General features: G+C 37.4%; 1 long non-coding RNA gene across 1 annotated transcript; it reads left to right on the top strand.

Annotated features, from left to right (window-relative positions):
* The first annotated feature begins 27,945 nt into the window (after window positions 1-27,945).
* LOC115435758 (uncharacterized) lies at window positions 27,946-49,117 on the top strand. The gene is made up of 3 exons (XR_003937736.1): window positions 27,946-28,076; window positions 45,605-45,609; window positions 49,107-49,117. It is a non-coding gene; the product is annotated as an uncharacterized LOC115435758 (long non-coding RNA).
* The last annotated feature ends 22,972 nt before the right edge of the window (window positions 49,118-72,089 follow it).

Raw genomic sequence — 72,089 nt, forward strand, 5'->3', positions numbered from 1 at the left:
CCCTGTTTACCCTGGAACTGAACTGATGAGGACGGCGTCAGGAGGGTGTTTGAGCTTTAAACGTCACTCCAGTCGACCTCCTGCTCGTGTTTTTTTTAATAGTTGATCTTATTTTCAATCTCCGTAAACTCAAACACAACTGTCGACTATTATTTGCATCTAAAAAGAGTTGAAAAAGTAAAGGTTCAGGTTATAATATGTGAAAATTTATATTACCATGGAGTCCACCGCAATGTAAAACCATGTTTCTACAAAAAACAGCTTTTCCCCCTTTTCATAGCAGCTTCATCTAGTGTTTAACCCATAAAGACCCAGAGATACTTTCCCTCTCTAATCTGATCGGTCCGACTGACATTTTCTGAGATTTCCTGTTAGCTTTTACCTCAACATGATGACACACATGTGGACTCCGCTGATTTTGTATTAATCCATCATCTTATGCCTTGAGTCAAATTTACTGTTGTTTTATGTCACATATGGCACACGGGCCAAAACTGGTCTGCCAGGGGGTCCAATCCAGCCTGTGGAATGGACCAAAAACTACACCGACGTCAAAACTGTTGAATGTCAAAACCATTTAAATTCAGGTTCCACATTCAGACCAATATGATCTCAAGTGAGTCAGACCACAAAAATAATCCAATCCAATCCAACTTTATTTGTAAAGCACTTTAAAACAACCACAGTGGACCAAAGTGCTGTACAGAAAGATAAATAAAAGCCAAAATAACAGAGTAAAATACATAAATAGATTAAAAGACATAGAACAACTGTAAAAAAAAAATTAAAATAAATAATAAATAAATAAATAAATAAATAAATAAATAAATAAATAAATAAAAAATACAGAAGAATAGATAAAACCTAAATAAAAGAATAAATACAAGAATAGATTAAAAACATAAAGAAGTGGTACAATTAAAAACAACAACAAATAAGAACAATAAACCAACACCAAACAAAACAACTGAATAAACGTAATATATTTGAACATCTCACATGGTTTCAAAAGCCAAGGAGAAAAGATGGGTTTTAAGAAGGGATTTAAAAACAGACAGAGGTAATAACATAATAACCTATAAATAATGACAACTACACATTTTTCTCTTTATTTTATTGTAAGTAAAAGTAGAATTTCATGCATATGTTCACATTAACAAACTATCCTTTTACAAAATGTATGAATAACCTGAACAAATATGAACAACCTGAAATGTTTTGAGAGAATAAAATTCAATTTTAACAATATTTTTGCTTATTAAATGTTTTGTGTATTTGTAGATCCACTCTAAGCTGTAAGTTATAATGTAGAATGTAAACAAAAACCCCCAGAAAAAAACAGTATTATTCTAGCAGCAGGGGTGCAGAAAAAATACTGTAAAATAACAGAAAATAACCATCTCATAAAAATATGGTAATTTTCCATACTTAAAATACAGTTTTTTTTGCCTTAACTTTACATGAGATTTTGCTTTTTTTTTTTTTTGACTTTTTAACGTTTAATAAAGAATATTTACATGTATTGAAATAATCAAATTACATATTTATTTATTTATTTATTTATTTTTTCTCAATGAGACTAAGTTGTACAATCCACTGATAAAAACTGTATTTTGACAGTTTATCAGTGCTTATACATGTTATACATTCACAAAAATACATTTATTCAACATTTGTTGTGAAACCTCCCGTAATTACACAAGATATTTGTCAATTAACAAAACAAGTCTTGTTAAACTTACAGAACAAATACTTCTTTAACGATTAATTGTCAGTAATTTTATCTGGTTTTAATATATTTTTTTACAGTATTAAACTTTAAATTAACAGTTTAATCTCATTAATAGAAAAGAAATATTTGTGAAATTATGATACATTTGCAAATGTATTTAACTGTATTTTTCTGTGAAAAAGAAAACATTTCTTTTAAAAATGTAAATTTTATAGTTATTCACAGTTAGTTTTTTGTGTTATTTTACATTTGACATGTAAAATCACAGTCTATTTTTGTCATTTCATTGATATTTTCCTGTATCTTAAAAATACAGGAAAAATCTATAAAATAAACAGTGAAAATTCTGTTAAATTAAAGATTTTTTTTTACAGTGTACATGTGTAAACGATAAACAGAGACATAATACTGTTAACTTTGCACTTATTTTTCTTTAAAAAATCAGATTGTTCATGTTATTTACAATTTAAAGAAAACTTTATAGATGTAAATGTTTTCCTAATGTAATTTGACTTTGTCACTGTTAGTATCATACTGGTCTGATCCGCTTGAGGTCATATTGGGCTGAATGTGGAACCTGAACTAAAATGACTTTCACACCCCTGCTCGATCTCATTTGGAGACAAAACTGGAAATAGAATCTGCTCATATTTGGACGTCTCCGGCTTCACATATTGAAAATACCAGGTGGAGGTGATACCATCGGTGCAAAAGCGTCACTGGAACCTGGAGGTGAGTTCACATGGTCGATTCCACTGGTGTTTTTGCTCTGATGAACCGACTAAAGTCTATGGTCATAACAAATATGTTATAAGAACCAAAAATCACCCTTTAACTGAAAGTAGTGATTATTTTATTATTTATCATGATATGACCAGTATTCACGGCTATAAACCTTTTCATCACAGTATCGTTTTTGTCCCTATATGCCACCATAACCCCCCCCCCCCCCTGCAGTCACCTCTCCTTCACCTCATCGGTGTCCTTCAGCTGCCAGCATTGGATTGACCGTCCTACTCTGTATTTCCTCCGTTTCCCATGATGCCTCTTTCACAGCCTGGCTTTTCATAGAATTCCATTGATTCCTTCCCACTGGTTCTTAATGGATTTCTGTCTTCAATAACAGGACATTCTCAGGTCAAAAGGCTGTTTTTTTGTGTAATTTTCTAAAGCCTTTTAGTGTTGTCACTTTGACTCTTTAATAGCTTTGCCTCAGGGTCTGTTAAGCTGGATTCTCCACATGAATAAAATGAGCTAAATGTAGTATTTCTAATATAAAACATTCAAAAATTATATTAAAGAGACTGTTTAGAATAAAGAGTTCTGACATTAGTTCAAAGATGTCAACACACAGTTATGCAGAAACAGAAGTCACTGTAGAATCGACTGGTAAAAACTAAAACCACAGAGTCTTTGACCAAAGCAGCACACTCTGATGAATAGAATTAAAAGGGAACAAGTTTCACTAAGCATAAAAAACATACATGTAAAAAAAAAAAAAAGTACAAAGAATACAAAGAACTGGCAGAGTTACTACCAGACACAGCTGGAAAGGAAAGGAAAGGAAAGGAAAGGAAAGGAAAGGAAAGGAAAGGAAAGGAAAGGAAAGGAAAGGAAAGGAAAGGAAAGGAAAGGAAAGGAAAGGAAAGGAAAGGAAAGGAAAGGAAAGGAAAGGAAAGGAAAGGAAAGGAAAGGAGGAGTATTTCTACATGTGTCACTTAGTTATGAAGCCTGTGAGGGTTTAACTGTGTTCATCCACGGTTCAGAATAAACACTGACACTTCTGAAGAGTTAAATTCAATTTGCAAAATTTTAAACAAGTTAGACCATTTCTTCACCCAAAGCTGCTGAGGCTGTTCTTATACACTATGATCTTCCCACACGATGAGTATTGTTTTAAAAACTGGTCACTAACTGGCATGACTACACTTAAAAGCACTGAATCTCTCTTGAAGAAAGCTATAAAAACTTCTGATAAAAAGGCATTGTCGTTTCATCATCTCTCTCTCATTGTCATCTCTCTCTGTCTGTTTTTAAATCCCGTCTTAAAACCCATCTTTTCTCCTTGGCTTTTGAAACCGTGAGAGATGTTTGAAGGTACAATCTTTATTCTATTGTTTTTATTAAGTAGTGGTTTATTGTTCTTATTTATCTATTTTTATTTATTTATTTTGTTGTTTTTCATTGTAAGGCTTCTTAATCTATCTTGTATTTAATCTTTTATTTGGTTTTATTTATTCTTCTGCATAGCACTTTTTCCTTTTTGTACAGTTTCTATGTCTTTAAATTTATATTAAATTTATAATTTAAGGGGTAGATTTAATTTATAAGACACACTTACAAAAAACACTTATAAGAACATGTTTTTCACAAGATATAGGGAAGAGGGTTATTAATTGTCACCATATGTTCACTGTTGTTTGTGTATATATTTCCTTCCTTGAGTTAGTTATTATTTGTTTATTTATTCACTAGCACAACTAAGAAAGGCATTGGGAAAAGGATATATGTGTATTTGTATGTGTGTATATGTATCAATGTATGTATGTGTATATGGATGAATGAGTGTGTGTGTATGTGTGTTTGTGTGTGTGTGTGAATAGATATATAAATATAGAAGAGTAATGTAAAAGGAAGAGGGACATATATTATTAATAATATTGTAGGGAGAGGGGGTGGGATTAAATAAGTTATACTTCTTCCCACCCCTTTTCGGGCATGTAAATGGAATTATTGTGCTTTTCTTCTGACTAAGATTGTTATGATTCTTGATATTTGTATTATTATGTATGTTTTGCAAGTGCATATATGTTAAATTTCATTGCATATTCGGAATAAATCACTAAATCACTAAATCTATTCTGTATTTCATTCTTCTATTTTGGTTTTAATTATTCCTCTGTATAGCACTTTGATCCACTGCAGTTGTTTTAAAGTGCTTTATAAATAAAGTTGGATTGGAAGTTGGATTTCATCACTGTGATATACTAGAGAAAGTTTTGTTTTTATAAGTTTTGAGAATTTTAAAAGTTTTAAGTATACTTGTTTTTTATATAAAGTGCTCCATAACCTTGCCCCTCCCTCGCTGCATGGCTTCTTCCAAAGACCTGAAAGCAGAGGCAGAACACAGGCCTCTGGAAATGGGAACTGTGTGACACCGTTCAGACGCACCACTTTTGGACAAAACGTACTGTCAGTAGTAGGAGGCAAGGTTATAATCGTTAACGAAACCTAACGAAATAACGAAAACTAGAATTGGAAACAAAACATTTTCATTAACTGAAATAAATAAAAACTATAATTAAAAGAAAAAAGATAACTAACTGAAACTGTATTGTGTGCTTACAAAACTAACTAAAACGGATAAAAATTACGGAAAAAATTCCCCTCGTTTTCGTCTTTGTCAATGTCGGATTGATAAGAAATTGATTTATTTCGCTCTAGCAAATTTTAGCTAGCTGCACCATACGGAACTTCACAGTCCGTCACTTCTCGTCATCTGTTGTTTCCAGTCGTCTTCTGGTCTCCACTCTACCTGGAAACATGGAGACTAAAGCTGGGAGAAAGCAGCGACAGTCCTGTCTGGGATTTATTTGAATACGATGGCGAAAAAGATAAACGATACGACAAAACTAAAATTAATACTAAAACTAAACTAAAACTAAGCATTTAGAAAAAAAATGAAAACTAATAAAAACTTGCAAACCTGCTTTAAAAATGAATTAAAACTAACTTAATTACAGAAAAAAAGTCAAAACTAAATAAAACTAAACTATAATAAAAAATCCAAAACTATTATAACCTTGGTAGGAGGTAAAGTCTGGAATAACCTGCCCCTCCCAATAAGAGAGTGTCCAACCTACAACACTTTTAAAACTCACTTAAAACAGTGACTCCTAGAAAACCACAGATGCCCTCATTTTTAATTAACATACATTTCATCACCCATACAGTGTTGGATGTAAGTGTAGAGGTGAATGTATAGGCTAATGCCCCTGGGATCATACTTTGTCTATTTTTTTTATTGTTTATTTGTTTGTTTGTTTGTTTTGATGATGCCTATGTCATCATTATTTGTATTTTTATTTGTTTATTTATTTATTTTGTTTAATTTATAGCAAATTAGTGACGTACTAATGTTGTCTGTTTTATGTCTTGTTTCTGTCACCTGTCTAGGGACTGCAGATTAAAAGTAGTTAGTTTTACTAATTCTGGCATTTTTACATAGGTGTATTTTTTATACAGCAATGTTCATAGAGTGCATGGTCCCTATTAAATAAACCAATAAAATAAAATAAATAAATAAAGATTCCAGATGGATCTTTAGTGCAGCTACTGACAACACAGAACATATATATAAAACAGCTGATTAATGGTTTTATTGTGACTCTAAAAACAGAGCCATAAAGGCTGATAAAAACACAATTATTCTCTTCAACGATTTTTTGAATAAATGAAAAATAGTAAAAAAAAAAAAAGTGAAAAATACTCATATAAAGCCAATATAGAGTACTGTTCCAGTGTCTGGCAAATATATTTGTATCCCTACATCTTGGTAATTTTTGTTGAGAAATATAATAATGTTTACATATAATAATGTCTGAAGTGATGGAAGATGTAATTAGTAACCAGACAGATTTCTGGAGAAATAATAGAATATATTAGGTTTAACAACATAAAACACAATTATCCTCCATCATTATCCCTCATCTGTATGTTTAAGTGGCATTTAGAGCTGTGGCTATCAACTATTTTTGTAATCGATTAATCTATCAATTATTTTCTCCAGTTTGAGTAAATGATTATTTGAATGGGTGAAAAAAATAGTAAAAATGTGAAACAGACATGTGTGAAAATGACAAACTCATCCTTTATTCCAGAAACAACTGGAACAACAGCCACAAATGGTATAAAAGTAAAAGGATATGTAAAAAATATCTCTATAGAAATAAGAAGAACAACAGTATAAAAGTAAATATAAAAATATCTATAGATATAAATGACATCTACAAACAATATGTGCACTGCAGTCTACAACACATTTGGATCCAACTTATTAACAACTAAAGATGGAACTAAAATACAACTGAAAAAAATAAAGACAAATATTTTTAATGTTTGTGTGAAAGATTAAACGTTTAAAGGAGTAAGTGATGGTTTCAATGTAGAAAAGTGAACATATACAGGGTGGGGAAGCAAAATTTACAATATTTTGAGGCAGGGATTGAAAGACAGTGTATGACCAATTAGTTTATTGAAAGTCATGAGAATTTATTTGCCTCAAGAAAATGTACATAATAGAAAATGTTTTTATTCTATGTGTCCTCCTTCTTTCTCAATAACTGCCTTCACACGCTTCCTGAAACTTGCGCAAGTGTTCCTCAAATATTCGGGTGACAACTTCTCCTAGTCTTCTTTAATAGTATCTTCCAGACTTTCTCGTAGTAGTTTTGCTCATAGTCATTCTCTTCTTTACATTATAAACAGTCTTTATGGACACTCCAACTATTTTTAAAATCTCCTTTGGTGTGACGAGTGCATTCAGCAAATCACACACTCTTTGACGTTTGCTTTCCTGATTACTCATATGGGCAAAAGTTTCTGAAAAGGTATGGATAATAGTGTTAGGTATGATTATGACATCAATATATGTTTGGTTTCAAAACAATTGACGTAGTGCCTGCTGAGAAAAAACAACTAAATGTTCATTGTAAATTTTGCTTCCCCACCCTGTATAGACAGGGATGGACTGGGACTAAAAAAAAGGCCCTGGACTTTTTTCAAAATTTAGGCCCCTTCAAATACCCTTTAATAAAATAAATCAAATATTAAAACTATGGCTGTACTGAGGCTACTTTTAATTAGGCTATGCCATTGTGGGAGGAAAAACGAGAAGTGTGTGTTTGTGTGTGTGTGTGTGTGTGTGAGAGAGAGAGAGAGAGAGAGAGAGAGAGAGAGAGAGAGAGAGAGAGAGAGAGAGAGAGAGAGAGAGAGAGAGAGAGAGAGAGAGAGAGAGAGAGAGAGAGAGAGAGAGAGAGAGAGAGAGAGAGAGAGAGAGAGAGAGAGAGAGAGAGAGAGAGAGAGAGAGAGAATATCAGAAGTGACTTAGGAAATTAGTTAAATATTTGCAGACTACCCAGAACTGTGGCAGTTTTACTTCCATATTTTGTTGTTGTATTTGACACATTTATTTTGTCAGCCCCAAACACGTCAGGTTGGACTGCATTAACTTTGAATGCAGTCGTCATCATCATGGTGAAAGCTCAACATTCTTACCAGAAACCTAATAAATAGGTAGCAGTAGCCGTAGCCATAGCTTAGCCAACCTACACTTACGTCCTGCTGCTCCTGTAACTTACCACCACCTCTTGCTCGTCATTTGAACTCTCCTGTCCCTACACTGCGGGGGGGGGGGGGGGGGGGGGGGGGGGGGGAATGCTCTGACTCAACTTCCCCCCGGCCATCCTCCACAGCTTTGTTAAATAGCTCAGTAAGCTTTTTACATTTGGATGCCTCCAACTGGAATAATTTGGCCCTTTTCTCTTTGGATTTGTCCCAGCCACCTTTCTCCTTACGCTACATATTCAACGTTTTCTCACACTCTTCTTTGGGTTTTTCTGTTTCAAGTTTTGTGTATTTCCCCAAGTAATAGCATAAATAATCATATTGGTACCTCCTGTTGTTTTGGTGTTAATTTCACTGATGTTTTTCCCCCTGATTCACCACATCGGATGGGAATCGCCGTCGGTGGGATGGCCGTTAATATCACTTATCAGATTTTTTTTTCTGATTCACCACATCAGACGACCATCAGTGGGACACCCGTTCTGGTCCTACTGGTCAGTCCGCCCCTGCATAGAGACATTTTCTGCCTTTTTGTCCTCATCTCTTCAGAGCTACACTCCATGTTATTTGTGTAGCGGCAACAAAATTAAGGAAATGAAGCTTCAATTCAGGAAAATTGTAATCAAATATTTTTTTCTTTAATCAGTTTGAGCCTAATAATTGTTAAAGCTCTACAAAAGACAGTGCTACTTTGACTTTTTCTTATATCAGTGCCGGTGGGAGGGGCTTAACCCTATAACGCCAAATGTATCATTTGATACATGAGTTTTGAAGCCCTCTACATGATTAGTGTAATATTTTTTGTCTTGAAAAACCTGATGTATACAATTAGATACATGCAGTACATGGATAATCCACCGGGGGGAAGAATTCATTCACCAGAGGCCTTTCCAGTGACACTACAAGACTGTCATTAATGAGGAAGAAGGTAGAACTTTGCCAGTTTTGAAAAGAAATTACCAATTTGTTAGACATGTTTATGTAATATTATGTTTTTGTTTGTTTAAGAATAATAATATTTGAGCATTAAGACCCGATGTTTCAAATATGATACAAAATTGAAATTCATACATGGAAAATGATATTCAAAAAAATTTGGGAGGGGGGGGGGGGGGGCTTGTTCAGAAGGACCAATAAAGGCTCCAGTTTCAAAAACTGGAATTTTCTGTCAGTGATTTAATGGTTCAGGCTTTACAGGGTTAACTGGGCCCCTGTATCAGCCAATCAGAACATAGCATTGTCACATGGGGATGGATGATGCCCATTAGAAGCTGCTCATCTCCTCTAAAAGTATGTAGGATTGTGGCCAAAACTGGTACTGCAATCACATTCAAAATACTGTAACAAGTGATATCCTCTCCACCTCCCCCCAGACCAGGGGTTGCCAGATCCAGCACGAGCATCTACTTCTAGCGTTTCCACTAATCCTTGCCACCACACCATGAATTTCATACAAAACAATCATCACCAGACTTATTCTCCATAAGTGTAATATATAATAGGCCAGGACAAACGTCCTGCACACTCAAATGAAAGTTTAAGAAGATTCAGGAGATAGGGAAAAGGGAAATGAGCCTTAAGTTTCACTTTCACTTCCATGAAGTACAAGCGGCATGGGCTGCTTCCCCCCCCCCCCCCCCCCCCCCCCCCCCCCCCCCCCCCCAGTATTATAAGAAACTGGCCGATCCCCAACCCCCCCCCCCCCCGGCCGAGACATGGATGCCCGCCTTCGGATTACACACCGCTACATGAAGAGGTCACTTCCACAGAAAACACTGTTCTACAAGGAGCTACCATGGCAAGAGGTAAGTCCTACACAGGTACCCGGTCTCTTCACCAGTCCCGGACCGGAAGTCTCTTCACCAGGGCCAGGAGAAGAGACCACAGCCCAGCCCCGGGAGAAGACACCGACGGTCTGGGACCAGGTGAAAAAACCGCGGCCCCGGCTCTCAGTGGTTCTTACCAGGTGGTCAGACTAAGGGAGAGCCGGTCGGTCATCAAATTGTTCTCTGCTTTCAGTCATCTCCATGCTTCAAAAGCATCTCCTATACATATCCTTGTTTTGTTTCTCACTTTGTCACAACGTATTTGGGAATAATAAGAGGCCTTTTAGGTTTATTAACGTCAGACATTTATGATCAGAAATGTTCCAGCTGCAGCTCAGTAGGAACTGGGAACCTGGATGCTGAAAGACTACTGACTTGGTGATTGGCAGAGAGGTGATGGGCGGAGCCTCAGACCAAAACACACAGTGGCAACATAAACATTATTTCGGGGCTGACACTGAGCTTTTCAAATGCAAATATTCTGGCTGGACTACTTGTTAGAACCAGTAGTACGAGGTCTGGACCCAAATGTACAACCCACAGACAAAAATACAATTAAGTGGTGTTTATTAAACACAGACAGGATAAACAGTTCACACAAAGGGGTCTTGAGTGAATCCTCGAGGGATTGCTTGCGTGGATTCGTCTCGGCGTCCGAATCCAAAAGAGGAACCTCACTGCCCGGGTCGGGAGCACACGAGGGGAACCCGACTAGGATAAAGCAGAGGAGCGTCAGGGGACAGACCAGGTCATACACAGGGAGTCTAGCAATCAGGCAACGGTACATAAGGGAAAAGGCAAAAACACAAACCATGAATCCGGGCAAAAAAGGTCGAACACCAGAGTGGCAGATCAGGCTGAAGTACAGGCGGGGGGTCAGGCAGGCTCAGAAGTCGAGGAACAAACCGGGTCAGGAACGAACAGACAGGCAGACAAACAGGTTCAGAGAATCGCTGGTAAGTAAACACAACACAAGGAAGGAATACGAACTGGCACAGGACAGGGGAAAACACAGGGCTTAAATACACAGAAGGGAGGGAAGACAATGAGACACAGGTGGAACAAATCAGGGCAGAGACAGGTAATCAACACAGGTGAAACAATCAGGGAGAGGAAGCAAAGACACCAGACATGACACAAGAGGAGGATTAACAAAATAAAACAGGAAGTGACACACAAGACAGACAAAACATATAAGAGTCCAGTACTGATATGACACTACTACTGTCAGTGATGTCAGTATTTGAAATGAACATGATTCCTTAATGTCTGGTGACAGTCAAGGCCATTTTATAATTACTTAAAACGTAATTCCTACATACTGCACCTTTAAATCTACCCCTAGTTCCATCCAGTACCTGTTCTGTCAACATGGAGGTTCTGTAAACCTCTGCTGTGTCAGTGTCATCTGTTCTATTATCGCCCTTTTCACTGGACATGTGATGTAACCATTGTGTTGCTTTAAGACTGTTTTACTTCATTCATCTTTGATGTAAACACTGAACAAAGAGGCTGTGGAAGAATAAGAACCGACGCTAACGCTAACTGCTTACATTCCACACTTAGTCACAGACAGGGTTAAGTAGACTCATACAATAGCAAATGAAATCCAGTCTAAATATTATTAAAATGTATTTTTCATGGACATAAGGTAAGGAAACAAATCCATTCAGGCAGAATTTAAAAGCTCTTCTTTTGTCTCTGATCAGTAAAACAGAATGTGCACGAACCTTTCACACTACATTCTTATAACATTTTAGTATAATTATCAGAACATTACAAACATTAAATACATTCCAAACCTATGCCTCTTGTTTAAAGCTTTTGGAAAGTTGCTCACATCCTAGTACAGTGGTTCCCAACCTTTTAAGCCTCATGACCCCATTTTAACATCACACATTTCTGGCAACCCCAGACATTCAAAACGGAGACTTTTTTTTTTTTTTGCTTAAATTAATTTGTTTTTAATCATGTAATAGCTTGCTATTGTTCATGTTCATGCTATTGTTTATGTTGCAAATAAACGTTAATTTTAGACAACATTTAGACTATATAATGTATATTATTATGGACGGAGGCAGTAAAGCCAGGTGTAGATTACTGCACAAAGTGAGAATTTTATTTTCCTTGGTCAGGATATGTACAGTCAGTCCAGCTTGGATTTACAAGGGTGACAATTAATACTGAAGAAACAATAACTCAAACTATGAATTATGAAAGAGCTGCAGCATCTGAAACTGACCACAATGAATGATGTCTTTTATGGATTGGGATTGTCTCTGTTAACTCACCATATATTTTTTCTTAGTAAGTTTTTTTTATTTTTATCAATTACTAGAAATTTCAGGCAACCCCATTTGAATTCCAGATGACCCCTCGTGGGGTCCCGGCCCCAAGGTTGAAAACACTGTCCTAGTGTCTGGGAAATGGACGATTTAAACATTAAAAATCCAAAAGACAGACCACTGACTGCAGCCACAACAAAGATCCTCTATAACTAAACTGTTTGTGAATTGTCTGCAGCTGTTTCTACTGTTGAGGGATGAAGTGGTTAGCAGTTAGCCGTTAGCTGTTAGCATCCTGGACCAGAAAACAGCCTGTACTTGTGTTAGAATTAAATGACTGTGAAGATATTTACAGTTTTGTGACAGAACAATTAGGTGTGTGTTCAAAGTTATCAACAGCTATTTTCCTTTTTAGTGCGTTGTTCGCATTATCTAAGCTAAACATCATCTTTCTGATACTCACCTAATGCTCCTGACTAGAGCTGAAATGATTGATCGATTAATCAACTTGAACTGATTAAAAACATTATTCAATTGCAATTGTCCTGAATCGCAGCTTTGTTTCCTTAATTTTGCTGCCTCTAAACATTGGTTCCACTGTTGTGTTTCACACGGACGCTTATTGTGACGCGCATGACGCCAGGATCAACACAAACAACATGGAGCATAGCTCAGAGGAGATGAGGACAAAAAGGCAGAAAATGTCTTTATGTTCGCTGTTCTACACTGACACCATCACTTACTCCTTTAAACTTTTAATCTTTCACACAAACATTACAAATATTTGTCTTTATTTGTTTCAGTTGTTTCTTAGTTCCATCTTTAGTTGTTAATAAGTTGGATCCAAATGTGTTTTGTAAACTACAGAGCACATTTTGTTTGTAGATGACGTTTTACTTGTTTGTTGTTGTTAATACAGATATTTTTATATATACTTTTATACTCTTGTTATTGTTGTTGTTATTTCTATATTGATATTTTTTACATATACTTTTGCTTTTATCCTGTTTGTGGTTGTTGTTTCCGCTGGTTCTGGAATAAAGGACAAGTTGTTTATAATTTTCACACATCTGTTTCACATTTTTCCAATTTTTTTTCACCTATTCAAATAATGCTTTAATGGAATCGAAGAAAATAATCAATGACAAAAATAATCAATAGCTGCAGCTCTACTCCTGACTCTTGCAGGGTGACCTCCACAGACTGTAGTTCCTTATATAAAACATCTACAGGTGGTAAAAACAGAGTAGAGCAGGTTAATATGACCAGATTATAATTCGATTAGACTCCACTCTCTTTTATTTGATCACAGTCCAACGCAGCGAGAAGACGTTGAGCTTCTCCTGAGCTGAGATCTGCATTGGACAGACGGTAGTGGAGGTGGGTCAGAGTCAGAGCTAACGGTCGACTACATGACAATAGGACCATTAACTGTCAAGGGCACAGAGTGGTGGTGGCTCCTGGAGGCATCAGTATTGATTATCTCGCTGTGTTCTGATTGGAACACATGAAGCCTCTGGGAAATAAAGCCTGAGCTCAGTTCAGATGGATCAGCCTCCAGGAACTACAAATAAACCCAGACACAGCAAAGGCCGAGGCAGGGTTTTATGAATACAGCAGCTGTGCAGTTAGCTGGAAGGACACACACACGTTATTGGTATAGAGGGATAAAGTCCACACACAGGGATTATGTTCACAGCCTGTGGATGCAAACCACAGACCTTTGATTTAAGAAATGGGAACACAGACCTCTGTGTGAATTAAACATTAGGCTTCTGTGTAGTGGAGCAACGACCAGTGACATTACTGAGGAACAGAATAATAAACAACTGAATCATATTCTCAATTCACACAATAAAGTATGAGAACGTACTGGAAAAACACTAGGCTTTCTCAAACAGTCCAAAGTTTTTCTGGTCATGGACAGTTCCATCAGGTCCACAGAGCAAGACACGATTACATTTAACTAATAAAGACTCAAATAACCACAGACCAAAAGCACGTTCAGAGGCGACGTGGAAACTCCATCACCTTCTACAACATTGTTTGAAACAGTCTAAAATAAGTAAAACTTTTAAAAAGATGTACAAATCAACTATTATTCAAAATATAGAGCTCAGGATTGACTAAAGAAAATACTTGTTTAAAAGACTAGGATCAATATTGGTATTTGAGATAAGGACATGATTTACCTGAATTAAATTAAATATGTATTGTCTTCTGTTGTTCATTTAGCAGGGATTACATTGAAATTTTTGTTTGTTTGTTTTCATGTGGAAACATTGTGTTAATTGTAAATAGGGTTAGGCAAAATAAGTCTTGACTTCAGCCTAAACCCTTTCAGTCGAATTGTGTATGGAACGATGAATATGTTGTTTTAGTTTGTTTGATAAATGACAGTGGATGGAGATTAATGATAGTGATATATTTTTTGCTGGAAAAGTCACTTTTTCTTCCTTTTTTTATTGTTTTGATAAAATAACTTTTGGATTTACTCTGAGCTTTAATGAACATCTACAGGATCAGTGAATTTAACGTAGGGAGATATATGATTTACAGTGAAAATTTGTGAAATGCGGAGGGTAATATTGTGATAAGTGGTGATAAATCGCTTAAAGTGTACCTGTACCTGTCATGCTTATGACATTAATTGTCCTTTGTGTATTACTTATAAGTAAGAGAGGCACAAATTCAGTTAAAAATGACCATCAGACCACCAGAGTGTGAATGTGTGAGTGAATGAATAATGGATCCACTGTACCTGCTTTGAGTATGCATTATTATGCATAATTATTATTATTATTATTATTATTATTATTATTATTATTATTATTATTATAAATGCACCACACTGGGCCATTTTACTATGTGAATTACATGCAGGAGTAGAACCTATGGAGAGCATACAGCAGAGTATGAACAGGAGAAACATGATAAATCTGGTGCTGTGTACAAAGTGGTCCATTTTTAAAGGTGAAATCTTATCTCTCCTGCCACTGATCTCTGGGTAGAACCGCTCTAATCTCCAAACATCTGCAATGCTTTTAAAGAAAGAAATACTGTGATATAAAAATAGTACCACCAAATAAATGCATTTTCCTGAAACCACAACAGTAATAAAATACAAGGCAAAAAATTACAATAAGCGTGTCAAACTAAAGCTACAGTCAATGGTCAATAATAGAATTACTTGTAGTCAAATTGTAATTCCAGTGTCTCAGAACAGCAGAATTCGACTTCCTTCTCTTAAATCTTCTCAGTGATGGAGTTCTGACGCTGTAATCACCATTATCTGTTAGATTCAGTCAGATGTGATACTGTTCTACTCCAACCACTTGAAAAAAGCCCCTTCTGCCTCCATTTATCTTTATATTATTAGGCTGTGACTTGGGCCGTGCAGAAAGAGCTGCAGAAGGAACTGGTTCATTTATAAATTCTGACATTTTTCTGTCCAGTTTTAGCTTCTTCAGCTTTAGTTTCATCAGCAAAACCTCTTTCTACAAGACACAATGGTAACTGCTGTTGTGAACATGTCTGTCAATGCAACCAACATTACTGGAGTTTCTTTTAGTATTTGCTCAGTCTGAAATGATACCCAACTACCTAACTTGAAGGAGTGACATTTTGCTTTTTTAAATTGAATTATGCATTTTAAATCATTTCCCTGTGGTCTACATAAACTGTAAATGCTATGCTTGGGTCTGAATTCTTCATTAATTCAACTCCACAGGTCCATCTTCAGCCCTATTTCTGAGTGATGACACCAGAAAGGTCGTTCTGAACGCTGGCCCTTTAAATGCAAATGAGCCACTTCATGCCCCACCCCCTCCAGGTTCTTGGCTGTGTTGCTCTGTGCCGTTCGACCATCAACTGAACATTGTAGGTACTCGGCTTGAAGTTTGGACATATTTTCAGTATGGACTACAACAAGAAAAGTCTTGACCTTATATGTGCAAATGTTGTGATGTAACTAGTTATAAAATGTAACAAATTAAGCAGGAATTGAAACGGGTTTTAGAAATCCACTTGATTTTTGCCAAAATGAATATAAAGATAGCTTTGTAACACCTGGAGGGTTCAAATTCAAATTTTATGAACTATTAGGGTCCAAATACACAGATAAACGAACCAAAGACTAATAAAAGTGGGTTTAGCAAAATATGACCCCTTTAAAGTGTGCCTGTACTGGTCATGCTTACGACATTAATTGTGCTTTGTGTGTTATTTATAAGCAAAAGAGGCACAAATTCAGAAAAAAAAAGTGCCATAAATGCACCACACTGGAACTTTTTATCATGTGAACCTATGGGGAGCAGCCACTGTTGGCTGTAAGTGATGTACCCACATAGATTCCAGGTGATGAGTGTGAGTAAACAAGCAGCAGTCAGTGAGAGATATTGAGTGGAGAGTACAATCGTTTGTGCAGCCGTAAGCTTTGTACTCCACCATTGTCCTAGGGATGTGACGTAGCCCTGACTGTGTTCTGTTATACATAAAAGGTTCATTTAGATGTTAAAAATGTGCAGATCATTTACTCTTTTGTTTCATAGATCTTCCACGTGTTTAGCTCCACCTAGTGGTTGAATCCAGTAGCCCTGGCTAATGTGTATTGTTTTAAATAAAGTTCATTTCAACAGGAAGTAACAGCGGAACAAAAAATTATGTTAGCACACAGCTTATGCTGTCCACGAGACCACAGTGTCTTGTATTTTGGGGTTGCATCACCGGTACATATTATTTCTACGTGTTATACAACTTAACCTTTGTTTTGTACATGAACTGTAGTTCTAAACAAGACATTTGACTGTAACTGAGGTAATGTAATAAGCTAATTAACCGCATGTGGCGTGGTCAAAATGGCATACACAGCGCAGGACAAATTGTTCTGATATTTCTATGTGTTAGCATAAACAGTGCCGTATGGACGTTATGCATCAAAAAAGCATTTTGTACTTGTGGTATTTGTATGCCCTTTCCAGTTTCACCTTTTTCAGTGTCAATAAACCTGATGAGACACACTTCAAAGTCTACAGAGTCTTTGATACAAGAAATGTGTTATTAGCCATGATAACCAAAACGGCACAGACTGATAATGTGTCATGTTAGACTGGTGTCTGCTGCACAGGGTCAGTGACCAGTCCACCACAGCCCAATTAATCAGACAATACAAAGAGTCTGGGGTTCGTTTCTGGGTTAAATAGTGAACGCGGCCGTTTGTGCGCCCTTCAGCACAAATAGTGAGCGAATGATGGGTCGGCGAATGCAGAGGCTTAACGAACTCAAAATCCATTTCTGCGCTCGTTGCATTCGCTATTTGCGTTGAAGGGTGCGCTAAACAGGTGCGTTCACTATTTAACCCAGAATGAACGCCTCCGCTCCCACTGTTTCCATTCATCTGATCTGACAGCATTATGGGTAGAATGAAGAAGTATTAGAGGATATCTGTGAGCCCGGATCTGTGACCTCCTCCCTTACCCTCACCTGTCTGGATGGACCTCCTCACCATCATCTGACTATAGATGGACCCCCTCAACTGTATGCACCCCCCCCCCCCCCCACACACACACACACACACACACACTGAACTGAATTATTTACACATATATATCGTGCATCTAAGGATGAGCCCAGTTATTCCACTGGTGACTTTATTAACAGAACTCTAAATGGTCATTGTTGGTCGTAACCACGCCGAACAACAGGACAAACAGATTGTACAGAAAAACTGAACTCTGTTCCGTTCCTCTTATCCATGCGTTCATATCTCATTAGGCGCATGCACAGACACACACACACACACCCCTGCTGGTGTGTGTGTGGCACCAGTTCACTGCTCTGGTCCCATACAGTTCTCATTCATTCATTCATTCATTCATTCATTCATTCATTCATTCATCTCTCAAAGCCACACACACTTTGTCCTGAGCAAATCTATATTTACCTCCGCCAAGGAGGTTCTGTTTTTGCTGGCGTTGGTCAGTCTGTCTGTCTGTCTGTGTGCAAGATAACCCAAAAGTTATGGACGGATTTGGATGAAAATTTCAGGAAATGTTGATACTGGCACAAGGAACAAATGATAAAATTTTGGTGGTGATTGGGGGGGCACTGATCTGCCTTGGCGGAGGTCTGCACTGATCTGCCTTGGTGGAGGTCTGCGCTCTCCGAGTGCTTTTCTCCGAGTGAGTGGATCAGTCCTTACTCAGTAAATTCGTTTTTATCAGTGCAAAATGTCCATGGGAAAAATCTGATATCATTGAAGACATTGTCAGACTTGTGTTAAAATCTTCTTCTACAAATGTAAATAGTATTTCAAAGGAAACACATGACAGAAATGAAGTGAAATGAATCTACAAGAATACATTCTCCTTCTAACACGGACCTCTGAGGTCCATGTTAAAATCAGCTCTTTAACAAGGAACTGGGCGAGCGCTCACTTTTAACCAACTAGCCCAGAAATGGGATAGCGCATTTTGTGTTGCGTTGGGGTTAACAGACTAACAAACAAATGCATTTTGCGTTGCACTAGTTGTTAACAAACAAAGAGCGAGCCCAGAAATGGGATAGCGCAAAATGCGTAAATAGACGCATTTTGCATTGCGCTGGGCTGGATTTAATGAATTAGTGCAGAAACGAGCCCCTGGGTCACTACCGGTGCTGGAACAGCCCATGAAGGAGGAACCATGGCTCTGACCATGACTGTGACTGACTGACAGAGCAGTGACGTAGTACTCACACATACCTGACAATGGGCTATAGCATAAGTTACCGAGTGGAACCACTAGTATTATAATAGATGTTTTGAAATAGCTAGCAATGAAAATTCAGTACAGGTTCCCTTTAAAGGTTAAAGATAAGTAACAATTAATTATAAACCTTCTTTGTCTGCTAAAATTTTTAAAGCTACTTTCTTTACTCCATCCATCCATCCATCCATCCATAAATAATAACCAATGTAGTGGTAGGTAGATTAGCATATGATTACCAGGAATTAAATAAAAAACAAAAAGGAAAAAAAAAACAAACAAAAAAACAATTGTTTCTGAAAGTACAAAATCTTGTGTATCCATCTACCCGCCCATCAATCATCCATCCATCCATCCTGTGGTGCTTAATCCTTATGGGGTTAGTTGGGAGACCACCACAGCTATTTGTTAATGTTAATGCTAGTTTCTAAGGTTTAAAGTTAAACCACAATAAAATAATTTACAATAAATTACCAGTACAAGTCCTTAAACTACCTTTTCAAAGCAGCTGGCAGCCGTTGTATTTTTTTTTTTTTTTCTTAATGGTAAGTTAGCTTTTATGATGGGTCCTCTTATGGAGTTAAAAGCCCCTCTGTCTCATCACTGACCGATAAGCTGTGCAAATATACATAAACAGGTCTGTTTTTGCGCTAACAGACGCCGCTGCAATCAGCTAAATGTGTGTGAGGAACATGTAAACGGGACAGAATGGCCTCTAATGCACCCCTTAAAGAGAGAAGTGACAAGTGTTAGCATGACGCACACAGCTTATTCAGTAAAATGGATTTTATTACCCAGAGGAGAGTTGAAATTGAGAGCATGCGTTTGCCCTTTTTTAGCCACAGATCTACCTTGTTGAGAATCATTAAACAATACGCAGCAATAAGTCAGAGTTACTGACAAGGCTGACATGTAAATGTTGTTCTACTTTAAACACTATTATATTACAGTCTGTCAGATACTCCGTCATAGATCATTGGTTGGAGCCTCTAGCTGTTACAGCACGTTCTAGTTGAAACGACATGTGGAAAGTGGACATAATTCAGCATGTTTTTATCACCCAAAATGAAACACTGGAATCATCATGGGATATTTTTCATGTTTAATTGGTTTGTGTCTGAAATGGTGGAAAATACAAAGGAGACATTACTATAAAACTGTCATGGTAGGATGGTTATTCAGACAGACAGAGTACGCTGAACTAAAAGTACTGACTGAATGTCATTACTGCAGTAAAAGTATAAAAGTACAGCCTCTGGGATGTCTACAAAGGACAAACTGAACTGAGCCTCACATCATATGACAATTATAAACCATTCTAACTGTAAATAAAAGAACATAACGTGCTGCACACTTTTAATTAGGGGTGTGTATTGGCAAGAATCTGACAATATGATACAAATCACAATACTAGGATCATGATACAATATATCAAAATATATCATGATACTGTTAAAAAGGCAATTTTTTGTTTGTTTCTTTTTTTTAAATGAAATTTCCTAGAAGAATTCAATTGCAGCAGAAATATGCACAAATAATAAACACATTTTTTAAATCACAACAGGATCTAATGCTATATCACAAATGTTCCTGTGTTAAAACTTAAATTATGTTTTACAGATATTACAGTTTAAGAACCTGTTCAAATGTTCATATTCTATTAGTTCAGAACTAACATCATAACATTATTTTTGTGCAATCCCAACAAAGGAACTACCATCTGCCTCTGACAGTAAAAAGTGCTTTTTGGATGCTTCAAATGACCATTATTTAATAAAACAGTGTTTAATAATAATTAAATTATAAATTATAAATAAATAAGATATAAACAATAAAGAAAACCAAAAAACAAAAATGAACCTCTGCCATATCTGCATTTGAATAAATACCTAAAAATATTGATACAGTACTTTTTAATATTGATACAGTATTGTGAAATGAAAAATCACAATATATTGCAGAACCGATATTTTCTAACACTCCCACTTTTAATCTCCCTTGTCCAAATATGGTGTAAGAATCTGTTGAAAGTTACTGCCGTATAATTTAGATTAGATTGTCTTTGTGTCAAACATACTACATACATATTTATATTTGAAAGTACTCGGATATTATAACTGCACAAGGCCTGAAACAGTAGGTTAAGGTCACCTGTTTTCAATAGGCTTGTGCTCCATGACAAGATGCATCCACAGTGTAAATTTGGTGCAGATACATCAGTGCATTCTTCAGATAATGTGATTATGTCATTAAATGGACAGACAGGCAGACGGATGACTAAACAATTACAATACCCTTGGGCCGAGAGGTAAAAACCCACTTAATGAACATCAACTTCATTAATTTTCCATTTAACTGTCAAGCAAATTTTTAAAAATATAAATCAAGCATTTACAGGTGGGTCACAATTTTCCAATAGTCATTAAAAAAGATTAATTTATGCAACTATTGTCCTGTCATACAGTAACTAAGGCATTTTCCCTCATGCCAGTAGAACTTAGGAAACTGTTGAATCGAGACTGATCTCATGAAATCACGTTGTATGTCATGCCAGTTCTTATGGCATTTTTGACCTTTCGCGTGTCATTCAACACCATTTGATCGCATGTCAATTTACGCCAAGATCAATCAATCAATCAGTCAATCAATCAAATTTTATTTACATTGCGCCAAATAATAACAAACGTTAACTCATTCATACAACATACTGAGTTGGTCGAAACCAGACTCTAAGCCAGGGGTGTCAAACTCATTTTGGTTCAGGGGCCAAATTTAGTCCAATTTGATCTCAAGCGGGCCAGACCAGTAAAATAATGACTTAATAACCTATAAATAATGACAAATCCAAGTTTTTCTTTTTGTTTTAGTACAAAAATACTCCAATTAAAATATGAAAATATTTACATTTTACAAAAAAGATGTGAATAACCTGAAAAAAAACAAAACAAAACTAGAAGCACTCGGAGAGCGCAGACCTCCACCAAGGCTGATCAGTGCCCCCCCCCCCCGTGGGCCCCCCCACGCCAAGGAGGTTATGTTTTTGCCAGGGTTTGTTTGTCTGTTTGTCTGTCCATTAGTGTGCAACATAACTCAAAAAGTTATGGACAGATTTTGATGAAATTTTCTGGTCTGCGCCCCCCCCGTGGGCCCATTTAATTATTTCTTCCTTATCCCATTTCCAACAAACCCTGAAAATTTCATCAAAATCTGTCTATAACTTTTTGAGTTATGTTGCACACTAACGGACAGACAGACAGACAGACAGACAGACAAACCCTGGCAAAAACATAACCTCCTTGGCGGAGGTAACAAAAAAAAAAAAAAGAAATTTCATTTGAAAAATTAGTGCAATTTTAATAATAATAGATTGGATTTATATAGCACTTTTCTGGACACCCAAAGTGCTTTACATTATTGACCCATTATTCATTCTCTCTTACATTCACACTCTGGTGGTGGTAAACTACATCTGTAGCCACAGCTGCCCTGGGACAGACTGACAGAAGCGTGGTTGACAATTTGTGCCTACGGCCCCTCCGACCACCACCAAACATTCATACACCAGTGTGGGTGGCACTGGAGGCAGGGAGGGTGAAATGTCTTGCCCAAGGACTCAACAGACTGACAAGAACAGAGCGGGATTTGAACCGCCAACCCTTCAGTTATTGGACGACCCACTCTACCACCTGAGCCACAGCCGCCCACATGTTTTAATATTAATTCAATTCAATATTATGCCTCGACTTATTATTCATACATGTACATTACACACAATGTTACATAAATGTTTGGTAACAGGCAGAATATTGTTAAAATTTTGGAGTTTGGAACTAAAATTTGAACAATTTCTACAATATTACATCTCCTATTATTAACATAACTACAGATCACAGTGGATCCATAAATGCACAAACATTTAGTAACAGGCAGAATATTGTTAAAATTGCACATTTCGGGTTGTTCATCTTTGTTTATATTTATGTATTTATTTGCATTTTATTGTGAAAGAATAGTTTTGTAAATGTAAATATTTTCACAGTGTAATGTTATTTTTTTCACTTAATTTTTTTTCCACATAATTTTTCACAAAGAAAATTTGTAGTTGTCATTATTTATGGGTTATTGTGTTGTTATTTTGACTGTAGATCACATTGGTCTGTATGTGAAACCTGAACCAAAATGATTTTGACACCCTTGACTGTTCAGGTTCATTTTTGCACTTTCATCCTGCGGGCCAGAATGGAACCTTTGGCCGGCCAGATTTGGCCCCCGGGCCTCATGTTTGACACCTGTGCTCTTAGCCTATATGATGTCTGGTTCACATAACCCTAACCGTAACCCTAGACAGAACCCTAACCCTAACGCTAACCTACCTGTTCCTGAGTGGGAATAGGCTGCACTCAGCTCCATAAAAAATAAAGCACAGGATTTTGTTTCTTAACATTATTTTTTGCCCAGACAAAGGCCCATTACCCAGCAGTTAAGATTCACTGTTTTTTAATTGAACGGTAGTCTACTTGGTCTTCGACTGATGACATTTTACGAGATCACGAGAACAGAAAAACAGACAAGAACATGTATTGAGAAACTCCTTCTGTTTGTTCCTGAGGTTTAATTGAGTCTAATGCGTTAACACCACCGTTTCACTAACTGCATGTTTTTGTGCTTTTCATGAATATCCATGAACTGAGTGAGCAACAGCATCAGTCAGTGGAAAAGTGTTAGTGTTTTGTTGTTTACCACTTCTAATAGTTTATGAGAGCGAGCAGTGACGGTGGAGTCTGGACTGAATCACACAGATGGACAGATGGATGTTCTGCTCCTCAGCATCGTATCCTTAAATCATGGTGTGTGTGTGTGTGTGTGTGTGTGTGTGTTTACAGCAGAGCGGTGGCACTCAAATGAACTGTGAGGGAAATGTTTGGACAAGATGTAAAACAAAAGCTGTACAGCACATGGTCTCCGTGACGACGCTTTCTGTTCGTCTACGTCAACGTCGGATATTGACGACCATGTGTCTCCACTGCTGGAGGGGGTAAGGGGGGTGGGGGTGGGGGGGTCGACATGCCATGAAGGCCTCCAGATACCTTTTATAGATGAGCTTCCAAATGTACTAAAGGTCATTGAATGCATCACCAGCGTCCCTCTCCTGTCGGGGGCTGATTCTCCTCTTGTTGCCTCCAGTTATTGATCAACCTTCTTCACTTCTACTCATCGCATCGTCCATCCATCCATCCATTATCTTCCGCTTATCCGGGGCCGGGTCACGGGGGTAACAGTCTAAGCAGGGATGCCCAGACTTCCCTCTCCCCAGACACTTCCTCCAGCTCTTCCGGGGGGACCCCGAGGCGTTCCCAGGCCAGCCAAGAGACATAGTCTCTCCAACATGTCCTGGGTCATCGCATCGTTCTCATCTCAAATCCACACGAGCATTTGGTTTCAGGGAATCCATGTCTGTGCACTGACCTCCGAGACCGATCTGTTGGAATTACACTCAAGTCTGGGGAGAACCGTGACACTGAACGGTTCCAGCATTTATTTGAATACTTCGTTTCAATATTAAAATGATGAAATATGGGCGAATGTTAAAACAAACCTGAAAGTCTTTTCCCTCAGTTCTGTTATTTTCCCTTATATTTCTCATCATGCATTATGGTTGATTGGTTAAAAATAAAATTAATTCAAATATTAACCTCAAGTATTTTTTTTTGTCAATTTTTCTCAAATTTCATTTTGGCTTGTGGCATGAATTTTGGCAAAAACTTTTCTTGTTAGTGAAATTTCTGAAATCCAGTGTCTTTAATTCAATAAGTTTTCGTCTGGGATTAATAAAGTATTCTGATTTTACCCTCACATGTCTTATACTCTGGACTCCTCATGGGCCCTGACAGTCATATGACTCCAAAATATAACTAAATCATTCAAGAATTTCATGGATTCACCAACAGTAAAAATTTCAAAATTCACTACCAGGAAGGAGGCACTTGAAGTAGCTCAAGCCATTTATGTAAAGCCCTGTGAATTGCCCTGTGCATGAATTGTGCTATACAAATAAATTTGTCTTGCCTTGCCTATGATTTAACTTTTTACTATTATTGTGTACTCTTATATATTTATTTGAAATATCCAGCATGTTGTGAAATTTAGAGAAAGATCTGTGGTACGGGGTTGGTTAGGGTTAAGGGGCTATATTTTCTTGTCTCTTTTATTGGTTTAGTTATGACTCATGTCTGCCAATTGTACATAGTAATGATGCACTTATATATGTGTATATTTGTGTACATGTGTTTATATACATATCTATTGTTATTTAGTTGTTTATTTGTTATTTCTGTGATTTATATCTTGGTTAATGTCCTGGCACATGTATGTGTATATGTTCATATTTCTTGTCTGGAGTGACAGACATATGTGGATCTGCACCTGCTTTTCCAAGATTTTTTTTTTTTTTAATCACTACTTTTCATCAAAATGAAATGTTAACATTAGAGAATCCATATACGCTGTAATAGCAGTGAGATTAAAAAAAAAAAAAAACATCTGGTTTTAATAGAAGTCAGGCGAAGTTCTCAATTTACCGGCCAATCTACGTTCCTACCCTCACCTATGGTCATGAGCTTTGGGTCATGACCGAAAGGACAAGATCCCGGATACAAGCGGTCGAAATGGGTTTCCTCCATAGGGTGGCTGGGCGCACCCTTAGGGATAGGGGAGGAGCTCAGCCACCAGGGAGGAGCTCAGAGTAGAGCTGCTGCTCCTTCACATCAAGAGGGGCCAGCTGAGGTGGCTCAGGCATCTGTTTCAGATGCCTGCTGGACGACTCCCTGGGGAGGTGTTCCAGGCATGTCCGCTGGGAGGAGACCTCGGGGAAGACCTAGGACACGCTGGAGAGACTATGTCTCTCGGCTGGCCTGGGAAATCCTCGGGGTCCCCCCAGAAGAACTGGAGGAGGTGTCTGGGTAGAGGGAAGTCTGGGCATCCCTACTTAGACTGTTGCCCCCGCCACCCGGCCCCGGATGATGGATGGATGGATGGATGGATGGAAGTCAATGGGGCATTTTTTTCCATGAAGGTGTCCAAATGGAGTATCTGATACAACATAAAAAATACTAATGTAATCAAATCCATTTTGTTGTTAATCATTGACAAATCCAAGAATCTAATCACCACTAATCACCCCATCCCCCTACTATTTATTATATGGAAAATAACACATTTTTATGGTTTCTTGTAATAAATAATTCATTATTAAAATAATTAAACCAGCATTTAATGAGTTAAAATCCTGAAAAATGTTGAATATTTGGTAATTTTGAACAGGGCTGAATATGTTTAAGAGGTAGATAGATAGATAGATAGATAGATAGATAGATAGATAGATAGATAGATAGATAGATAGATAGATAGATAGATAGATAGATAGATAGATAGATAGATAGATAGATAGATAGATAGATAGATAGATAACAGTTTTTTTGTGCATGTACATTTTTGCCACAAAGTTTTCCATCCAGAGGGTAGTAAATATGAGGAGGATACAAAGTTCATAAATATTTCAATATAATACTGAATAATGTTATTCTTAATGTAATTCAGCATTAGATTCCACATTCTGTTGGCCAGTTTACTCATTTGGCAGGACAGTGTTTATCAGCGTGTTTAGAGGCTACAAAGCATGAAGTTAACGTTGTAATTATCAAACACAAGTGTGGGTGTTATACCTAATGTAATGTTACTCTATTCCATTCATGAGCAAAATACAGTAAAATGATAATTCCATCTAGTCTTAGATATGATCGGTTTAATATTATATTACACAAACTGGAGAGGAACAAGGATTCATTTTTAAACCAGATGAAATCACTATTTTAATTTAAAAATATAATGCACTAAATTTTAAAACTACTTCTTCAGTCAACTTTATTTCTATTGGACATTAAAACAAATTGCCCAAAGTGTTGTAAAAAAAGATATAATTAGAACTACATGATATGGTAAACTAATAAAAATAAGAATATGATATACTAAAATTAATAAAAACAGATCGGATAAAAACGATAAGAACATTTAAAACTCAACCAGTAAATAGAATAAATAGAATCCACACACTTGTACAAAAATTTTATTTAAAATGGTCTTATAATCTGTTTTTAGTCTTTTCTGTAAATTTATTCAAAATGTATTATCCAAACCAGTCTAGATGTAAATATCACAATTACAACAGTCAAAACAAGTTCAACTCTACACTAATATAAACTACTGAGTATTTATGTACGTAGTAAAAGAGTAAATTCAGTGTCTTTATAATAAACCAACATGTCACACTATGTAAAATAAATAAATCAAATAAAAGTTGCTTCTTTCTAATCGTGTCCACAGCTGTTTGGACCGGGTTTACCAGGATCATCTTACACCTCTATATACTCCTAACCATCACCAGGTTAATGACGTGATCAGTCAACTGACTTAATTAAATCAATTAACCAATGATGCTGATGGACACGACAAAAATACTCAGTGGATCGACCGAGTGTAAAAATGTACATCTTGTGGTTTTTGTCACTGTGCACAGATTATATTTGGTTGATCTGACAGGTCGATGCCTTTAACGCCTATTTTGTCGATAATGAAAATAAACAAGATTAAGATTAACTACGAGATCCTTCATACGTGAGCAGATCACTGAACACAAACTGACAGCTAATGTTACGGCTGTCGGATTAAATAAAACAGTCCGATGGAAATGATTAGAAGTTGTCTTTAACTGTCCTGGACTGAAAGCGTTTTCTGGAGATAACCTTTGTAAAGTGGAGGTTTATATTAGAATGTGACAATAGAACCAACAGAACCAACAGAACCATGGGACGGTCGAATGAGGTAGAAACTTATGACACTTACAAAATACAGTTCAGTTTCATCCAAACTATGAGACGTTTCCTTCAGTTTTCTCTGGTTTCTGGCAGAACAGGCAGTGTCTGTTGACGTCTCACTATAAACTTAGCATATCTTCGCTGTCAGGCAGAAACCTCGTAAGTCCATTTTGGTCTTTTTTTTTGTTGTCATGAAATAATTCTAATGGTCATTTTTCATGTTGGCCTGACAGTTTTACAAATATTTAACCAATAAAAACTGTTGAAAACAGCTTGTGACTACATCTGTTAACCCATAAAAACCCAAACACACACTCGACCAAAAGCATCTACAGATCTAAACTGTTTAATGCCTGTTGATCCACTAATCCTATCAATTCATGTAAATAATTGGTGTAAAATACAGTTTGTCATCTTTTCATGGTCATCAGATATGACCCATTTGGACGTTCAGAGGCTCCGTAGTGAACGTGGAAACACCGTCATCTTCTACAACATTGATTCACCAGTAAAACCCATGGAGTCGGATCAATGACAGTGGATGGACACACTGGGTTTATGTTTAGTCCAGTGTTTCTCAAACTGTGGTGCGGGCCCCTAGGAGAGGTGCAAAGGCTTACCAGGAGGGCATTGGTTATCTCCTGGGTGTTTTTTTTTTCTTCAGGTTAGAACATGTATCAGGTGGAACTAATGTTTTAGCGTTGGAGCGCCAGGACTCATTTTAGGGACGTACAACAAATGAATCTACTGTCATGGTGATCTATCGCTAGACTAGATAAAGAGTTTAGGTTTGGAGAATGGACAAGGATTGGACTGAAAAGAAAAATGTGCAATGTTTCTGTACAGTTTGTACAGTTTACACTTTAGTGTTCTGAGATGTGCATGTTGCAGTCACTGATATTGTTCAAATGTTCATCTTTGTTACCAAAATGTGTTCGTTGTTCTAAAAAAAAACAACTTTATTGTCATAGTTGTGAGATAATTGCACATTTCATATTTTTATTTGGAAAATTATTGTCTCAGGGAGCAGTCTGGTTGAGTTTATTTGTATTGTTCAAGCAAAAATCTAAGTCAGTTTTAACTTGTTCAACAAATTATTCAAGGAAAAGCAAATAGTATTATTACAATTTTGATGTTTCTTTCAATAAAAGTTATAACTGCACCACTGTTACAATGTTGTTGGGGTTGAGGAGGGTCTGGAGATTTTTCATCTGTCAAAGGGGGGTCGACAGAAAAAGATTGAGAACCACTGGTTTAGTCAATGATATTTTTGCTGAAAAAGTGACTTTTTCCTAATTTTATTTTCTGATTTGATATAATAACCTTTGAATCAACTCTGAGCTTTTTCAACATCTACATGATCAGTGAAGTAAACGTAGGAAAATTCATGATTTACACTGAAAAAACTTAAAATAAAAGAGGATAATATTAAAATAAATGGTGATAAATCACGTAAGAAAGATTAAATATAGAGAAAAATACATTCGGGTACTGCCATAAAAGTACCACTGGGTCTTTCTGGGTTAAGTCCATTCATTTATTTAGAATATACATTGTTTTTTCAGTTTCCTATATAACTGTTTTGGATATAAGAGGTTTCCACCAAACGGCGACAATAGATTGCATCATTCTGGACTGATAGTACAATATTTTCAGTATGAAGGTGAAAGGACAGTAAATCAGCAGCTGTGTTTTCCTGTACATGCATCTGTGACAACCACAGCATTTACATTAATTCATTATTTCTTCATCAGCAGCAAAACGACGTGTTACACAAACTGTGCGGAGTCAAAACAAACACTTTAGTACAGATGGACATTAAAACATCATTATAAATACACTGAGATATACTCACTACACTGGCAATCTGTGCTGAGGGTTTTAACGATCCAAAGCCACAGGTTAGTGAAACCATGAGCAAAAATACTAATTATATTGTCAAACACCATTTAAAACTATTGTTACCTGCGTATCAGTAGGTTTGACAGCACTGGTTCATACATTTTAATGAAGCTGGTTTTTAATTCAGTGACAAAATGATCAGACAGACAGACATAGATGAGATATTCAATCAAATATCTGTAATAATAGTCCTGAAATATCAAACAGACACACACTAAAAGGACTGTGATACCTGTTTTAGAGGTACTTTTGTAATCTGGCTTTAGTATATCTGTAAAAACAATGTCAGATTTAATTTCTAGTGTGAATACAGTACTGTATATTGACTGTTGCATTATGGGTCTTTGTGACAGACTGGGTAAAACGAAGCCACTAAAGGAGGAATAAAGAGATGGTGTCATTTAAGGGTGGGTGATACTGGGGATTTTGGAATCGACCTGATACTAGGTAATTAAAGAGCTGGTATTGCCGATATCAATACCGATACTTTTTACTTGAAATGTCATGATCATTGAATAATTTTGTGATTTTTCCTTTAGTTAAAAGATTATGATTATAATAAAACACAGAACAAAGATTTTAGGCAAATATGCATGTTTCTTTTTTTTTTTATTAACTAACTACAATATAAAACAATTTAACAGTATAAAAAATTCTAATAAATAAAAATAATAAAATAATTCCTGTTTTACCTTTTACTACACACAATTAAGGAACTAGTGCAAAATAACAAAAAAAGCAATAATGTAATAAAAATATTGGTCACATGAACTTTGTGAGGAAATTTGTGTAATTTGCTGGATGCATAGAAAAGAAACTGCAACTAAAGTATCGATCCCGTCACGCTAGTATTGATCCGATACTGATACTCACCTTAGTATTAATAGCATCAATATTTAGATTGACGTGCTCAGCCCTAGTGTTATTAACAGAGTTCTAGTCCAAGGTCAAACAGCCTGAAACAACATGGAAATAGTTGTGGAATAATTCTGTTTATGTTTCAGCCATTTTCATCCATAATCACCATATGGACTGAGCTGAAATTTTTATTTTATTTATTTATTTTTTTTATTTAACCTTTATTTAACCAGTAAAAAGATCCCATTGAGATTAAGAACCTCTTTTCCAAGGCAGTCCTGGCCAAGAGACAGCATGAAACACAACACACAGTTACAACATGCAGTTACCTCATACAGTTCCAACAAACAATAATTTACAGGACAATTCAACCTATGAAAAACACGTGCAAGTCACTGAGCTGTTCTCCAGCACTTTGAGTTTGGATTTAAAAGCATTCAGGGAGATCAGTTCAGACAGTTTCCAGTCTTTTAGCAACATATTCCATGTGGACAGAGCAGAGTATACAGGGTGGGGAAGCAAAATTTACAATATTTAGAGGCAGGGACTGAAAGACAGTGTATGACCAATTAGTTTATTGAAAGTCATGAGAATTTATTTGCCACAAGAAAATTTACATAATAGAAAATGTTTTTATTCTATGTGTCCTCCTTCTTTCTCAATAACTGCCTTCACACACTTCCTGAAACTTGCGCAAGTGTTCCTCAAATATTCGAGTGACAACTTCTCCCATTCTTCTTTAATAGTATCTTTAAGAAAGTCGACATTGCTGTGTGATGTTCTATTGGTAGCATGTTCTAAAACGCCCCAAATAGCATAATCCAGAGGGTTTAGATCTGGGCTAGAAGGCGGGCATAAACATGATTCCCAAAAATTGCTAAAGTTGGATTTGTTGCTGTTGTCAACAAGTGTTTTGGTGTTCTTGTGTAAGATTTTAACTTCAAATCATATTTTACTGCATTTCTAACGTTCTTGTTGTCTACCTCAAGTTCAGTTGCCATTTTTCTCATGGATTCGGTTGGATTCTTTGGGATTTTGGATTTGAGAGCTTTAATAAAAGCTTTGGTACGTTTTTTGTTGTTTCCTCCACTTCCAGACTTTCTCGTAATAGTTTTGCTCATAGTCATTCTCTTCTTTCCATTATAAACAGTCTTTATGGACACTCCAACTATTTTTGAAATCTCCTTTGGTGTGACGAGTGCATTCAGCAAATCACACACTCTTTGACGTTTGCTTTCCTGATTACTCATATGGGCAAAAGTTTCTGAAAAGGTATGGATAATAGTGTTAGGTATGATTATGACATCAATATATGTTTGGTTTCAAAACAACTGACGTAGTGCCTGCTGAGAAAAAACAACTAAATGTTCATTGTAAATTTTGCTTCCCCACCCTGTACAAATGCCCTTTTTCCCAGCTCTGTACGGGCGAATGGCACAAAGAGGAACAAATGCTCATTCAATTGCAGACAATGAGAATCAACACTTCCTCTTGTTATTAAACCACAGATATAGGAATGCAGTAACCCAAGTATGGCCTTGTAAATGAAGGTGTGCCAGTGTCCCAGCCTCCTAGTGGACAGAACAGGCCAACCCACTCTGGAATACAACTCACAATGATGTGTCATGGTTTTAGAATTAGTAATAAACCTCAGAGAAGCATGATAGACTGTGTCAATCATTTGAAGATACTTGGACGATGTGTTCATATAAAGTACATCTCCATAATCTAACACTGATAAAAAAGTGGCAGTGACAAGGCGCTTTTTTACATCAAAAGGAAAACACAACCTATTTCAAAAGTAAAAGCCCACTTTAAGCTTTAACTTCTTTACCAGGTTTTCAATGTGGGTCCTGAAAGTGAGGGAGTCATCAGTCAAGACACCAAGATACTTATACACATGAACCACCTCTATGACATTTCCCTCAAAAGTAGACACTACCGGGACAGATTCAGGTCACTTCTTAGAGTCTGAGAAATAACACAACACACATGCAGGAACAGTGTAAAAACTGTCCAAAATGTAAAGCGTTATGGCTTCAACCAGGAACTGGCTTCATCCAAGTGTAAGTAAAGAAGAGAAAACAGGGAAGTGTGTTTGACTGGGCTGTTCTTTCTGTCAGTTCCTCATAGATCAGCTATGACGGGGCCTTCAGACACTGCTTCCTGCTGCTTTAAAGGCTCCTTTAATAAGACGTCGCACCGACCACATTTCACGACAATCACTGCATTCTTCTGTAACACCTGCACTAGTTTCTGCGTCTCTGCTCTGATGTCTCTGTCTGGAGGCATCCGGGCCCGACGTCCATCAGCTCCACTTCCCTTTTCCACCCTTCAGATCTCTTCTTAGTGAATATTTCATGCTCTACTAGTCACTAAACTGCCTGTCCCAGAGCACCGGCCTTCCCCTTTGTGCAAAGAAAGCGCTTGCTCTTCTTCAGCACTTAGTGCTTTTGCAGCAGATTGAGCGTCGCTGCGATCATGACCGAGTCATGAGCCCCACGGCGCCGTTAAAGGATGCTCACAGGAGGCAGATACAGTCCAGGCAGTGTTCAGAGGAGCTTCAGTCAACGCAGATGGACGCAGATACTTCAGGCTCAAACAGCGAAACAGGATTCACCGGATCAGCTGCACGGACGAGGCCATGTTCGCCAAGACCACGTCAAGACACAGTTAATGGATGGAAACTCTGTTCACCAATACTCATCCATCCATTTTACAAGTTCCCTTGTTAAAGCATGAGATGTTTTATTGGAAGTAAAGACTTGAGTGTTTTTCTTTAAAGGCTCCGAAGGGCGACTGAACAGAGCATCGAATTACCATGTACTCTTATTTTAATGTTTTCTGTGTGTTTGTGTGTTTTGTTTAGTTTTTTGTTTTGTTTTATTTTTTGGTTAACTCATAAAAACCCAGTGTTACTTTTGTGGTAGTTTTCAAATGAATTGTTTTCTCCACTTAAACTTTCATAAGTGACTTCCATTTATTATAATATTATCCTCTGTATTTTGCATTTTTTACCTTAACTCATGTACAGTCGCGGAAAAAAAATATTAGACCACCCCTTGTTTTCTTTAATTTCTTGTTTATTTTAATGCCTGGTGCAACTAAAGGTACATTTGTTTGGACAAATATAATGATAATAACAAAAACAGCTCATAAGAGTTTAATTTCAGAGCTGATATCTTGCCGTTTTCCATGTTTTCTTGATAATAACCAAAATCACTTCAGTTCTTACATCAGTAGCTATGGCATTGTACTGACAAAAACAGTGCTTTTAGGCATTCTGTGTTTTCTTTTCTGTCTGTTTTAGTCACATGATACACACAGGAGTTAGTACTTGATTGCTTAACCATTGTTTTTGATGACTTTTGATGGTCTAATAATTACGTCCGCCAAGGAGGTTATGTTTTTGCCAGGGTTTGTTTGTCTGTTTGTTTGTCTGTCCGTTAGTGTGCAACATAACTCAAAAAGTTATGGACAGATTTTGATGAAATTTTCAGGGTTTGTTGGAAATGGGATAAGGAAGAAATGATTAAATTTTGGTGGTGATCGGGGGTGGGGGGGCCCACGGGGGGGGCCACTGATCAGCCTTGGCGGAGGTCTGCGCTCTCTGAGTGCTTCTAGTTTTTTCTGTAACTGTATTTTCCTACATTCAACATAGATGTTCATGAAAACTTAGAGTAAATTAAAGGTTATTTGATCAAAAACAGAAAACTGAAGAAAAAGTCACATTTTCAGCAAAGACATCAATAACTGAACATAAACCCAGTGTGTCCAGCCACTGTCATTGATCCAACTCTATGGGTTTTACTGATGAATCAATGTTGTAGATGACAGTGTTTCCACGGTAACTACGGAGCCTCTGAACGTCCAAATGGGTCAAATCTGATGACCATGAAAAGATGACAAACTGTATTTTACACCAATTATTACATGTATTATTAGTATAAGTGGATCCACAGCTCTTAAACATCAGTAGATGGTTTTGATTCCCAGTAGATTTTTTTCAGGCGTTTATGGGTTAATATTCTGTGGTTCCAGTCCTGGACTATGACAGACACAGCTGACAGTTTACGTAACATTTGCATGTTTCACACTTGCCCCCATCGACCAATCACTGTCTGTTCTGTTCTAGTCGGCTGATGTGAACAGCGATTCCTTTGTTACCCATGACACCCTCCTCAGCTGTGGTTCACAGATACATCAACGTGTGATTGCGATATGAGTCATGGTTTTGGTGGGAACGGTAATTTTTACTTTTCATTTCCACAGAACAAATACAAAGTTCTGTGACATTCCTGTGAGTGTGTATCACCCCAGTCTGTGCTCATGTGTCTTCAGTGACAACAGCAGGTTGGGACGCGTTTTACATAATCCAAAACTGTTGGATCATCTGCATAGTAGGGAGACATCTGATACCACTCAATTGTACCACTGAACAACACGACAAATCATATCTGCCTGCGGCCATGAGACTGTTTAATTCTACAGGGGTTGGACAAAATAATGGAAACACCTTAAAAAATCAACAAAATATAATTTAATATGGTGTAGGTCCGCCTTTTGCGGCAATTACAGCTTCAATTCTCCGAGGTATTGATTCATACAACTTGTGAATTGTTTCCAAAGGAATTTTAAGCCATTCTTCAGTTCGAATACCCTCCAACTCTTTTAGAGACGATGGCGGTGGAAATCGACGTCTTACTTGAATCTCTAAAACTGACCATAAATGCTCAATCATGTTGAGGTCTGGGGACTGTGCCGGCCATACGAGATGCTCAACTTCATTAGAATGTTCCTCATGCCATTCTTTAACAATTCTAGCTGTATGGATTGGGGCATTATCATCTTGAGGTGAAGGTGTTTCCATTATTTTGTCCAACCCCTGTACCTTATATCCACATAATTATAATTACACACTTATTTATAAATGTTTCTTTTATTTATCATATTGATAATATTTGTCTGGTACATTTTGTACAAATTGCTTGTTCTAATAGTGTTTTAATAGAGCAGGGGTGTCAAACTCATTTCAGTTCAGGGGCCACTTTCATCCCAATATGATCTCAAGTGGGCCGGACCAGTAAAATAATAACAGTGAAAAAAGTACAGTTATGATAATATTTACATCTACAGCATTTCCTTAAAAATCTGAGTAACATGAACAACTTGAAATGTCTTAAGAAAAACAAGCACAATTTTAACAATATTCTGCCTCAGTTTATCACTTCATCATTTACACATGTGCATTACAACTTACATTACAATTACAAATACACAAAACATGTCGAACCAGGTATAATGTTGGTTCAAATTGCATTTACTTCTCTTGAGACATTTCAGGTTGTTCATATTTGTTCAGGTTATTCACATTTTTTGTAAAAGGATAGTTTATTAATGTAAACGTTTTCATGTAATTTTACTTTTTTTCATTAAAACAAAGCTACACAATCTGCAGTTGTCATTATTTATAAATTATTATGATACTATTTTACTGATCTGACCCAACTGAGATCTGTATGTGGAACCTGAATTAAAATGATTTTTACACCACTGATTGTTAATATCTTCAGTGTAATTTCTGCATTTCACTAATTCATCCTACGGGCCAGATTGGACCCTTTGGCGGGCCGGATTTGGCCCCCGAGCTGCATGTTTGTCACCTGTGTAATAGAGTGTTTTAATTCATATATTTGGTATATATTTATAACTACATGTGTATATTTAGAGCTTTATATATATTTATATGTATATATTTTTCTGTAGTATTGATCATTTCTTTCCTGCTGATTCTGCTTCCGACACTGCCATATCCTCCTGAGACCCAGGAAAGTAAAAGTTTTGGATTTTATTTATTTATTTATTTTTACAGTAAATAATTGTCCCGTTTGGAAACAGCAAAGTCCAAGTTTTTCAGATCCTTTTTTTATGGAATGTCCTCATCAGTTGACGTTTTTTTTTTTTTTTGATTTTGTTTTGTTTTGTTTTTTTTCATTTTAAGTGAAGCTGTGAACCTCTTGTACAGAGGACCCAAATCCATTCCTGGATAACGACAAGAGCTGAATATTCTCAGTATTCATTCATAAAAATCAGTTAGTCACAGTTTCATCCCTAGTTTTTACTGGTTCTTGACAGTGGTGTCCATTGGCCAAACTGGGACAAACACCCGTGATGGCGTGGGTCATGAGACATGAGGACATGCTGCGTTCGAGTTCCAGGACACGACACAGTCTCATCACAGTTAAAGCTGCAGGAGTCGACAGCAGTGGAAAAAAAAAAAAAGAAAACTGAATTTGAAAATACACATGTTCTTTAGCGCTCTGCTGCTGACTCAAACCACGAGACAGAATATAAAGACAGAAGAACTTATTCTGGTCTAGTTTAGTTTAGTTTAGTTTAGTTTAGTTTAGTTCAGTTTATTTTGGTCTAGTTTGGTTTAGTTTGGTTTGGTTTAGTTTAGTTTAGTTTGGTCTAGTTTCATTTGTTTGGTTTAGGTTTAGTTTGGTTTGATTTAGTTCGGTTTAGTTTGGTCTAGTTTAGCTTGGTTTTGCTTAGTTTGGTCTAGTTTGGTTTAGTTGGGTTTGGTTTAGTTTGGTCTACTTTGGTTTTGGTTTGGTTTTGTTTAGTTTGGATTAGTTTGAAGTAGTTCGGTTTAGTTTTGTGTAGTTTAGCTTAGTTTAGTTTAGTCTGGTCTGGTTTAGTTTTTGTTTGGTTTTGGTTTACTTTGGATTAGTTTGGTTTAGTTTGGTCTAGTTTAGCTTGGTTTAGTTTTTGTTTGGTTTTGGTTTACTTTGGATTAGTTTGGTTTAGTTTGGTCTAGTTTAGCTTGGTTTAGTTTTTGTTTGGTTTTGGTTTAGTTTGGTCTAGTTTAGCTTGGTTTAGTTTAGTTTGGTGTAGTTTGGTTTTTGTTTGGTTTAGTTTAGTTTAATTTGGTCTAGTTTGGTTTAGTTTGGTTGACCTACTAAACACGTCCTACACATGTAATAAAGCTTTTCTCTTTGAATTAAACCTTTACACATCTCTTCAAAACACTGTGCAAAATACACTTCACTCACTGAAAGTTTTACCAGGTAAACACTGAAACATTACAGTAAAATATTAATCATTTATGTGTTCAGGAGCCAGAAAGAAGTGAATATGGTCTGAATCTGCAAAACATCTAGCTTCTCACTGTTACTTTTGTCTGTTTTTCAGAGTGTACTAACCTGAACACCACAGGTGAAAGGCTCTTAGGAGTGAAGACACAAATCGCACGTTTCTCTTCCCAAACTGCCTCTGAGCGGAGGACCTTTAATTAACGTAAATATAAAATATATTATTCTTCTTTTAAATTCACAATGACAATGAAATACCGTACTTTCCGGACTATAAGCCACTACTTTTTTCTCATGCTTTGAACCCTGCGGCTTATTCAACAATGAGGCTCATGTATAGATTTTTACAGGCTAACGGCCTCCAGGGGGCGCTCTAGCAGGAAGCGCAAAAGCAAGACAGACAGGTGGAGGTGATGCAAAGAGGAGAAGATTTAAGCAAAACTTAACAATCATTTTGCGTGTCATGCACAAACACTCATCATGGAAAACACATGAAGAAATGCATATGATGCAGCTTCGAAGTTAAAAGCAATCAATCTGAAGGAAATAGAGCTGCTGCACCGAAGTGCCATTGAGAGCAACAACGGAAGAGAGACTGAGAAGGTGTGTGACGGAGCCTTTCTGAGGCTGTTCAAATCTGACACGGAAGAAGATGACTTCAGTGGTTTCAATGCACAGAAGGAAGATGAAGATAGCGATCAATGACTTTTCTGGGTTTTTGAACCAGCTGTGTTCTTGCCGTTTTACTGCCGTGTTACAGGCACTGTTTGGAAAAAAGTAGTGAAGATATTAAAATAAATATTTGAATAATCTTTCGGTTTGCCATCTTTCAGTGCAAATATCTCATGTTACAATGTGGACACCAGCGGCTTATAGTCGGGCGTGGCCTATCTATGTACAAATGTTTTTTTCTTTTAAAATTTGGTGAGTGCGGCTAATAGCTCAGAAATTACGGTATCTGTTTTGCTGCATCAAATGAAAACAAAATCTAAATTTCACAAATGTGATCAAACACATTGAGTGCATCACACATACAATAGGAAATAACTAAGCAACAGAATGAACAGCTCCTGAACAGGTCTTCTGATAGTCATGAATGTCAATTTTTAGTTGAATATTTGTTGATACTTAACACATTCCAAAATCCTTAACACAGCAATAAGTTTAATAGAACTGAAATGATGAAATAAATTATTTGATTACAGTTTTCCTGAATTAAAGCTTTGTTTCTTAATTTCACTGCAGATAAACATTGGTTCCACTGTTGTGTTTCACATGGACACTTATTGTGATGCACATGACCCCAGGATCAACACAAACAATATAGAGCATAACTCAGAAGAGATGAGGACGAAAAGGTAGAACACGTCTGTATGTTCACTTTTCTACATCAGAACCATCACTTACTCCTTTAAACTTTTAATCTTTACACAAACATTAAAAACTTTAGTCTTTATTTATTTCAGTTGTTTGTTAGTTCCATCTTTAGTTGTTCATAAGTTGGATCCAAATGTGTTGTAGACTGCAGTGCACATATTGTTTGTAGATGCTATTGGACTTGTTTATTATTGTTTATATCTGTAAATATTTTACATATACTTTTATACTGTTGTTATTGTTTCTATATAGATATATTATACTAATATATTTTTTGTGGTTGTTGTTTCAGCTGGTTCTGGAATAAAGGACAAGTTGTTTGTCATTTTCACACGTCTGTTTCACATTTTTACAATTTTTTTCACCTACTCAAATAATCATTTAATCAAGGTAAAGAAAATTATTGATGGATTAATTGATTACAAAACTAATCAACAGCTGCAGCTCTAACAGCCACTTGAACATACAGATGTAGCTAATGATTGTATTTTATGTCGTTAAACTTCATATATCAAATTATTTCTCCATAAATCTGTCTGGTTAATATTTATATCTTGTTTCTTGTTGTTGTTTCAGTTGGTTTTGGAATAAAGGAGAAGTCATTTTGACATTTTTACTCTTTTTTTTGCCTTTTCAAATTACTGTTTAATTGGATTGAAGAGAATCATTAATAGAATAGAATAGATCTATATTGTCACTGTCACAGGAACAATGAAAATCAGTTTAGCAGCTCAGTTCAATTTAGCAGCAAAACAGTTAGTGCAAAAGGGACTGAATAAGAACAATAAAATAAAATACAAATATCACAGTGTTAAGAAAAATGGACTGTGCGGGGGCTTCAGAATAAAATATTAATACACATGTGCTACTAAAGTAATGCTAGAACTCCTGAAATGAACAAAATATACAGAAAGAATATACACAAGCTAACTCTATACTACAGATGAGAGATACGTACAACGAATAGGATATATATACTATACATAGATTGATTGATAGCACTGTTTGTTTATGTGCTTGTCTATGCTGGTTTGTGTCAATGTATTGACAATGGTTGTTCATAATGACATGTTACATATGTGAAGGAACAGAAACTGTATTTTGTTTTTCTTGAACATGGTGCTGCCTTCCATTCATATCTCTCCAGCTTCTTGCTTTATATTTGTATTTATTCTTTTTATTTTTTATTCTTTTGTGTTATATGAAAAACTCAAAAAAAGATATGGACCAGAAAATACATTAATTGACACAAAAATCATGAATAGCTGCAGCACTAAAGTTCAACAAAAACATTCTACTTCAATAAAAACCTGTAAACATTTAAAAACATGAGCCTATTTTAGGGCTGAATAACCGCAGACGGGCCTGTTTGGGTTTGTCAACTGATCAATCTAAAGTCTTTAATTTTCCGTCTTGATTTCAACATAATATTTTCTTTCCAAATAAAATCAATCCAACAAATTCCAGCTCTGGATCATTTCTATTTTGGAAAAAGCTGTTATCTGATGTGCTCCGACAGTAAGAATGTGGACTTGGCAGAGGTTTTCAGGAAGGAAATGGTGCTGAATGACCTGTTAGTTACTGACAATGTCACAGTGCAGCCCACAGTATGTGACACAATAACGGCTTGTTCTTGCCATTGAACATTGTGGCTCTGTTTGGATCGCTGCCACAAATGCGCTGTCAGGATTTTGCTTCCCCTCCGCCAGCTCTCCAAACAAACTCCGACTTATCCTCTGCCTCATAATGGCGCCTTCTTCCCCCTGAATGTTCGCCCGGTGACAGCAGCTGATGTAACGCTGCAGTCACTGGGGCCATTTGTCCAGCCTGGCTTGCTCAGAGGCACATTGGAAGGGCTCTAGAGGTGCTGAATTCTCCTCGGCCTCTCGGAGCTCGCTTCGTATCTGACACCATAACTCACGGCTGCTTCGCCTGGATGTAACATTTAAGAGGAACATTGTACGCCTCGACGCTAATAGCAAAGGAATGACATGGTCGCTCAGTCAAAGCAGATTGAGGCTGAGTTATCTGTTACCGAGAGGGATCGCCTCACGTCCTCTGACTTGATTAAAATGGTGGCTGAACCAATAAACTCTAGGACAGATATTAATGTAATTGCTGAAGCAGCTGGTTCCTGTCTGGGTTATGATCCATTGTTTGAGAGAAAAACCAGAGAAGGGGGGGGTGGGTGGGTGATCATAAAGAGAAGGGAAACAGTACAGTACAATAACCATTTGTTACAGCACAGAGGGGAAAAACAAAAGAGGAAGTGCACAAAATGGCATTTGCACAACACACATAAACACTCCGCAATGTATGAAGACCTGTCAGCCGTTACCACGACAACCGAACACCTGGTTTGTCCTTGTGTGCCTCCGTCTGGTCGACTCATCACCTTAACGCATCAAACCTAATCGCCGTCCCACTTCGACATTAGCCGCCGTCCTCGTCAAGGTCTGGGAGAAGTCACTGGACTCCTGATTGAATTTGCTTCATCTGTTGAATCGTCTGATGAGTCTATTCATGCAGGTTGAAGCTTTCATCGGTTCAGGAACAGATTCTGTGGATGCTGTCAAACCTTAAAAAGAAAGTCTGATCATTCATACTGGTGTTATTGTTGTTAACGAAAACTAACGAAATGACGAAAACTAGAATTGAAAAAACATTTTTGTTAACTGAAAAAAAAACAAGACTAGAAAAGCACTCGGAGAGCGCAGACCTCCACCAAGGCAGATCAGCCCCCCCCCCATCACTACCCAAATTTAATAATTTGTTCCTTGTGCCAGTATCAACATTTCCTGAAATTTTCATCCAAATCCGTTCATAACTTTTTGAGGTATCTTGCACGCAGACAGACAGACAGACAAACAAACCAACGCTGGCAAAAACATAACCTCCTTGGCGGAGGTAAAGAAAACTGTAATTAAAAGAATAAATAGGACCAATGGCCCTGTAGCTTACCGGCCAAATTAAAAGCTTTGGGAAATGTATCCAGATGCCATTTATTATCACCCAGTTATGTGTATTTATTATATTTCAGAAATAGCCAATGTTTTGGTCTTATTCCGATCAGATCTGTAAAAAATTCAAATTCCAACTTGATATCATTGATACTGATTTATTGGATCAATCCACTTCCTATCTGTTATCATGGGAAAATTTTTCAAAGTGGCACCAAATCCAGAATGAAATCCGGATCCAAATAATTTCAATACCTTGTGTTGACATCATCATACAGAAGCTGTATACTAAGTTTGAAGTTGATCAGAACTGTAGTTTCGGAGAAAAAGACGATTGAAATTTTTTCCCCATAAGAGCCCATGTTAAATTTTCCGTAAGTTCCCGGATCCAGAAGAAGATCCTGATCAGCATGTGGCCATTATGTTTTGGTCATCTCCCCATCAGGGCTGGACTGTAGAAATGTACACTTAATATCATTTATATTTACTGAGTTATTGCATCGATCCACTTCCTATCTGTTATAATGGGGAAATTTTTCAAAGTGGCACCAAATCCAGAATCAGATCCGGATCCAAATAATTTCACTAATTACCTCCGCCAAGGAGGTTATGTTTTTGCCAGGGTTTGTTTGTCTGTTTGTTTGTTTGTTTGTTTGTTTGTCTGTCCGTTAGTGTGCAACATAACTCAAAAAGTTATGGACAGATTTGGATGAAATTTTCAGGGTTTGTTGGAAATGGAATAAGGAAGAAATGATTCAATTTTGGTGGTGATCGGGGGTGGGGGGGCCCACGGGGGGCGCCACTGATCAGCCTTGGCGGAGGTCTGCGCTCTCCGAGTGCTTCAAGTTTTTGTTGATATCATCATAAAGAAGCTGTATACCAAGTTTGAAGTCTATCGGAATTGTAGTTTTGGAGAAGAAGACGACTGAAATTTTTGTAACGGACGACAGACGACGACAGACGCATGACGACAATAGCCTACGACCTGTTGGCCGGTAAGATAAAAACGATACCTAACTGAAACTGTATTGTGAGCTTACAAAACTAACTAAAACCTATAAAAACTAGAAGCACTCGGAGAGCGCAGACCTCCGCCAAGGCTGATCAGTGCCCCCCCCGTGGGCCCCCCCACCCCCGATCACCACCAAAATTGAATCATTTCTTCCTTATCCCATTTCCAACAAACCCTGAAAATTTCATCCAAATCTGTCCATAACTTTTTGAGTTATGTTGCACACTAACGGACAGACAAACAAACAAACAAACAAACAAACAAACAAACAAACAAACAAACCCTGGCAAAAACATAACCTCCTTGGCGGAGGTAATTATAGATAAAATTCCCTTCGTTTTCAGCTTTGTCGAGGTCGGATTGATATGAAGTTGATTAATTTTGCTCGAGCAATTTTAGCTAGCGACACTTCACGGTCCGTCACTGCTCATCACTTGTTTGGAGTCGTCTTCTGGTCCCCACTCTACCTGGAAACGTGGAGACTAAAGTTGGAAGAAAGCAGCAGAGTCCTGTCTGGGATTTATATGAATTTGACGGAGAAGAAGATAAAAGATACGAAAAAGCTAAAACTAAATTAAAACTAAGCTTTTAGAAAAAAAACGAAAACTAATAAAAACTAGCAAACCTGGTCTAAAAACTCATTAAAACTAACTGAATTAGAGAAAAAAAAGTCAAAACTAAACGAAACAAAACTATAATGAAAAATCCAAAACTGTTATAACCTTGATTCATACTGGAGAAATGTATATATTAAAGGAGCTGTATGTAAGAATTATGTTCCAGGTGATCATAAAAGGGCCCTGAGTATCACCAGACATTAAGGAATCCTGTTCTTTTCAAATACTGATATCACTGACAGTTGTAGTCCAGTCAGAATATTCACATTTGAAAAGCTAAGTGTCAGCCCCTAAATAATGTTTATGTTGTCATTTTGTGTTTTGGTCTGATGCTCCACCCATCACCTATCTACCAACCACAAAGTCAGTAGCGTTTCAGCATTCAGGTTTCAGCTCCAGTGCAGATATTTACAGGTGAACAACCTTTTACAGTCACATCCGCACCTATGGGTGATTTCAGATTGGCCTAGTGACATATTTGGATGGAAGCTGGAGTCTCTGAAGAGAAACCAGGTGGACTCAGGGACAGAAAAGCCCACAGCGGTGGTTGATTCAGGTGCTGGAATCAAACCCAGGACCTTCCACTGCACCGCGCTTCCATATGAGTGTTATTAATCCATAAAGACCCAAGCATTCCTCACTGACCAAAACCATCTACTAGTGTAAATAATACAGGGTGGGGAAGCAAAATTTACAATATTTTGAGGCAGGGATTGAAAGACAGTGTATGACCAATTAGTTAAAGTCATGAGAATTTAAATCTTCAAATCATATTTTACTGCATTTCTAACGGTCTTGTTGTCTACCTCAAATTCAATTGCCATTTTTCTCATGGATTTGGTTGGATCCTTTAGGATTTGGGATTTGAGAGCTTTAATAAAAGCTTTGGTACGTTTTTGTTGCTTCCTCCACTTCCAGACTTTCTCGTAATAGTTTTGCTCATAGTCATTCTCTTCTTTCCATTATAAACAGTCTTTATGGACACTCCAACTATTTTTGAAATCTCCTTTGGTGTGACGAGTGCATTCAGCAAATCACACACTCTTTGACGTTTGCTTTCCTGATTACTCATATGGGCAAAAGTTTCTGAAAAGGTATGGATAATAGTGTTAGGTATGATTATGACATCAATATATGTTTGGTTTCTAAACAATTGACGTAGTGCCTGCTGAGAAAAAACAACTAAATGTTCATTGTAAATTTTGCTTCCCCACCCTGTAAATAAAATTAACAAAAATTAATCAAATGTTTGCAAAAAAATAAATGATGTGATAAAAAAGCAAAAAAAAAAAAAAAAATGGACAAACATAAACAATAAAATTAACAAAAACAGCCAAACTGATCAATAAAATGAACAACAATGAGAAATAATTCAACAAAACAATAAATGACAGCAAAAAAAAACCATAAGCCACAAACTGAGCAAAATTGTAGAAAAACCAAAAAACCCATGGAGTGATAAATGACATGGATGGAGACACTTTGTTTATGTTCAGTTACTGACGTCTTTGCTGAAAAAGTCAACTTTTCTTTAGTTTTCTCTGTTTTGACATAATAACCTTTGGATTTACTCTGAGCTTTAATGAACATCTACATGATCAATGAATCAAATAAAGGAAAATACATGATTCACCCTTAAAAATGGAAAATACAGAGGATAATAGTATAATAAATGATGATAAAAGGCTTAAGAAAGGTTGAATAGAGAGAAAAATTCATTTGGAACTGACATTTGGGTTAAAACTATTAATGTGTATGTAATATATATGTGTGTGTGTGTGCAAGGGAGAGTCACAGAGTTCTCAGACAAATATAATAAAAAAGTTTATTTTATTGTTAAAGTCAGTCATGTCCCTGGTGAATGTCTTTTCCAGTGATAATATGGACACTGCATTTGGACCAGGGGTGGAGGTAGTACAGGTAGATCACATGACATTAAAAACACAGAAAATCAACGTAAGGGTTAAAAGATGTCAATGATAGAACTCGTATCTGTAACGGGTGGTGTACAGGATGGAGGACCCAAATACAACACAGATAACCAGCTCCAAAAGTTTTTATTAATTATCACACAGGTAATGATCAGGCAGTGAGAGACCTCAGGTGGGCAGGTGTAAGGCTCAGGATCAGTGGGGGTTTGAAGAGTCAGAACCACAGAGAAGGAAGGCAGGTCCTTCACTGAGGCGATGCAGAAAACACAGACGTGGACAGAAAAAAACAGCGCTGAGGGAAGAAGGGACCGGCAAGAACCACGCCATCACAGGCAGATGAAAGACAGAACAAACCAAAGCAGATATCGTAGTCAGGGACAGAAGGGGGGGTTGGCTTAGCGGGGCAGAGATGAAGAAACGTGAATGGAATCAGATGGGGTCAGAACCGAGAAGTCAAGCAGGAACAGAACACATGAAGGTATGTGGACAATGTGGGAAAGAGGAGCTGAACCAGAGCTGCTTAAACACTGGTCAGTTGACTGGGAACACCTGTGAGCAACAGGTGGAGAGGGGGGTGGTTGATGAGGGGGAGGACGGCAGTTGGGCAGTAGCTGATGAGGAGCGGCGAAGTGAGGGAGGAGATAATACCAGGATTCAAACCCCCACCTCCCACATCAAAGCCAGTTGTGGGATCCACTGAGCCGTTCTGCCCCATGTACACAGTTCAGTAGTATTACATACAGACCGTTACTCTGTGGCAGGGGTGTCAAACTCATTTTAGTTCAGGGGCCACATTCAGCTAAATTTGATCTGCAGTGGGCTAAACCAGTAAAATAATAACATAAAAATATATAAATAATGTCAACTCCAAACTTTTCTCTGTGATTCAGAGGGGAAAAAAAGTAAATTTACATTATGAAAAGGTTTATATCTACAAACTGTCCTTTCAAAAGATGTGAATAACATGAACAAACTGAAAAAATAAGTGTAATTTTAACAATATTCTGCCTCAGTTTATCATTTACACATGTACATTATAACTTACAAATGTACAAAACATTTAATAACAGACAGAATCTTGTTAAAATTCTACTTACTTCCCTTAAGACATTTCAGGTTGTTCATATTTGTTCAGGTTATTCATATTTTTTGCGAAGTTATACTTTGTTTTAGTGTAAATACATGAAAATATTTACATTTACAAAGAGAAAAATTTGGAGTTGTCATTATTTATATGTTATTATGATAGTATTTTACCGATTTGACCCACTTGAGATTGAAGTGGTCTGCATGTAGAACCTGAACTAAAAGGATTATTAATATCTTAGTGTAATTTTTGCATTTCACAAATTCATCCCAAAGGCCGGACTGGACCCTTTGGCGGGCCGGATTTGGCCCCCGGGCCGCATGTTTGACACCTGTGCTCTATGAGAATCTTTGGAATGTACGGCCAGACTGGAACTACATCATCAAATGGACGTCCATCAGTCCTGGTGCATCTACAGCCTGTCCATCCATTGGAGTGGATCTGTCCTTCACTGTGGTTCTCCCTGAGGTTCCTCTTTTCCCTCTGGGTTTTTGGAATTTTTCTTTGCCGAGAAGGAGGGTCCAAAGATGGGGGAGGCCCAGGACATTCATCCATTTCCTTCATCTACTGTTTATTTGACTGCTGTTTGTTTTCATATCCAACTAATTCTGTAAAGCCCTGTGAGGCAACCTTGTTGTGATACAGGGCTCTACAAATAAAACTGAATTAAATTTAATTGAATTTTGATTAATAAGGTTGAGGGAAATAAATAAATAAAACTTTTTTTTAAAGCATTACATACAGACCTATTTGCTGATTCCATTTCTGAGGAAGTTCTGGATTTTTTTTGGGACGTGACGTTTAATCCTGTGGGCGGTGCTTTGGCGCAATTTTTTGCTCTCCTACCCCTATTATTGGAGGGGGTCTACTCTACACTCACCATTTATAACCAGAGTGTATTATGGTAAAGGCAGAGCCTTTTGCCCCAAACTGGAAACACGTGACTGTTCACTAAACTACTGAAAACACTTTAAAACTCCACTTGAATGCAGATTATACACAATACTCACTGTCTGTATCATGTATAGCTCATTTATTTAAATATTCATGTTTTTGTAACATAATTTATGTGATTCCCATCGTCATCTTCTTCATGTGACACAGGTGAGGCGGTGTCCTAGTGCCCCCTATTGACGAGCCGCCACTGCCCTGGGTCAAACTGATAGATCTAAGTTTCATCCCCAGTGACACAGCACTCATCTGAGACCGTTTGAACAGATCCTTGTACATGGTTTTAACATACTGATACTGACCGCTGGTAACCACTAGCAACCACTGGTAACTGGATCATGTAATAGACCAGTTGTTCACAAGATGAACACAAAGCCCAGTAGTTTCCATTAGTGACAAGTGCCATCATACTGAGTTGTTCTGTGTTGGGTTGTTCAGTTATATGTGTGTAAATAATAATAGTTAAATATACAGACCTGAGTTTTGTTAGACTAGGGAGTCTCTGCGAAAAGCTAAAAGATACTATCAGTAGGGCCTTAACCTTTTATTGGGCAAGTGACTATTTTTGCTGAGGACAGCAGGGAACAATGTCAGGTCCAATGTGGTCTGCAGGGTCTGTAAGGTCCACCTCTGCATGAACAGTGAGTGTACCTGCTTTGTTAGGTACCATGAAGTAATGGTACTAATGTAAGGACTGATGTTCAAAGGGATCATGTGGATGTGGGCAGGGGTCTGGATCAGCACTTATGTTGTAATATTCTAAAAGTGATGTTCTAATGTTCTAAAATACATGTTCCTTTCACATTGCAAGTGTTTCTCTTGCACTTTTTATTTATACTTCTTGAATTTAATTATTATTATTTATTTATTTTTTGTTTTTGCGACTTGCAGGCAAGGAACCAAATATGGTAATTTCACTGACCTTGATTTTCTACATGACAATTAAAAATGTGAAAAAAATTTCAAAAGTAATACAGTCTTGTTATGTCCTTCAATAACACACTGAGGTTGAAAATGTGAATTTCAGAGTATTTCTATAAAGAGTAAATTTGAATCGACATTTTTTCCATAATTTCACACTTCAATTTCATTGCAAATTTCATTCTTAAGAAGAAGCCATTACAGTAAATTGTGTAATTATTATTTTTTTTATTTTAAATGACTGCTCAGTGTAGCCGCCTCATGCCTGTATGGGCTCGCTACACAACTGTGCATTTCTAAAACGTTCATGCAGTTCCGTCACGCTGGGCTGCATGGAGTCACTCAGATTAAACGCATTCAAGCGTTTTATTGTGAAGAGATGAGTAATTCTGAAGTGTATATGAAAACTGAACTCTCCAGTGAATCTCCAAGCTTAAATAATTCAGCAGGAAATCTTATGTGAGAAAGCGGTGCTACCCAGTGGTCTTCTACTGCCCCCTGGTGGTCAAAGTACAGTGGTGCGGGTGGAGGGTCTTCCCAGGGGAGGTGGACACACTTGTGCAGGCATCAGCTGCACCCTCAGCTGTCCACACAGCATTTCCTATTCTAAATACAGCCATGACCTGTTTTAATGTTTAATGTGTGCTGTTTCCAGTCGAGTAAAGCCCACATCAGCACATTTCCACAGTGTCTGCAGCACAGTCAGCCTATTATATTTTTATCATAATAATGTTTTTTTTTTTTTCCAGATCGCTTACTCACCAGCTTTGAAAATGTAAAGTATTTTGCAAACCTCTAGACACTGACCGTAAAGATTTAACACAAACCACCTTAACCCATAAAGACCTAAAAAGCATCTACTGGTCTAACATGTTTAATAACTTCTGAAGCATTTAATCTATCAATATGTTGAAATAATTGGTGTAAAATACAGTTTGTCATCTTTTCATGGTCATCAGATATGACCTGTTGGGATGTTCAGAGGCTCCATAGTGAACATGAAAACACAGTCATCTTCTACAACATTGATTCACCAGTAAAACCCATGGAGTTGGCTCAATGACAGTGGATGGAGATTCTTGTTTTTATGTTCAGTTAATGATATATTTTGTAGAAAAAACAATCTTTTTTCCTCAGTTTTCTCTGTTTCTGATATAATAACCTGAATTTACTCTTAGCTTTAATGAACATTTACATCATCAGTACATTAAATATAGGAAAATACCTGATTTTCACTTAAAAATGCAAAATATAAAGCATAAATGACGATAAATCACTTGAGAAAGGTTAAAAATAGAGACAAATTCATTATGGAACTGCCACAGAAGCAGCACTGGGTCTTTATGGGCGAATATCATGACATCCTTCCATCACAATTTGTCTCCTGACACTGTTTGACAACATCGAACACAGGACGCTGCAAAAGAATAAGACCTGAAAGAACTACAGGAAGTACAGGAAAACACCTGATGTACTCTGAAAAAATGCAAAATGCATAGGATATTATTTAAAAAATGGTGATAAATCACATAAAAAAGGTTAAAAATAGGGAGTAATTCATTTGGGAAGTGCTGGAAAAGTAGCAGTGGGTCTTTATGGGTTAACATGCATCTCTTATTGACGCAAACGTGAATACATCGATCCATGTATTCAAATGTGTGATCTACAGAGGTCTGATAATACTGAAATATGAACCGATAATTTATTTTCATACAAACTCCAATTAAAAATGAACAATTCTGTTGGTTTCATTAATTTTATACCACTGCAGTTCTAGAAGTCCATCTATCTATCTATCTATCTATCTATCTATCTATCTATCTATCTATCTATCTATCTATCTATCTATCTATCTATCTATCTATCTATCTATCTGTCTGTCTATCTGTCTGTCTGTCTGTCTGTCTGTCTGTCTACATACATATATAAACCCTCATGTCTGAGAAATGCACTTTATTAAAAAAAAAACAAAAACAAAAACAAAAAAAAACCAAAAAAACCAAAAAAAACTGTTCTTTCAGAATAGTATTTTGTCATGAAACCCAATACATAATACACAGTTTTTGGACTATATAACTCTATAAAAATAACATTCTGCAGGAAAACCACAACATATTTAATATTTTCTCACAAAAGAGCATCTTTCAGATAGATTTTCTTCAGTTCAATTCAGTTTTATTTATAGAGCCCAATATCACAACAAAGTTGCCTCACATGGTTTTGAATTGACAAAAAAAAAAAAAAAAAGAAATACACACAATGAAAATAAACAGTCAAGTAATCAGTTAGTAAACAGTCAGTGAAGCAAATTAATGAATGTTCCAGGCATCTCCTATCCTTAGACCCTCCTTCTCAGCGACGAAAAACTCCAAAAAGCCCCGAGGGAAGAGAGAAATCTCTGGGAGAAGCACAGTGAAGGACAGACCCACTCCCATGGACGGACAGACTGTAGATGAACCAGGACTGATGGACGTCCAGTGGCTGATGTGAATCCAGTCTGTAAGGGTGCAGTAGGGTGGGGGCACATGTGGACAGCTGAGGGGTACGTCTGGTGGGGGTGAGGAGGTCCATCCAGACTGGTGAGGGTAATGGAGGAGGTCTGGGGGCTTCTGTGTGCATGTATGTGTGTCTGGGGAATCACACAAAATCCAGAAGGACCTGACTGCTGCAGTTTGTCATACTTATGTATTTTTGGTCAATGAACTGACTACGGAAAAAGAAAGTCGATAGGACCAGTGTTTGGGAGATATTAATAATTTTGGAATATAATAGTCTTACAGTCATGTTGCTTTGCCCAGAACACTTTGGTGGTGACTGCTGTATAAATGTGGTACAGCATGTACGAAAACACAACTGCATAAAAACGACCACATCTAGAACCTGTTTCCTACAGGGGGAAATGGGTAAATACTTACTTTGAAGACAGATCCTTAAATATAAATGGGTGCTTCTATGAAACTGGGTTTATTTTGGTACCTGGCACTTGGCCAACTTTTTAGACCTAATAATAAAAGAGAAATTTACATATATTTGCCCCCAGGATGTACCTAATGATGACCTCAGATAAACGCCAAAAAAAAAAAAAAAAATTATACTGTTACTCTGAGCCATCTCAAAATTAATTAATTTTTAATAAAATATTGGGACCAAAAATAGGACCAAAATTGGGACATGAAAAGCTACCTAGGTGTCAGTGGATTTTATCTGGACCACATGACTGTAAATGGTCTTATATACTGCTATAATAAAAGACACTGTGTTAAATTTGAGGATCCTAGTGGTTTTTCTGATCCAGACTTGTGGGTTGTTCATGAATCTCAGTCTCATTCCAGGTTTTGTGTGTAACTCATCGTGTCCACTTGTGTTATGTACAGAACCTGCCCAGTTATACGCATATAAATTGCAAATGATTTTGCAACAGCGGCTATTTCTGTGAACCACTCTGTCTTGCATAGTTAGTTCAATTCCCAAAATGGACCTGTGAGAAAATAAAGACATAATTACAAAAAAAACAGTGGCACATAATTTTCGTGTCCTTTCGATGGTGTTATACACAGATTTTTGTATTAAATATAATGTAAAATAATATAAAAATGTGTTTTATCTGAAAAATAGTTTCACTTTTATATCAGTAAATGTTTATTTTTAAAATAGACCCAAAGTGCTTCCAAACTTGCTTCATAACATTAGTCTACATCTGGTTTGATTTTTTGCCCCCATGTCCTGTTTTTAGGGATCAGTTTCATAGAGGCCCCCATATACACAGGGTGGGGAAGCAAAATTTACAATGAACATTTAGTTGTTTTTTCTCAGCAGGCACTACGTCAATTGTTTTGAAACCAAACATATATTGATGTCATAATCATACCTAACACTATTATCCATACCTTTTCAGAAACTTTTGCCCAGATGAGTAATCAGGAAACCAAACGTCAAAGATTGTGTGATTTGCTGAATGCACTCGTCACACCAAAGGAGATTTCAAAAATAGTTGGAGTGTCCATAAAGACTGTTTATAATGGAAAGAAGAGAATGACTATGAGCAAAACTATTACGAGGAAGTCTGGAAGATACTATTAAAGAAGAATGGGAGAAGTTGTCACCCGAATATTTGAGGAACACTTGTGCAAGTTTCAGGAAGCGTGTGAAGGCAGTTATTGAGAAAGAAGGAGGACACATAGAATAAAAACATTTTCTATGATGTAAATTTTCTTGTGGCAAATAAATTCTCATGAATTTCAATAAACTGGTCATACACTGTCTTTCAATCCCTGCCTCAAAATATTGTAAATTTTGCTTCCCCACCCTGTGTATATTTCCTGTATATACAGATGTTTCCTATGGGGGTAAATGGGTAAATAATGACTTTGAAGACAGATCCTTAAATAATAGTACACTTTAATCCAGTTTGGTTTTACTTACACATCCACCAAAGGTTTAGTCGACTCATCATGAGATGTAGTCGACAGAACAGTTGGAATTCCTAAAATGTGACTGAACCTAAATCAACAATAAAAATCTAAAGTGCTGTTTTCAAAATACTATCATGAGACATGTCATGTTCAGTGGTGTTTCCAAATGTAAATATACGGCAGTGAGTTGTGTTTAGTTTGGCTAAAACTGTCTGGAATTTCCTCTTGTGGGACTATTAAAGGCATGTCTTATCTGTCATAAAATCAAAGGTAAACAGAGAACATTAGCTCAAGTTCACTAGACTTTAAATGCATTAGATACCAGTGTTACTGGCTTCAGTCACCACTGGGTTCCAGGGTCTCCGTATCCTTCCACGTGTTAAATTTCAGACTTTGTAAGAACATTGGGAATTACCAGTGAACATCGTTGATGATGCAGGGCCTCGATTCTCCCAGTGTCAACACTATTAGTTTATGGCCTCGAGTTTTTCTGTCTCAGCCTAACCACCATGACTTTATGTAATCTATCATTTGAAGGTTTCTCATATAAATATATGGTTTTCAGGTTACAGACAAACATTAAATATTTGACATTGTTTTGGAGCCAAATCCCATTAGAAACAGAATATTAGAGGAAACATGAACACACTACCTTTAGAAGTTGATTTATTTCTGTGTCCTTTTTGTTTTTCTGCAGACTGATCAAGTCAGATTTAAGAAATGTAAATGAAGTTAATGCAACGTTATCAAAGTGAAGTTAACTTTATCCATTTTAAGATCAGTCAAAACCTAATTCAAGCCATTTTCAAGCCATTACACATTTTACACTTTAGACGATAAGACTTAAAACATCTTCTTCAGTATTCATAACAAAAAACCCCAAAAAAGTAAATCCTTGAATTATTTTCTTCCTCTGTCCTTCAAGAAGTTTCTGCTAAAAAGTTATTACAAAACATGAACGGATGAAAAAGCTGTTAAATTTATTGTGAAAAATACCATGATTGGAATTGATGATTTTAACATGTGACGCCCCCCCACAACTCAAACTCAAACATGCAAACTTTTATGAATAATATGAAAACTTAAAATATAAAATGTACATAATGATTTTTATTTGACCTGTTTTTTACTTGTTATAAGGAACGACTGTTTTAATTGTTATTGTTTTTGATTCTTTCTCAGACATTCATGTCAGTAAAGAAAGATTTGAACTTTAACCCTTAAAGACCTACAACTAGTTTTGTCACAACTTCCAAATATATATATATCATATCATCTTCTGTTTTGTTTTTTTTTTTTTTTGGTATTTTTCAATGTAAATCATGTATTTTCCTATATTTAATTCACTGATCAAATAATAATAATAATAATAATAATAATAATAAATAAATAAATAAATAAATAAATAAATATCACACTTATACAGCACTTTTTGGGCACTCAAAGCATGTAGATGTTCATTAAAGCAGAGTAAACTCAAAGGATTTTTTTTTAATCAAAGCAGTGAAAACTGAAGAAAATGTGACTTTTCTGAAAAAAATCTATCATTAACTGAACATAAAACTAGTGTCTCCATCCACTATCATTGATCCCACTCCATGGATTTTACTGGTGAATCAATGTTTTAGAAGATGACAGTGTTTCCACGTTCACTACGGAGCCTCTGAACGTCCATTCATTCATTCATTTTCTGAACCCGCTTTATCCTCACTAGGGTCACGGGGGTCGCTTGGAGCCTATCCCAGCTACATAGGGGCGAAGGCGGGGTACACCCTGGACAAGTCGCCAGTTCATCGCAGGGCTGACATATAGAGACAAACAATCACTCTCACATTCACACCTATGGGCAATTTAGATTAACCAATTAACCTATTAGTGCATGTTTTTGGACTGTGGGAGGAAGCCGGAGTACCTGGAGAGAACCCACGGGCGACACGGTGGTGCAGTGGTTAGCACACGTGCCTCACAGCAAGAAGGTCCTGGGTTCGATTCCAACACCAGTCGACGGGGGGTGGGACCTTTCTGTGTGGAGTTTGCATGTTCTCCCCGTGTCTGAACGTCCAAATGGGTCATATATGATGACCATGAAAAGATGACAAACTGTATTTTAAACCAATTATTGACATGTATTGATAGAATTAGTGGATCAACAGGTATTAAATATTTTATATCAGTAAATGCTTGTTTTCGGTGGTGGATGTTTGGGCCTTTATGTGTTAAAATATGAAGTGACAGACTGTGATGTATTTTCCGTTGTACATACATGACATGTCCACTAGATGGCAGTTGGAGCCCAAAGAGCTGCTGCCTCCTGTTCCCCCAGAGCTGCTCAGGAGTTTTCTATCTAATCATGTCTTATTCTGCTGGGATCGACCTCCTGGAGAATCACACCTGCCCACTTCCTCTCTGCCTTCACGCCAGGGGAATGGAGTAACCCACTCCCACAATGCACTGCAGCCTCCCTCTGTGAGGAAACACTGTAGTGGCACCTGTGAGCATATGGCACTTTCTTAAAAAATAAAAATAAAAAGCAAGAAAGTCAGAAATGATCCTTTATTATGAAACGCTAGATGTAAATGGTTGACGGGGGTTGGGGATTGTGGATGTCAGGTGACGCCTCTGTTCGATGTTTCAACTTTACCTTTGAGGAAACCGTTTCATATGCAAACATGAACAAACTGGGATTTCAAAGTTTTTATTGTGATGACAAAAAAGGAAGTGTTCACCCATCACCCCTCAGAGAACCGCAAACTGCAAATAATTAAAACTTGATGCAATCAGAATTTATTTTACACAAAGCAGCATGAAAATAAGTTTCCCTTTGACTGAGACTCTGCTGTTTGAAAGGTACAAATCTCTTATTATAGTGATCGATATTTTAAAACAGGGAGGACAAACATTCAGCCCAAAGGGTCCGATCTGGCCCCTGGGGTGAAAATTACACTGAAGATATTAACAGGCAAGAGCAGGGGTCTCAAACTCATTTTCTTTCAGGGGCCACATTCAGATCAGATTTGATCTCAAGTGGGCCGCACCAGTAAAATAATAGCATGACAACTCCATGAAAATACTTACCTTTATAAACTATCCCAAAAAAATGTGAATAACCTGAAAAAACTGAAATTTAAATACAAAAATTAAGAAAATTTTGTGCAATTTCAACAATAATTCTGCCTCAACTTATAATTTCTACAAGTGCATTATGGATCGGAGCTACAAAGACACTAAATACTTAGTAACAGGCAGAAAATAGTTAAAATTGTGCTTAATTTTCTTTAGACATTTCAGGTTGTTCATATTTGTTCAGGTTATTCACATTTTATTGTTACAGGATAGTTTCTAAATGTAAATATTTTAAATAATTTAATGTTTTTTTTGCACTAAAACAAAGGCAAAAATTTGAAGTTTGTATTATTTATAGGCATAACGTAGTATTATTTTTCTCACATCAAAGCAAGAAGAAAATATGGTCGTAATTTTTTGTAGGTTATCGTGTTATTATTTTACTGTTGATCATATTGGTCTGTATGTGGAACCTGAACTAAAATGACTTTGACAGCCTTGACTGTGGAATTTTTGCACATTGCAAATTCTTCCCATGGGCCGGATTGGAACCTTTAGCGGGCTGCATTTGGCCCCCGGGCCGCATGTTTGAGACCCCTGGTCAAGGGTGTTGAACTTGTTTTACTTCAGGTTCCAAATATAGACCAATATGATCTCAAGTAAAATAATAGCATAATAACCTATAAATGATGACTCCAAACCTTCTTCTTGATTTAATGTAAAAAAAAAAAAAAAAAAAGTAATAATATGACATTATGCCTATAAATAACACCAATTTTTTTCTGTTTTAGTGCAAAAAAATAACATTAATTATAAAAAATAGTTACATTTACAAATATCCTTTAACAATAAAATGTGAATAACCTGAAAAAATATGAACAGCCTGAAACTGAGGTGCAATTTTTACAATATTCTGCCTTTTACTAAAAGTTGTGTGCCTTTGTTGATCTGATCCATAATGCACATGTATAAATGATCAGTCAGGGCATAATATTGTTAAAATTGCACTTATTATTTTAAAGAAATTTTAGTTTTTTCAGGTTATTCACATCTTTTTGTTTGGATAGTTCCTAAATGTAAATATTTTCACAATTTAATGTTATTTTTTGCACTAAAACAAAGAAAATTTTGGAGTTGTCATTATTTATAGGTTTTTATGTTATTACTTTACTGGTCTGACCCACTCGAAATCTAATTGGGCAGTATGTGGCCCCTGAAAAAACACCTCTGTTTGAAATCATCTTGATAATAGTCAGACTAAGACAAGTTGTGACTCATAGATCAGTTTATCTGTTTTAAGACTTGGATGTGCAGGATGTGAGGCTGTTTACGAACACTCCAGAGCAACTGGGAAGGTCATAGTTAATACAACGCAATAATGCGACAGAGAATTGTTCATTTTAACACCCTGTGGAGGAATTAAAACACTGCACTTAACGACACACAGATTGTTTTGAAGAGTGAGGTTTTTTAGGGATAAATTTCAGATTGTTTTGAGTTAATATCTTTCCATTTGTGTTTCTCTGCTCTATTGACAGATTGGTTTAACAACAGTATGGAATAATACTCACAGCACAATTCAACAGTTGAAGTAAAAAGTAATCACACTGCCCTTTGTGGGAAAACGCCTCATCTTTATTTAACCCAAAAACACCCCTTTTGTGGAAGTTCCCAAATATATATATTCTTCTCTATATTTAACTTTTCTCAAATGATTTATCACCATTTATTGTAATATAATCCTCTGTATTTTGAGTTTTTTCAGTTAAAATCAAGTATTTTCCAATATTTAATTTACTGATCATATAGATCACAGGTGTCAAACATGTGGCCCGGGGGCCAAATCCGGCCCGCCAAAGGTTCCAATCTGGCCCGCGGGATGAATTTACAAAGTGCAGAATGCAAAAATTACCCTGAAGGTATTAACAGTCAAGGGCATCAAACTCAAAAATAACAGCATAATAACCTAGAAATAATGACTCCAAATGTTCTTCTTGGTTTAATGTGAGAAAAATCATGATATTTTGTCTCTAAATAATGGCAACACCATTTTTTTCTCTTTGATTTATTGCAAAGAACATTAAATTCTGGTATCCTTTAATAATAAAATGTCAATAACATGAACAAATATGAACAACCTGAAATGTCTGAAGAAAAATAAGTGTAATTTTAACAATATTCTGCCTGTTTAGTGTCTTTGTAGATCTGATCTATAATGCACATGTAGAAATCATAAGTTGAGGCATAATACTGATCAAATTGTACTTGTTCTCCAGAAATTTCAGGTTTTTTTTCCCAGTTATGCACATCTTTTTTTGTTTTTGATAGAAATAGTTTCATTATTTTATTGTTATTTTTTGCACTAAAAAATTTGGAGTTGTCATTATTTATAGGCTATTATGGTATTATTTTATTGGTCCGGCCCGCTGGAGATCAAATTTGGCTGAATGTGGCCCCTGAACTAAAATGAGTTTGACACCCCTGATATAGATGTTCATAAAAGATCAGATTTAAGTTGAAGGCTTTACATTAGAAACAGAGAAATCTCAAGAAAAAAGTGACTATTTCTGTCACATCTGTCCCCAGACGTTAGTCTGGTTTTGTCTGTCTTGTTCGTCTTGTCTGTCATTTCCTGTTTTATTTTGTTAAGTTCTCCTCGTGTGTCATGTCTGGTGTCTTTGCTTCCTTTCCCTAATCTGTGTCACCTGTGTGATTACCTGTCCCCATCCTGATTTGTTCCACCTGTGTCTCATTGTCCTCCCTCCCTCTTGTGTATTTAAGCCCTGTGTTTTCCCGTTTGTTGCCAGTTCGTATTTGCCTCCGTGCCTATACTTACCAGCGTTTTTTGGATCCTGTCTGTCTGCCTGTTTTTGACCTGGTATGCATTCCCTGACTCCTGCTTTTTGCCTTACCCTTGTCTGTGCTTCTGCCTCCAACGATTCAACGTGTGTTCGACCTACTGCCTGTTTTACTGGTACGTGAGCTAGCCTGTTCCTTATGTCCTGTTGCCTTTCCGTCTGCCTTCCCGTGTATGACCTGATCCATTTACTGACTTCCCTCTGCTCTCCCCTAGTCAGATTCCCGACGTGTTTTACTGGTCCGGGCTGTGTGGTCCTGTCTCCGGTCCGGTTCACTAACCCTGAGAAGAACCCAGGACTCTGTGTCTTCAAGATTCTGTTTATTCTCACTATCAGAGATTTGTCAGTTAACTTTGTGTTTAATAAACACTGTAACCTTTCACGTCTGATATTATAGCCCTCAACTTTAATCAGAGCTTTAATGAACATCTACACAATCAGTAAATTAAATATAGGAAAATAAGATAAGAAATCCTTTATTTGTCCCACAATGGGGAAATTCCAGTGTTGCAACACTCATTATAGGACAGTGCAGAAAACGTTCACACAGAAGGATTTAAAAAAATAAATAAAGATGTGCATGCATTAAAAGTATGTACAATATGGATACAAATAAATATAAGTGTCCGTTTTGTGTATTGCAAATGGGATTATTGCACCAGGTTAAAAGTGTTCATTGTAGAGTCTAACAGCAGCAGGAAGGAAAGATCTGCGATATACATGATACATGATTTCCACTAAAAAATGCAAAAAAACAAAGTATAATATTATAATAAATAGTGATAAATCACTTAGAAATGGTGAAATCTAGAGAGAAATGTATTTGAGAACTGCTACAAAAGTAGCATTGTGTCTTTATAGGTTAAACATGTTAGATCAGTAGATGATTTTGGTTGCCAGTGGCTGTTTGGGTCTTTGAGGGTTTTAAAAACACACACTTTGAATCACCTTTATGTGATAAATGATGTTTAGGGTGGAATTCTCTATCGTTTGCACACTTTCTCATTTTGTTAAACAGAAGTAACCGATCACAAGGCCTCAGAAGCTCCCTACTGCTCCTTTTAATTTGGGTTAACCATTAGTTTGTTTTCTGTATAGTATTCAAGAACTAACAAATAAATATCATCAAACAATACCTCACATTTGTTTTACTTTTGGAACAAAAATGACAGATGACAAAACTTCGTGCTACTGAAAACTTCTCATTGTTCAACTGATAAATACATATGCATTTATTTTATTATATTTTCATAGTATTTCATCATCAAATCAAAAGAAAAATAATAATTTTAAGAAACTTTGAATGAATGACACTGCACATCACTTCAACCATGGCTTCATGATTATTTAAATTCCCTAATTTTTTCCATGGAATGTTTTTATTATATATTTTAGAAGATGGCCTTTTTTTTTTTAAACATGCAGAAGTGGGTTTTATGTTACAAAAGGGAACCACAGTCTGGAAGCAGATGCAAAAAGTCTATACGACCTCAATACTTCCCAGGACATTTATAAGTAACACCACTACTCAAAAAACCTTCCCTCACCCCCACTCAAGTGGAGAATTATCGACCAGTCTCACTCCTCCCATACCTTTCTAAGATCATCGAAAGGGCTGTTTTCAAACAGGTCACAGAATTCCTCTCCCAAAATAACCTCCTGGACATCAACCAATCTGGCTTCAAAATCGGCCACTCCACTGAAACGGCTCTGTTGTCTGTGACAGAAGCCTTGAAAGAGGCTAGAGCAGCAGCCAAGTCCTCAGTACTCATTCTACTGGACTTATCAGCAGCATTTGACACTGTCAATCATGATATCCTGTTATCCATACTCTGGAACATGGGCATCACAGGCCACGCACACTCCTGGTTTCAATCTTACCTTACTGGTCGGTCCTTCAGTGTGTCCTGGCTAGGGCACACATCAGCAGTTCACCGCCTCACCACGGGGGTCCCCCAAGGCTCTGTGTTGGGCCCCCTCCTTTTTGCCATATACACCACCTCACTCGGTCAGATCATCCACTCACACGGCTTCTCATATCATTGCTATGCTGATGATACCCAGCTCTATCTGTCATTCCCACCTGATGACTCCACAGTCTCAGTGCGGATCTCAGATTGTCTCTCTGACATATCTGCATGGATGAAAGCCCATCACCTTCAGCTGAACCTGTCCAAAACTGAACTGCTGGTCTTCCCAGCTAAGCCAACCATACAGCTGGACATCTCCATCACTATTGACTCCATACCTCTGGCTCCTACCAGTGTAGTACGTAACTTGGGAGTCATGATTGATAATCAGTTGACCTTCACGGATCACGTTGCCTCTGTCACCCGATCATGCCGTTTCACTCTGTTCAACCTAAGAAGATCAGGCCATACCTAACCGAACAGGCCACCCAGCTCCTGGTGCAGACTATGGTTATCTCCCGTCTTGACTACTGCAATGCTCTTCTAACGGGCCTCCCAGCTTGTGTTGTCAAACCACTACAGATGGTCCAGAATGCAGCAGCGCGTCTGGTCTTCAATCAGCCTAAAAGGGCACATGTCACCCCCTTACTCATTGAGTTACACTGGCTACCCATAGCTGCCCGCATCAAATTCAAATCTTTAATCCTAGCCTACAAAATTCTCCGTGGGTCTGCTCCTGTCTACTTAGGTGCACTAATAAAAGCTTATGTCGCCCCACGACCACTCCGCTCGTCTGGGGAACGTAGTCTGGTGGTCCCCAGACCTTGTACAAGACAATCCAGGCTCTTTTCATGGGTCGTTCCACGTTGGTGGAACGCTCTACCAAGTGCTACAAGAACAGAGTCATCCCTGCCTATCTTCAAGAAGCTCCTGAAGACCCAGCTCTTCCGAGAGCACCTCCTGTCCTAGCACTTTCAAACATTCCATTTTAAATATTCTAATAAGGTTTTTCCCAGGACAACCACAGATTCTTTCACGATTATCTCTGGACCTGCTGCGGTGGTCCGGCCTCTTCCCTGCCCTCATCATCACCACTCACTTATCCTCAACCGCCTCCATGTGTCTCCCCCTACTCCCCCCTTCTCCCCCTCTTCCCCAGTCCCTATCTCTATCGCTCTCTCTTTTTCCCCTTCTCTACCCTCTCTCTTTAACCCCAACTGGTCAAGGCAGACGGCCATCCTCCAGGAGTCTGGGTCTGCTCGAGGTTTCTGCTGTTAAAGGGAAGTTTTTCCTCGCCACTGTCACCAGTCACAAGTGTTTGCTCCTGGAGGATTCTGTTGGGTTTCTGTAGAATTGACTTAGAGTCTGGTTTTGACCAACTCGATATATAAAATGTCAAGAGATAACTTTCTTGTGATCTGGCGCTATATAAATAAAATTTGATTGATTGAGTGATTTAATTGGTTTCCCCTGTAAGTCGCTTTGGAAAAAAGCGTCTGCCAAATGCGTAAACATAAACATAAACATAAGCTATAAGCAGTTTGTTTACACTCATAATCACCTCAATATAACAAAAAAATATATACAGAGTTCTGTTAATATTACATAGTAAGTCAGTGAGAACAAATCGGCATAAGTATTTAAGCAAATCAGAATGTACAGTATTTATGGTAATTATTAGCAACATAAAGGAAACACACACACACACACATACGCTATGGAGTCAAATATTATAAATATACCAGATTTCACCACTTCACAGAAGAGAAGAAATGAGCCTACCAAAGCCCTGACTGGGAGTGTAGTCAGTCCAGTCGTCTTGGTGGTGTCTGTAAGCTGCTTTGACAACTTCAAATAAACACTAAATAATATTAGGAAGAAGAAGCAGGACCAAAGCAGTCCTGTCTACATAGAGATGGCTATCTGACACTAACACAACTCCATAACCCTGTAAAGCCTGAACCATTAAATCACTGACAGAAAATTCCAGTTCTTTCAAAGTGGAGCTTTTATTGGTCCTTGTGAACCCCATTTTTTTTTTTAAAATATCAATTTCCATGTATGAGTTTAAATTTTGTATCATATTTGATACATCAGGTCTCTATGCTAAAATATTATTATTTTTGAACAAACAAAAACACAACACAAACATGTCTAACAAATTGGTGATTCCAAATCACAACTGGCAAAGTTCTGCCTCCTTCCTCATTAATGACAGTCTTTGTAGTGTCACTGGAAAGGCCTCTGGTGAACAAATTCCTCCCCCCGGTGGATTGTCCATGTATTGCATGTGTCTAATTGTGTAAATCAGGTTTTTCAAGAAAAAAAAAAATCACGCTGTTCATGTAGAGGACTTCAAAACTCATGTATCAAATATGATACATTGGGTGTTACAGAGATAATCAGGAACGTCTTCACTTCTTCCATATAATGTTGTCATTTCTTATCAAGGTCAAATCCCCTACGTTAGCATGTTGATGATCATTTTCTCACGTCAAACCCAAAAAGGACATGAAATCTACATTAAACAGATATAACGTGCACAGTGAACATCTCCCCCTCCTTTGACTGACACTGATCTGTACGGTGTCGACTCTGGCTCTGAAATAATAATCACATGACTCAGCAGACATTCTTGGCTCTGTCGGTCAATTTATAACAAACTCAGTATCATGTACTTCCTGTCATGTGACTTATTACTGATTTGACCCCTTGACATCATCAGAAGAGAGGTTGGTGACACAGGATACTTAACAGAACCTGTCATTATCACCAATGATGACCAGTTTGTTGAAATGAAACTGGTTTAAGGTCCTGAACCAACTCTACAACCATCAGAGAAATGACAGTAACTAATATAAGGTCCTGTTTCCATGTCTGCCAAATATATCTGTATCCCTACATCTTGGTAATTTAATATTTATTGGGAAATGTCTGACAATCAAACAAACAAACAAACAAACCGAACCAAAAACAATGCCCCTTGCCTCCCCTTTGGGGGTGTGTGGTAATAACAAATAAGTTTATAGAAATAACAACAATAACACTATATATAAAGCTATCTTTGGATATAAACAACAACAAACAATTCCGATGACATCTACAAACAATATGTCACTGCAGTCTTCAACACATTTGGATCCAACGTATTAACAACTGAACATGGAACTAACATGTGTGTTGATCCTGGCGTCATGTGCGTCACAATAAGTGTCCGCGTGAAACACAACAGTGGAACCAGTGCTTAGCAGCAGCAAAATTCAGGAAACAAAGCTTTGATTCAGGAAAATTGTAATTAAATATATATTTTTTAATCTATTCAAAACAATGGATTGTTTCTTGTTTTTTTTTTTTGTTTTTTTTAACCTGTCCTGTTCAGCAATTTTGTCACCAATAAAAGTGTACTGGGGCCAGGAGTTGGTTGACAGTTTCATCTAAGAGGGTTTTGAACCTTAGATCAACTCCCTGTATTAGTTAGATTTTATTATTGAATTACTGTATAGATGTAACCTGATGGGAGAACAGGACAGAGGTTATACACAAACAAACACTGATGCAGACCCTGAAACATTAACAAACAACAGGTGAAAACAGAACAGTAACAACACAACAGTTATTTTGTTAAATGTAATTATTCTGTATGTATTTTTCATTGAACAACATACGAACCAGCATCACTTCTCTGTTGCACATTTATTGTTCTATTTCTAGTTTGGTTTGGTTTCTAGTCTGGAACCAAAGTACTAGTGGGAATAATATGAGTGAGACATGTAGATATTGTAATAATTGTCCAACTTTTTCCCATCAGTCGATTATCTTTGTGTGGACTGTATCAGTGTATCCTGTCCTTCCTCCCTTTGTTTACTCCAAACCACACAGTGCTGCATTGTTTGTCAGGCTGAGGGAGCCTTGATGGAATCAGAGTCCATTAACATGGAAGGCAGCGTCGAGGTGACTTTAGCTCCTAATTAAAAACAGATGTGTCCATTTAATAGTCTTAATACTTTGTGGGAGAGCGAGACAATCACCGCAGAAATATCTATTTGCCTCATTAAATCAGGAGGCTTGATCATGATGAGAAGCAGGGTAATGAATGAAGACAGACATGTTTACCGGGTTGTTTAAACAGTGTTTGCTGTGAGGAGAGAGGGTGGAAACTAGATGGACTGTTGCTTGATGGCACAACTAAAAAGAGACCACAGCTCAAGTCTAATGCGACAAACAGCACGTAATGTCGAAGGAAAAAAAAAGAGGACAACCAAAAGGAAATTGATCTGCTCTGACCAAACTATTCCTTTGTATTATTTCAGGTTACTGGTGTATGTGCAGACCTCACTGTGTCTCTGACGGTGAACCTAGATGGTCAGTTACACGGAGAAATCAGCCAAGAAATAAGGCCTTTATGGTTGTATGAGGTTCAGAGCTGAAATGATTAGTTGATTAATTGATTCAAATTGGTTAAAAAAATTATTTGATTGCAATTTTTCTGAATCGAAGCTTTGTTTCCTTAATTTTGCTGCCACTGAACATTGGCCCCTCTCTTGTGTTTCACAAGGATGTTTATTGTGATGCACATGACGCCAGGATCAACACAAACAACACGTAGTGTAGTTCAGAAGAAACAAAGACAAAAAGTCAAAAAATGTCTATATGCTCACTTTTCTATATTAGAACCATCACTTATACTCCTTTAAACTTAATTCTTCACACAAACATTAAAAATATTTGTCTTTACTTTTTTAAGTTATATATTAGTTCCATGTTAAAGGGTACCTGTAGTGAATTTTCATTGCTAGCTATTTAAAAAAATCATGTATAATACTAGCAGTTCCGTCTGTAATTTATGTTATAGCCTTTCCACTAGTAGTGACACAGATTTGTTTCATTGTCCGATTACCTGGGCTGTGGTGGACTGGGGTCTGACCCTGTGCAGCAGACACCAGTCTAAGATGACACATTATCGGTCAGTGCTGGGTCACGTCTCTAGGACAATGATGGAGTACAAAGCTTATGACTGCACAGACAACAAGTGTGAACACGTTTTAACTCAATCTCACTCACTGACTGCTGCTGGTTTACTTGCACTCATCACCCAGAAACAATGCAGGTACATCACTTCCGGCCAGTGATGGCTGTTCCCCAAAGGTTCTGCCCACTCACGTAATAATTCACGTTATAAAAAGGTCCAGTGTGATGCATTTATGGTGATTTTTTTCTGAATTTGCACTTATAAATAATACACAAAACACAATGAATGTTGTAAGCATGACCAGTACAGGTACACCTTAAGTTGTTAGTAAGTTAGGTTAAGTTAGACTATTTTTTTCACCTATTTAAATAATCATTAAATAGAATTGAGGAAACTAATCAATTACACAATAATTGATAGCTGCAGCTCTAATGAGGTCCATGTTAGTGTACACTGTACTCTAACACTGGCCTGCTGACATAAATATAATCACTGGATGGAAAGTGTTGACGTGTTTCTGTTTATTAATCTCCAATAGTTCCAGTAACCAATGCAGAAACCTGGGGAGGGAACTCTTTAAACAGGACAAACAGTGTTCTGAACACTTTAAACTATGACATGGTCTTCACAAGATGGAGTTGTTTCTTCTGTTCTGATGCACAGATGCAGAACCAGAGCCGTTCTAGGCCCAGCAGATAAAACCAGTGTGGAGAGCATTGAATCAAGTGGTCAGAGAAGAAACGAGAATTCTACCAACTCTAATTCTATATTTGTATTTTCTATATTTATATACATATTTATATAAATACCACATTTCTTATTTTTCTCTTTATATTTTCATTTTTCACTGGTTTGTGGTTTTTCTACCTGTCTTTTTTTCTTGCTTGTTGTATGTTACTGCTGTTAACTGTGAAATTTCCCCACAGTGGATAAATAAAGTCTTATCTTATCTTATCTCATCTCATCTCATCTCATCTCATCTCCATCCATCCATCCATTCTCTTCCGCTTATCCGGGGCAGGGTCGCGGGGGTAACAGTCTAAGCAGGGATGCCCAGACTTCTCTCTCCCCAGACTCCTCCTCCAGCTCTTCCGGGGGGATCCCGAGGCGTTCCCAGGCCAGCCGAGAGACATAGTCTCTCCAGCGTGTCCTGGGTCTTCCCCGAGGTCTCCTCCCAGTGGGACATGCCCGGAACACCTCCCCAGGGAGGCGTCCAGGAGGCATCCGAAACAGATGCCCGAGCCACCTCAGCTGGCCCCTCTCGACGCGGAGGAGCAGTGGCTCTACTCCGAGCTCCTCCCTGGTGACTGTGCTCCTCACCCTATCCCTAAGGGTGCGCCCAGCCACCCGACGGAGGAAACTCATTTCGACCGCTTGTATCCGGGATCTTGTCCTTTCGGTCATGACCCAAAGCTCATGACCATAGGTGAGGGTAGGAACGTAGATTGACCGGTAAATCGAGAGCTTCGCCTCTCGGCTCAGCTCCTTCTTCACCACAACCGACCGGTACAGCGACTGCATCACTGCAGACGCTGCACCGATCCGTCTGTCAATCTCACGCTCCATCCTTCCCTCACTCGTGAACAAGACCCCGAGATACTTAAACTCCTCCAAGAGCTCCATCCTCCATCCCAAGAGCTAGACTCCGTGTCCGGGGATCGGGTTGTCGGGCTCCCTGCCTTCGACTGTCACCCAATCCACACTGCACCCGGCCCCTATGATTCCCTCGATGGGTGGTGGTCCGTCGGAGGGTGGGCCCACGTCGCTCTTCGGGCTGGGCCCGGCCGACCCCGTGGGCATAGGCCCAACCACCAGGCGCTCGCATACGAGCCCCAACCCCAGGCCTGGCTCCAGGGTGGGGCCCCGGCTGCGCCATACCGGGCGACGTCACGTTCTTTAGGTGGTTCTTATTCATAGGGGCTTCTGAACTGCTCTTAGTCTGGCCCGTCACCCAGGACCTGTTTGCCTTGGGAGACCCTACCAGGGGCATAAAGCCCCCGACAACATAGCTCCTGGGATCATTCGGGCACACAAACTCCCCCACCACGATAAGGTGGCAGTTCAAGGGGGAGTCATCTCATCTCATCTTAACTTAACTCCTTCGGACTCTGAAACACCCAAAACCTTGATTTTGTACAGAAGGGGTGGGAGGTAGGATGTGATTGACAGCTGTATTAACCATTGTTGTTCAGATCTACTCAGTCATGTCTTTGTTTCTTTACTCATTGTTTTAGAACAGACACAGTGAAAATGCATCAGGTTCCTCTGCATTTTTACTCAATCTGTTAATTTGGAACCAGACAGTGTTTTTCTATTTTTTTCTTTTTATTCTTAATTTTTTTCCCTATTCTGGAGCTTTAATGACTTTACCTAAAACTTACTGTTAATCCCCACTGGACTTTTGGTTTTAAGTTTTTTTTTGTTTTTTTTTTTAATTTCTGTCATTTCCAGTAAATAATTACTGTTCAAAGGGATGGCAGATTTCTTTCTCTCTTTTTTTTTAATGGAACATCTGGATGTCTGCAGAGATGAGGGGATGTGCACAACCAGATATTTCCTGATAATGATCCAGAACCATTTTACTGGTGAACATGTCAATCAACCAACCAGTCAATCAAATTTATTTATATAGCATCACATCATAACAAGTTCAGTCATGAAACTTTACATTTGGTCTAAACCAGACTGAAGAATATAATCATTGTAATGAGATGACATGAGCTTGAAGTGTAGTGAAGATGAAGTTGTCATAATTTTATTTCTCACTATAAACAGACGCAAATACACTTGTTTTAAGTGTGATGGGTATTTATTTCTACTGATAGATGCTTTGGTTATTTGTATTTGTATTTTTTTTTTAAATAAGAAAATACACAGATAAGAGGTTGAACGATTTAAGTGAGTTAAGGATATTATTAGTAACTTAAGACAGGGATTAATAACTACATTTAAAATAATCTTTTTTTTTTTGGCTTGTGACCCCATTTTAACATCACAAATTTCTGGCAACCCCAGACATTCAAAACAAAGCCTTTTTTTTTTTTTTTTTTTTTGCCAAAATTCATTTGTTTTTGATCATGTAATAGTTTGCTATCCTATATTGCAAATAAGGTTCATTTTAGATGACATTTAGTCTACAGTATATAATGTATATTATTATGGACGGAGGCAGAAAAGCCAGGTGTAGATTACTGTATAAAGTGAGAGTTTAATTTTCCTTGGTCAGGATATGTACAGTCAGTCCAGCTTGGATTTACAAGGCTGACAATTAATACTGAACAAACAAGAACTCAAACTATGAATTATGAAAGAGCTGCAGCATCTGAAACCGACCACAATGAACATTTGAAAGATGAACAGTACCACAGTGCTTCAGTTTCAGCTTCAGTTTGTCATGTCTTTTATGGATTGTGATTGTCTCTCTCAACTCACCATATATTTTCTTATTAGTAAGTTTTTTAATCAATTACTAGAAATGTCAGGCGATCCCATTTCAATTCCAGACAACCCCATGTGGGGTCCCAACCCCAAGGCTGAAAACACTGCATTAATAGCCAGTGTTGGGAATAACAGCGTTAAAGTAGCTGCGTTACTAACACCGTTATTGTTTTCCAGTAATGGGTAGTCTAATGAATTATTATTTGAAACGTTACAATGCCGTTACCGTTACCAGCAATGAAATGTGGTGCGTTACTATGCACTGATATTTAACAGCTGTTATCTGTCCTGGCTCGCTCAGCCATGCACGAGAGGTGTGACATTTGTGGACGAGTTGAGTCTTTTGAACGGCTCTTTTCAGTGAACGATAAGAACCGATTCGTTGCGAGCCGTTCGTTTACGAGCCGTTCTTCTATTCAGATTGCCCACACTGCCTTCATGCTTCACCTGTGTGCACCATGAGTCTGAGTTGTCCACGCTGCCTTCATCTGAACGACTAACGACATCTCTGAGTCTGAGTTTTCCACCACACACCCCATTCACTTGAACGCAGCTACGTGTGCAGCTAACTTAGGGGAGGAGTTATCCGTGAGTCCGACTGACTGGACTGAAGACATTTACTGCTGTATCAGAGAGGAGCGACTGAAAGAAGTGGAGATGTGGGATTAACTGGAGGAGCATCTTCTTCTTATAAATGCAGATATGCACTTATGTGTTGGAAAAGCCGGGCCCCGGTGGACCCCAGCCTCACCAAAGTCATGGTATTCAGTACCTGTCTGCTGTTCTACTCGATGCTACTGGCCCATCAAACACACTCAAAAATCCGTTTCCTTTTACATATTTGAAGGTTTTTCATAAAGGTAACACAATAATTATTTTCCCTGGTAACTAATTACATTTATGAAGGAGTAATTCCGTTACTAATTCAATTACTTTTTTGGGAAAGTAACTAGTAATTATAACTAATTGCTTTTTTTTTTTTAAGTAATTTGCCCAACACTGTTAATAGCATGATAACACATAACACATAATAACATTTGTTTTACTTTTTTTGTATCCTGTCTTTTTTTGTATTGTATTTGATGTTTATTGTCTTGCATTGCTGTGCATTTGAATTTCCACCTTGGGGATCAATAAAGTGTGTCTCTTCTTATCTTATTTGATCTTATCTTATCTTATAATTCAAATAATGTGATTGTAATGTATAAATGTAGGTGCATCCTTCCCCTTAACAGACCATAGTGATTTAAGAGTTTGCCATCATTCTCCTCCACATCCCTCTAGTCCCAGTTCTTTGTCAAATTGTGGATATCATGACTCCAGTAACTGCAGGTTATTCTGGTATCAGTCTACATGATATACATGTCACGTTGCTTTAATTTGTAAAGCGTCAGTCTCAGTAACACACATGCAGGTCTACAAAGACAGTCCAGATGACTGCTTGTGTGTTGTGACTGTGCTCTTGTTTGCATGACAGGGATAAAGATGTGTGTGTACACTTTGGGCTTGCTCAGGGATCTGCTGCACATCCCATAATGTGAGCGGTGCATTCACACCAGCCGCCACTCCAGGACGGCTCACTAAGTGGGTGGTGAACCTTCCACAGGCCGACAGCGGAGCTCATGTTAGGATCAGTGTTACAGGCTCTGCAGAGGGAAAAATATCCTGCATCATTTTACAGTCAAGACACACAAAAAAAGTTATGTTCATGGCAAACTCTGCACTGACTGTCAGCTACAAAACCCTAAGAAGAGTTTTTTATGGATCAAATAATATTATTGTCTATTATTATTTAAAGACTTACACCCTTTATTAGGCAAGTGACTATTTTTGGTCATTTCCACACACCTTACAAGACAATGACAGCAACAGTTTCCAGTGAGGCAACAATGTCAGGTCCAATGTGGTCTCCAGGGTCTGTAAGGTCCACCTCTGCATGAACAGTGAGTGTACCTGCTTTGTTAGGTACCATGAAGTAATGGTACTAATGTAAGGAATGATGTTCAAAGGGATCATGTGGAATATGGACAGGGGTCTGGATCAGTGATTATGTTGGTCTAATGTGAGAAAAGTGATGTTCTAATGTTATAAAATACATATTCCTAGCACCTTATATGTGGTTTCCTTCATTTTTTATACTTACTTCTTGAAATTTTTTAATTTTTATTTTTATTTATTTTTTTTATTGTTTGTGCACTTAAGGGTAAGGAACTAAATATGGTGACTATATTGAAAATGATTTTCTACATAACAATATATTTTTTTGAAGATATGCCTTATTAATCCCACAATGGGAAATTCCAGAATTACAGCAGCAAAGTACCACTAAAACCTACTAATGATGAAATTTTTACTTTCAGAGTAGTTCTATGAGTGCCCTATAAAGGGTTAAACAGCTTCAACGTCATTGTGATGGTTAAATGGTTTGTTAGGGGGACAATGGAATGGAAGAACAAATGAACCACTTTAACTGTTACTGCTGCATACTGTAAAATTTTGTACATATTAAGAATTCATTTTATTATTATTATTATTTTATTTTATTTTTTTTAATTTACTTATTTATTTATTTTATAGGGATAATGTACATGTTCACAGGTGTCTGGATCAGCACTTATACCAATGGTTCCCAAACTTTTTTGGCTCATTTTAACATCACAAATTTCTGGCAATCCCAGACATTCAAAACAAAGAGTTTTTTTTTTTTTTTTTTTTTGCTAAAATTAATTTGTTTTTGATCATGTAATAGTTTGCTATACTATGTTGCAAATAAATGTTAATTTTAGAGGACATTTAGTCTTTATAATGCATATTATTATGGACAGAGGCAGAAAAGCCAGGTGTAGATTACTGCACAAAGTGAGAATTTTATTTTCCTTGGTCAGGATATGTACAGTCAGTCCAGCTTGGATTTACAAGGCTGACAAT

This window comes from Sphaeramia orbicularis, chromosome 16, assembly GCF_902148855.1.
Source record: "Sphaeramia orbicularis chromosome 16, fSphaOr1.1, whole genome shotgun sequence".
Classification (NCBI taxonomy): Eukaryota; Metazoa; Chordata; class Actinopteri; order Kurtiformes; family Apogonidae; genus Sphaeramia; species Sphaeramia orbicularis.